This window comes from Lycium barbarum, chromosome 1 (genome assembly GCF_019175385.1).
Source record: "Lycium barbarum isolate Lr01 chromosome 1, ASM1917538v2, whole genome shotgun sequence".
Lineage (NCBI taxonomy): Eukaryota > Viridiplantae > Streptophyta > Magnoliopsida > Solanales > Solanaceae > Lycium > Lycium barbarum.
The window spans coordinates 142,460,164-142,530,180 of NC_083337.1; the positions used below are offsets into that span (position 1 = coordinate 142,460,164).

Here is a 70,017-nt window from a genome sequence, read left to right on the forward strand (position 1 = left end):
AGTCGCCAAGCTGTCACACCCCTTTTTAACCCGGGAGTTAAAGTAGAAGTACGACATATTGGAGATTCCTATTTTTTGTTATTTGTTTAAGGAGTCGCCACCTAATTATTTATGGTGAATTAGGACACCTAAAGTTTATTAAAGTTATGTTTAAAGTTAACTCTGTTTAAGGTCTGCGAAACTTAAGACTCTAGGTAAGGGTTCGATTAGTCTAAAGGGAAGGTATTAGGCATCCTTTAAGACCCATTAACAATGGTTAACCGACCGGACTTAAAATTAATTAAGCTAAGTGTGAATATAGGATTATAGAAAAAGGAAGATGGTTTTGTAAATATGACTAAAGTTATAGATAAATATGTAAGAATGCTATCTAAAATAGAACTTATAATGATAATTTATATAAAAGAGTACTTTTAATGCTATTTTGAACTACAACTTATAAATGTTGTTAAAGTTTTAAATGAAAGTGTAATAATGTTGTTTAAGATAATACTTGTAGACGAGATTCAATAAACGTGAACTTTAGATAAAAAGTTATATTGTATGAGTACTGCAATGTAGAAAATCTATACTTATTTTTTGTAAATAGGACGCAAAAGGAAATAAGTTTTCTTTCTCTTTCATTAGCTCTCTTTATCTAAAGTATGCGTGATTCTTGAAAAATGTATTCATAGAATATACTTGAATTCACATTTACATCTATCGGAAAATATGTTGCATTATAACGTGAGTCTAGAAAATTATTTGTAATTTGAACTATAAAACAAGAACGAATATAGAACATACATTTTAAATTTTTTTCTTTTGAAATATTATAAAGACGTAATTTTGAAAATCGATAGCAAGAAAACAAGCGAATCTTATGGGATTGATTGATCGTCCTTAAATTAATTACCCATTATTAAACTAAGCCCCACTAATTTGCTAAATTCATGTAAGTTAGAAAAATAAAATAAGGTAAGATGTTAGTCATACAAAACAAATAAAAATACACAAAATAAAATAAGGAAGAGGGTAAAAGAGTAAATGGGTTTGGCCCATTTATTAAGGCCCAGCTGAACTGTTCACGTTTATTGGGCTTAGGCCCAATAAATTTTCTCTATATTGCTGCTGTGGGCTGTCTTGTCTATTGGGCTTTGGCCCAGACTTTGTTTTCTTGTTTGGCTGCGGATTGGATGACTCGAGAAATACGTTGGGCTTTAGCCCAACATCGAATATGGAAAGTGGAGGACTCGTATGCGAGATGATCATGCATACAATGAAAAGAAAAGGGATTAGTACATAATCAATAGATAAAATTAAACGTATATAATTAAATTCAAGACAGGCCAATGGAATTCAGCTAAAACAGGGACTGCTTATGGCTAATATATTTCTAAATAAGGAACAAGGAAAGAAGTTAAGCAAACATGGCAGATGTAGCAGCAAGATAACAATGACATCATGAGAGCATCCTTATCAGAAGGGATTTTAAAGGCTCGACGATTTCCCAAGAGGACATCAGTAAACGGAGCAGAAAATTTAGCTAAAAATGCAGCAGAAACTCAAGTCCGGATGCGACAGAGCTCAGTTCAAAAAGGGCAGCAGTTATTCTTTTCAAGAATACACCAGTTATTGCGTTCAAACAACTAAGAATCAATCCAAATAACGAAGTTGAAACTTTGAATAAAGTAGCAATGCGGCCAAAAATTATCCCAGGAGCGCAGTTGATTTTAGTTTCAGGTGCAGCTCAGTTTGGAAAAAAAATACAATTGACTTAATGACAAAAAAAGTTAACTCAAAGTACCTAACACTCAGCAACATTGGGGCTAACAGATTTAAGCACAGGGATGCAGGATCAAAAGCAGGTCACAATACTAAGCAAGATGAAATGACATGGGGCCATATAATTGCACAGAACAGCCATATAGAGTGTTTTAATTAGGGTAAGAAGTACACAAGAAAACAAGTAACAAAGGAGCAGGAGTACTATGCAAAAATTAGAAGGAAACAGTAGTACAAGGTAGCATGGATATGCAGCAGGGGCAAAAACTGTGCAAGTGGCAATCTAATCCTAGCTGAGTGTCAACAATAAAAGGATTGGAGACTAGATGAGACTGATGTTTAAATTTTTTTTAAAAAAAATAGAAGAGAAGAGAAACATACCAACAACCAACATTATCATTACTTAGGCCAATGAGCATATGAAAAGAATCTAATTCTTAAAGTTATCTTAGGATGGCAGCAGGCCAGCTAGACACAAGTGTTTTAGATGGCCAGAGTCAGTTTCAGTCTACTTGCCTGAAGGGTATTAGAACAAATATTGTTATATGGGCTCAACTAATCTAACTATCAGTAGCCCTCGTTAAAATATTAAGACAGATTCCTGCTTCATATACATGTTGCACTTAATAGGTAAAATTAACTCATGGGCTTCTAAAAAGAAGACTCAATCATGCTAAACTTCAATAAATTGTCGACAAGCAAATCAGAACTAGAGTTCAAACAAAGTATGGCAAGGTGGGGAAAACAAACTTAGGGAAGCCTCTCCTTATTTTCAAAGGAATGTTTTGGGGCTGTTTTCATGGCATATTTGCAATAATTCAGATTATGCAAATTCACATTTGGTTAACAGTCAAGACTAGTCAAGGTGACTCAACAATCACCTATGGCATCAATCATATATAGATGAGAGAAACAATGAGGGCAAAGAGATTAACAGTATCATGAAGCTTATGCTCAATATTGACCATATCCAAACTTAAAGCAGGTAACTTACATCAGTCTAGGCTAGCAAAAGAATTGCAGAAAAATTCTAGTTTAATCATATTCAACTCATGACAATCGATTATGACAAATATGAACTTGTGTGGGTTTCAAACCAAACTTTAAATATTGGTCAGATTCCACTTTAAGGAACATTCATAGCAATGTAAATTGGAGGAGATTACGACAAACCAGACAAACAACTATCATCTGGCATTAATCAAATTCCATTATGCAGCGATGACATGGGAAATTAATCTAAGTTTCGAACTAACCATTCAAACATTAATCTTCTCATTTTAGACAAAACAACCATGACCCTGTAGACCAACATAAATTTTAAACTTGACCAGCCAGCATCGATCATGTCAGTTTAAATAAGCAGTTATGACATTGTCGACTAAAAAAAGATTTCAATTACCAAACATCGATAAAAAACCAAAACCAACCAGCAGCACCTTGATATGGTTAATTAGGAATTAGAACATGCATAGACATCATTTAATTATCGGCGAAAGACTCTCCAATTACACTAACGTAGCAGACTGCCCGAATTAACGAAATTACTACTAAATCAAATCACACAAAACTCGTAAACAAACTAAACTGCTACGATGAAAGTAAACCAAGATGAGGAAGAAATTTACCTTTTGTGGTACAGTGAACGAGGCCTCGGGTCTCCAATCTGCTCTCGAACGCGAACGACACTCGAATTCTTACTTTGTCTCGACTAAAGTTCGCTGGAAAAGAGAACAAAGTGTGGAGAAAACAACGGGGTATTTCTGAAAAACGATGAATAATCCTTTCACAGTGTAAACTTATGTGTTTGGTAGGAGAAATCTTTAGATTCCAGATCCTGTTCGATCTCTTTTTGGTCTATTCTCAAGTTGATTAGGTTGCCGTTTTCTCCAAAAAAAAATCCCCCCCTCACTGATTCAACTTAGGACCTATTTATAGAAAATAGAGGAGCGTATGAGAGAGAGGAAGCGGGGGACAAGGGCGACAGAAGCGACAGAGGCGTGGGTGAATGGAGAGGAACGTGAGGCGTGGGGAACAAAAAAAGGTGGAGATGGCAGAGATGAAGGTGGGAGAACGGGAAACGTGGGGGACACGGGATAGTGGAGGTGCAGAAGCGTGGAGATGAGGGGGGGCGGCGATGGGAGGCGAAGGAGAAGAGGAGACAGAGGAGCGGCGGAGATGAGGTAAAAGAGAAAGAGAGAGAGAGGAGGCGGAAGAAGATTGAAAGGGAGAAGAGGAAGAGGGATTAGGGATTAGGAAATTAAGAATGGGTCGGGTCGCGGGTAATGGGCTGGTCCGTTTGGGCTGGCCCATTAATTTAAACATGGGCTGAAAATGTGGGTTTAAAATGTGGGTTGGGTATAAAAAGTGTGGGTTATTTATTTGGGTATGAAAATAATATTGTATTTGTATTTTAAGCCATTAATTGGCTGAAAATTGTTGATCCTTCCTCCGCTATTTTAATTATTTTCGGGCTTCTAATTTAATAACTAGTACCATATTTATTATGTGAAGATAAATAGTAATTAGTATATAGAAAGTAAGGATTTTACAAAGTGCTGTCTTGTAATTAATTTAACGATTCCAGACCCGAAAATGAAACGATGACTAACCGTTTAAAATTTGTGATAAAGTAATGCTCGTAATGTTTTAAAAAAAATAAGAGTAGTGAAAATAATAGTAGTGAAAATAAAGTATTTAGCTCGTTAGTAAATTTAGAAACCCGGGTAAATGAAATAGGAGAGGGACAAAATTGGGTGTCAACAGTCGTGCCAGAGGGGCTGGTGGCCGAGGTGGTAGGGCCAGAGAGGCTGGTCACAGAGGAGGTGGGGCCAGAGGGGGTCGTGGTCTAGTAGATGAGCCTGACGACCATATACCAGGCCCAGCTCCAGCCTAACAGCCTCCGTAGACTTCAGAGAGCCAGTCAACTTTTTGCCGGCCGTCGACTTCAGAGATCCCGTCGACTTCAGAGCATCTGTCGACACCTGTATATACGCTGGGTTTATTGTCAGGTCACATGTTTGGCCATCGCCTGCTCAGCCGCCAGTTCGTCATCCACAGGGTGAGCGGCCAACTCATGATCTACGGGGTGGCACGGAGCTGGACTTTGATTTCTTATTTAAGGAGTTCGATATGTCTCCGGCTCCGGGGCCCGCTCAGGCGACCACTAAGGAGCCATCTCAAGAGCCCTCTAGCCAGCCATCTCAGGAGCCCGTCGACACACAGGTTTGAATTTTTACAATTAAATAATGTATTAAGTTAATTGTTTATATGTTATTTTATGTTTAGTTTAGCATAAAACTAAACTATATTATTTATATGTTATTTCAGGTTCATTCTTCTGCGCCTGTAGACCCGTCTCCTGCTCCGGCACCATCTACATCTCCGGCTTCAGGGCCCACTTAGGAGACAGCTGAGGAGTCAGCTCATGAGCCCTCTAAGGATCCCTCTAGCCAATCATCTCAGGAGCTCCTCGACACACAGTTTGATTTTTTACAAGTAAATAATGTATTAAATTTATTGTTTATATGTTATTTTATATTTAGTTTAGCATAAAAATAAACTAAATTGATTATATGTTATTTCAGGTACATTCTTCTGCGCCTGTGGATCCCTCTCCTACTCCGACAGAGTCATCTCCTAAAAATCACATTTCGGCCACCGTCATCTCCCATAGGAAGCATGTTTTGAACAAGCTCCTTAGGAAGGGAACGCAGGATGATTACGCCATAGAGCCTGCACAGATTAAGAGGAAGAGGGGGGGTGGAGATGATGGTGAGAGTGGTGGGGGTGGTGGGGTTCGCCTTAGGCCTAAGGTTATTCTAAAGCCTCCCACATGTGGGACCTAGGGGGATGGAGATTGTATATTTGTAAATAAAATGTACATTTTATGTTAATATTATATACTTTTTTTGGTATTATTTTCTTAATGATAATTAGTTATCTTAGTTTTTATTATCTTTTAATAGTAACTCGTGCGACGTCCTAAATTAATCAAAACTCTATAAAACAAAACACTTAAACCTAAAGATAACAAGTTTCCAAACAAACAAAACTTACTTCAGAGCACTTTACAACCCCTGAAACGACGATCCAAACGTATAGGTATACTTGATGTGTTGAGCCTACATTATTATTCACAGAAAAAGATATCAGGTTCTATGTATAATATTGATATTCCGGCGTTTTTAAACATGACTAATCTTTGGTCAAAGTACGGAAAAAATGTGAATTTCACAACTATTCAAAAGAATAAAGGCTGGGGATTTTTAGTAAACCCCTATTGCGCACTAAATTCGCGCAATAGGGCCAAACTGTAAATTTACACTTTGGTCCTATTGCGCAGTAATTTTGTGCGCAAAAGGCAGTTTGATTCCTTCTTTTTTTTTAGCGGGGGTATTTTGGTAACTTTAGATAATTTTTGGGTTAAAAAGGTTGCGGACTCTAATTTTAATACTAGGTTCATAGCCCTTAAGTATTACCTTAGCAATTTTGATCTTTTAACTTTGCCAAGTAAGCATTTAGGTTTTATATGTAATAGATATTTACCATATTTCGATTATTAAAATTAATGGGAACTATGAAAACAAAAGATTTATCTGAAAATAACTAAAATTTCCGTCAAAACCCAAAAATCAGAGCATAAAAATTATACCAAACAAGGAAAAAAATGTACCTAAAAAAAGTTGCAAAAGACTGTTGAAATTGGCAAATATATATATATATATATATATATATAAACTGCAAAAACTGTACTTCCAAAACCTAAGTTCCCGTTAAATATTTTCTATTTTCCCAATTCTGGTGAAATATAAAACTCAAAGTTTAATAAATAATTAGCGGAGACGAAAAGTGCTTACTTTTTATAAACTTAAAGGATCAAAACTGCTCAAGTGATACTTAAGAGACTATTTTGAACCTACTTTTCTATTATATATAAGCGTGGAGGAGGGACGAACACCGCTCCTCCAGCTTGTACAATGAGCTTCACAAATTGTACACGCAATGAATGCTTGTACCATAAGCGATATAATTTGTACACTTTATCCAACTATTTTTATATCCCACGTAGATATATGTTATAGTACTTAATATTTATTTCCTTCTCATGTATAGACGTATGCACTTTAATTTTAATTCTCCGGCACATGTATTTTCTCCGTGCACTTTTACTTGTTCACTTTTGACTTTTCGTGTTCTTGCTGAATATTTATTCTCTTCTCATGTATAGTCATATGCAGTTCAATTTTAATTCTCCTACACAAATTTATTTCCTCCGTGCACTTTTACTTGTTCACTTTTGACTTTTCATGTTCTTGCTGAATATTTATTCTCTTCTCATGTATAGACATAAGCAGTTTAATTTTAATTCTCCTACACAAATTTATTTCCTCCGTGCACTTTTATTTGTTCCTTACATTCTTTAAGAATTAATAAATCTGACGTGGATATATGCCATGGTACTGAATATTTATTCTCTTCTCATGTATACACGTGTGCACTTCAATTTTAATTCTCCGACACATATTTATTTCCTCCGTGCACTTTTACTTATTCACTTTTGACTTTTTACATTTTTGCTGAATATTTATTTTCTTTCCATATATACATGTATGCACTTCAATTTTAATTATCCGACACATATTTATTTTCTCCGTGCACTTTTACTTGTTCATTTTTGACTTTTCACGTTATTTAAGAATTAATAAATGAAGTACTCCTTCCGTCCATATTTCTTGACCACATTACTTGACTTTCACGTTCTTTAAGAATGAATAAATGAAGTACTCTCTTCGTCCCATATTACTTGGTCACATTACTATACTTGACTTTTCACGTTCTTTAAAAATTAATAAATTTGAAGTGCTCTCTTCGTCCATATTACTTGGCCACATTACTAAAAATATATGTCTATTTTTTATTCTATATTTTTTTTCTTTTCTATTTCTAATATATGTAAGTGTGAAGAGAGGACTAACACAACAATAGAAATTTGTACCACAAGCTATATAAATTGCACATTTTAACCAACTACTTTTTTATCCCACGTGGTCATATGACATAGTACTGAATATTTATCTCTTCTCATGTATACACGTATGCACTTCAAATTTAATTCTCAGACACATTTATTTCCTCCGTGCACTAACACTTGTTGACTTTTGACTTTTCAAGTCCTGTAAGAATTAATAAATGAAGTACTCCCTCCATACCATATTACTTGGCCACATTACGAAACTACTTTTTTTTACTGAATATTCATTCTCTGCTCATATATACAAGTATGCACTTCAATTTTAATTCTCCGACACATATTTATTTCCTCCATGCACTTTTACTTGTTCATAAATGAAGTACTCAACATTACTAAAAATATATGTCCAAATTACTTGTTCATTTAAAGAACTAAGATAAAATTAATTAAAGCTTTCACATCTTATCCTCTCTGTCCCATATTACTTGACCACATTACTAAAAATATATGTCCAAATTACTTGTTCATTTACAAAACCAAGATAAAATTAATTAAATCTTTCCCATTTTACCCTTGGTAATAAATGTTCTTGAAAATAGTCAATTTTAATTAGAATGTATTTATTGGAGAGAGATAGAGGCAAGATAGTAAAATACATCTTTTATTTCTGATTTCTTAAGGGGCGTGCAAAAGGGAAAGTGACAAGTAATATGGGACAGAGAAAGAATATATTTTACCATAATATTCATATTTATTGGTGTAAGTCTCAATAACCTTCGAAAATAATTCGAAAATGAGTAATTAAATGGTAAAATTAATAATAAGAACACACAAATATTCACTCATTAATTCCATGGAAATTAATGGTCATCCCTTTCTGCATGATTCTCCCCACTCTTCTTGCGTTGCCTAGCTTGATGGTCCCCATGATAAATAAAGGAATACAAGAAAAAGGATGACATGTATACAAATATATATAGGCCTATGATATATGCGTAGTCGTTATCTTTATACACAATCAACATAATTGAAGTTTCATACTAATTCATAATTACCATATTGGTTTTTTTCTCTTGATATGTTAATGTAGACAAGTAAAATAACCAGAGGGAGTGACTTTTATCCCCGTTTTCCTTCTTTGTATCTTTAAACGTAAGGAGAGGACGAACAATAGCAATGCAAATTTGTACTAAATTTGTTCACTCTTGACTTTTCACGTTCTTTGAGAATTAATAAATAAAGTATATAAATGATTATAATATCCATATTTACTGGTGTATAGTCTCAATAGCCTCATAAAATGATTTGAAAATGAGTAATTAATGTGAAGGTTAAATTAAGAAGAAGATTTTTTTTTCTTGATATGTTAACGTCGACAAGTAAAAGTTAAGGGAGGGAGTAACTTTTATCCCCGTTTTCCTTCTTTGTCAATACTTTACTTATTTACTCTCATTTACAGTCTCTGATTATTGTTTCTTTCCATTTATAAAATGTATTCATAATTAAAATTACAATTTGTTTTATCTATAATTGTTATTATAATATATTTTTTAATTAATTTAATAAAAATATTTTATTAGTTTTGCTTTTAAAAAAATCCAATATATACAATAATGGTTCTTATGTTTGGATCTAAACAGTTACTTAATTGAAATGGATATCAACCTGTCGGTATACATATAAAATATTAAAGAATTTAAAAGAAAAAATTTAGAATCAAAATATTAATTTACCCTCATATTCTTACTAATTTTCTTTTACATCGATGAACAACTTTCATTGTCATGATAATGAGAAAAAAGTCTGACTCTTCTCATCTCAAAGACTTAATTCCATCAACTCCATTTTTTAATTATAACTAAAGTGATGGTACATAAAATACATTTTGTATATATTGCTATATATAATAACAATTAAAATATTTTTAAAAGTTATTTTCAAAATACAAACCTTAAAGACTGACTAATTAAAGTGAATAGACATGTTCGACCCGTGCATCACACGGGCATGTATTGCTAGTAAAAATATAAGATACCATTTTTGTCATTTTCTCAAGACCCATCATCCTTTCTTCTCTCCCATACTTCCCCTCCTTTATATTTTTCTTTATTACATTCATCCACTATCAATTTCTTTTTTCACTACTCTTCCAAAATATCTTGTTTGTACATTTTATTGAATGCTTTTTAATTTCAACAATCTTAAGAAACAGCCATACCAACCAAAATAAGCTGAAGTACAAGTTCCCAATTGGCCAAGAGTGAGGGCACGGAAGCATTTGTGAATTCTGTGCAACTCCTTTGCAACTTTAATCATGTATGGTCTATCTTTTTCCTTATAAGAAGTGCATTTCTTAACAAGATACACGGAGTCTTCCAACTGTTGTTGAATATCAATGCCATATTCTTCTAAAAGGGATGATCTACTATATCCATTCTGTTTTCCGGTGAAATCAGATTTAACCAAAAAAATCAGTTAGAGATTTGTTTTTATAGGGTTTAAAGACAAGTGGTCCGTATCCAACCCCTAGAACTCTTTCGTGACACCGGTTTGGAGTGATGATGAGCACGGGTGTAAAAGAATAAGGAATAACACTGCAAAAAAGTAAAAGCTAAAAATAATGAACTTCCATGTATATTGCCTTAGAGAAATAAATGATAGGGGTTACAAAATGGTGAGAGCAAGGAGATGATCCGTTGCTTCTATCCTGAGCTTTTTTATATAAGCCAAGGTGAGACTTTTCTAACACCAAAGTTCGGGTGATGTGACATGATTGTAGCCCCACGTGCGTCTCTGCCATGACACACTGATCGAGGTCTGCAGACATGAACCCGAGCTAGTGAGAGTAAAGGCCAGTTGTGTAGGATTCCTAGGACACTCTGAGCTTCCAGTTGTGAGGACTAGCCCGACCACGCATTTTGCCCAATACAAATAGTCCCCCACTTTCTGGCTTCTCCATGATCATAAGACCGGAAAGTGGAAGAGTCCGTCTTTTTTAAATTTCACGCAGGAAAATAGCGAAACATCGCCCCCCCCCCCCCCCCCTCCCCCCACATAATTAGACGTGTTGTCAGGAAGACTTTTAATGCACCTGTCCGTCCATTCGGCAACACCACTTCAAAGGCTACGATTGACGGTTACAGGAGCAGGCATGCCGTTTCGTAAATTGAGGATAATAATCACCTTTCCCTCTATTTATGTCGTCTTCACACCCACTGAGATCTTTCACAATCCTCCCGAAAATACTTCTAATTCTTATGAATTCTCTTCCTTATTCCCTCTTACTTTCTTTCATACTAACCAAAAGAAAGTCATGCCTCCATCTTCGTCTCCTTCTCAAAATCGAGCCCTTGTTCTTTAGAGGAGCCGTTGGATAGGGCTTTTGATGCCTTTTTCGATTGAGGGATTGACTCCTCCCCTGCTGACACCCAAGAAATTGATTTGGGATCTACTACTGCAGACATTGTTCCTTCCATTCTTAACTTCTCGAACGATTTTCGTTCAAGCCAACAATTAAGATCGATTAGGGATACGTTCCCTAATATATGAGACCTCTCTCCGGTAGATCAGCCTCGACTGCCAATAAGGTCCTGAGATGGAAATTTATCTGGCCCCAAAGAATGCCAGCATTGCTCATCATCCCCCAGTATGTCTATGGCTTATACCTACCCTTTCACCATCGGCTTTACTTTGCGAGTTCACGAAGTGATCAAGACGTTCTGTCGCCATTATCAAGTATGCGTTGCTCAGGTGGCTCCTCAAATCTGGAGGATAGTGAGGTGTATCCAATTCCTGACAGACCAGGTTGGGCTTCCCTTTACCATAAATCACTAGATTCATCTGTACTCCTCTCGCCTGTTCAAAGGGGGATGATACACTTGCCTCCCGAGGTTTTAGGGGCCTTATCACCAGTGCTGAGGATGACACGATCGGGGTTGGTATGACCTATTTGTAATGGTGTGTACAGATCTTTTACACCGCGCATCTGTTGATCCTTTCCCTGAACAATGGAATCCTGCCCGTATGTATCCCTTCTTCGCACTATTTTGTCTTATTTTTTATCATGTACTGATAGGTGTCGTCTCTAACCCCTGTTTCACTTTTCTGAGCGATCCCGGTTGAACAAGATTACATGCCTGACCTCTGTGGTTGGGTGATGGCTATCCTGCGCGCATCTCCAAGGGTTGAGAAGACCTAGAGGAGTATTTATGCCGATCGCTGGAGATGTAAGAACCATGGTAAGTCAGGGAAAAGTTCCTCAATTCCCTTCCCCCTTCCCCTTTCACTCTTTTTACTTTTCAACTTTCTACAGGCCTTCCCATTCATGGATCATTGTCTCAATTCCCGCTACCTCGGGCTCCCGCAAACGGAGATCCGCTGGTGATGCCGGCGCTTCAACCTCAGAGGGGATAGGTTGTCGGGTTAGGACTCCCCGCAGGCTTGTCCAATACTGACAAAAATCCTTGCAGGGGGTGGTTATCTTAGATGGAGATAAAAAATAGGCGGAGGCCGATGAAGGTACAGGGGACCCATCTGCTGCTGCTGAGGAGACTCGCCCTGGGAATACCAGGGGTGCACCCGGTGATAGGGGTGTCGACCCTTCAGTTCAACTGTCGAATCCTCACGGGCCTCGGCTCGACTTGAAAGCATCCATTTCTTATTTGGCTGAACTATTTCTCCAAGTATGTAGTTGATCCCCTTTATGTAGGATTCTTACTGTTTTTTCGCAAAGTTCCATGCATGATTTTTTCACCCGTTGCTTGTGCAGGGTCATGCTAACTCGATTTTCGCCATTGATAGGGTTAGAAGCATGCCTCCCCCCATCAGGAGAAATGGAGAGAGTGAAGTTTGAGAATTTGTGCCTCCGTGCGGACTTGTCAGGAGTTGCATCTCGTCATATTGCCGCTGCAGAGAAGTGGCAGGAAGCCAAAAGAGCTTTATCCGATCGTGAAAGGACTTTCCAGCAACTGACTGCCGCTCATCAAGAGCTTCAGGATAGGGCGGCTCGAGTCGAAGCAGAAGGGGTTGTTTCCCGAGGTGGGTTGCAAGCGTTGGAAGCTTCCCGGGCGCAGCTTTAAGCTCATCTTAACTGGTTGCGACTTCGCTAGGCTGATGATAGGAATGTGGCTTATATCACCAAAGACTTTGCTATTTTGAAGACCCGGTGGATACTCTTCTAGAGGTTCTCGAGGGTCGTATTACAGACATTTCGTCAGCCCTGATAGACGCTGAGGTGGATGTAGCTGTCGCCGAGATAGCTCTAGATGACCTCCGTGAAGAGAGCCCCTCCATCTCTGATGCTTCTGATGATTCTTCGGATGGTGAAGATGCCCCTCCCCCTGCTTGATTTGTGATGACGTTTTTGCAGGCCTGCGTGCCCTTCAGGATGCTACGGCTTGTGTGCCGCTTTTATGTTTTTCTTGTTGGATATTTGGGCCGGTGCGACCTTTGAATGCTTGGTGCTTGAGCCATTGGGCTCTTTTATTTTTTGGCTTCCGTAATGAATGATGTTTACATGCTTACTATCATTTCAGTGCTTATTTTTATGGTTTGACATGCGCTTTGTTTGCAACAATCATGATTACTAGTAATCTTGTTAGCTTTTATTTTTAACACTTAACCGTCAGGGCATGACCGCTATGCCCGTCTACCGGAACTATGTTCATAAATGGGTGTTGGTTTTTAAGTCAAGAACTGGTGACCGATGCACGCGTCTTTTATTTTAGCGTTTTGTGTTTGAGGTCATCATTCTTAACTCAATCCGGGCATGTCACTTTATGGAAACACTTTTTGCGATCAGGAATAAATCATCTGATTCACAATAAAAGGGGGGGCCCTCGATTCGATGCTGATGAGAAAGACGTCTCGACCTCATTTAATGGCACAAAGGTTCATGGAACCTGCACGCTCGGAGGCTCTAAGGCCGTGTCGTGTGTTCGAAGCAATTTGACGGGGCCGTGCGGCCTCTGAGTTCGGTTATGCCCCGACCGTTTTAAGCTCATGAAGTATTTTGTCGACAATAGTTGGGAAATAAGTGTAGATTCTTATTCCATTCTTTGAGTCTAGGATTAGCTGGTCATCCTATTTATACATGCGCTTTTTACAGAATCTTAATGAAAGAACAAAAAGGACGGGGCGTTTCTGCACTCGCCATCAATCCTAGTCCTTCCGTCTTTCAAGAAAATTTGTGCTTAACGGCCTCACTAATCTACTTGGTATCCCCTTCTCTCCCCCTCCCGGCGCTTGGATGTGCGTGCCGGTGACTTCGAGGATCGGATCACAAGCATTCCGCAACTTTTCGAAGACTTTGGCGCCGACCGAATTGTGACACGCCTTTGAGTGGTTGCCTCGTTAAAAACCTTGCCGGTAAAACTCAATTGGGACAGAACCACGGTCAAGTAAAAGAGTGCAACGCGGGATTTAGGACCGTGGCACTGAGCTCTATTTTCTTTCCAGAGTGTTTTGTTGCTCTCTTGATCTCTGTGGCACTGAGCTCTATTTTCTTTCCAGAGCGTTTAGTTGGAAGCCTCCTACTAGCTGGTCTTTGTACTCTAGCTTGTTCATTGACTTTCACACAAAATGACAGAAAACTGGAGTCTCTTCTGAATTATTGGGCAGTTTCATTCTCATTGCTTAGAGTGTTTCTCTTGAATTTTCGTGCACTTTCATTACCGGTAGGTTGACGAGCATTTTACCCGTATATAGAACTAGAGTTCGAGCTTATCAAAGATAGTATAGGTAATACTATCAATTCCACACGATTTAGGTTTCTATTGCACTATTCAGTATTGTTTACTACTATTTGAGAAAGCAGAAAAGGTGAGAAATGATTGTTGACTAAATAAAATAAAGTAAAGCAAAATTACTAAAACACAACTAACGGTAAAAGTTTCTAATCAATTGCTTAAAATTGTTGAATCTGGATTTCACCTATCATTAATTTATAATCATATTTCCTCCAATTCAACTATCACGACCATCTTAACTAGAAATATTCTCTCTGTTATACTACTCCAATTATCAAGGAATCATAATGCCTTAAGCGTTGAATTTTTTTAATCTAATCACCTTCTAAGTTATGGATGCTTCTCTCGATCACACCCAACAAGTACTGTGTTCAAGACGAGTCTCTCCTCTCGGTTTAAGACAAGAAGAAATAAATTATGGTCATTTGAGCATAGTTGGAAAAATAATGGACTCAAACGACCTCTTTCGATTGAAAGTTTGAATCGCATAAAAATAAATTAATCAAATCAACAATAGATCGTAGGTTTATGTATATCGTCGGTTGGCTATTGACTTTCATTCTTGTAGTTTTCGTCCCTTATGTCATCAAAATTTAATACACATCATTCACACACAGCATGTCTAAATCACTATTGTTACCTGCAACAAGGTCATAATTATAGCCCGTCATGATGAGGGTTTATCTTATCTCTTCTTGATACTAAAGACCGTCCTCCTTAACAAGATATGCAAAACTTGTGAATAATTTAGAATGATGAAAATATCAATTGTTGTCAATCCCGCATACCTGTGAATGATTAAACAATACAGACTAATCTTGTCAGCCCGACTATTAACAATTTATCAATGAGTAGAATGAAGGCCGTACTTAATGTTATGTCATCCCCAAGGTGATTTGTGAACAAGTTAAGTTCGACTACTCGACATAATTTGTAAAATAATTTAAAAATAGGCGGAATAAAGATTGTATTTAAAGTTATAACCTCCCGACATGACTTATGAAAGTAAAATCACCAAAGTACGGATTAAGGACGGAAAAGAAAAGCAACACACAAAGAAAAATCACTTTTCTTTAGCTTGAATTGTTGATTATCTTAAAATTAATTCAATCAAAGTTAGATTTTCCAGATTTTTACCGTAGATTAGGACAGTCAAAATTGGACAAACTCAGTCAAATTCTATTCCCTTAGCTAAAAACAACCCTAATAGTAAGTGATAATTCTTGTGACCAAATCAAGACGCAGTTCTACAGAAGAAGATGAAATTTAGGGCTTATCAGAGAATTCCTTACAATGGACGCTTCAATCATCTACACACGCAGCGTTTCCATTTCACTACCTTTCTTCGTAAGGTACAAGCCACCGAAGCTCGAGCTTCGCTTAATAGTGGCGGCAGTAGTAGTAACAGTAGCTCTCAAGGTACAACTCTCTCTGCTTGAACGGAACTTCAGTTTGAGTTGCATTTTTTCTGTTTGGATGGTTGTTATAAATTGTTTCATAATGTATTGTATTGTGTTGTAATGTATTGTTTTGATGAATACAACGTTTGGATAGATTGTATAATTTCCTGCCGTTACATAATGTCAAACCTACGGGAAAAGTAGTAGAGCTACTATAAAAAGGTGAGGTAAAGGATTACATAGGATTTTTAGATTATAAGTAAAGACCTATGTTGCTCGGACTCTTCAAAGTTATCGACAGGTGCGTGTCGGATACTCCAAAAGTAGCGTATTTTTGGAGACGCTACTTTTGGAGTATCCAAGATGGGTGTGGCGTCATTTTTGGAGAGTTCGAGCAACATAGGTAAAGACAAAATGAGAAAAAGAAATAAAGTAACGACGCGATCACATGGATTCAGTCGTTACACAAAATGGGAATTTTTATTTTTCTTCGTTACGTAACGATGGATTTAATGACACGATACAATAAAATTTAAGTAACAATCAAACAAACATTTTGTTTAAACTAACTTCACTGTACAATACGATAGGTAACAACCATCCAAACAAGCTGTTAATGTATCGTGAAAGTTCAGAGTTATTTTTCTACTGGTAATTGTGAGAACGTATACATACTCCCTCTGTGCAAGATGTTATGTTACAACTAATAGCACTTGTCATTCGGACTATATAAATTCTAATTCCATAGATGAATTTATGATTCTGATTTATCTCTGGAAATTAGTCAAGTTGTACCTGGCGGAATAGTGGAGGTATGTGATAGCTTGCTTGGAAACCTCGTTATAATAAAATATCAACAGAAGGAAATAAAATAAAATAAAATAAATAATTTAGACAATTCAGATGTCTAGGCTATATGGTTCAAGAGTATGGCGTGATAGTCTGATAGATAAATAGGTTATAAGATGGTTGAAATGGAGAAACACTATCAGGGTCTATGTGATACCAGGATGCCTACCAAAGTGAAAGGCGCAAAATTTTATAGAATGGCTGTTAGATCATCACATTGTGGGATTCCACTGGGTATGTTGTTGTTGCTGTTAGATCATCAATGTTTTACAAGATAAAAATGTTATTTATTTACATTCGGACAGCAACGTATGTGAAGAAAAGATGGCTTGGATAATAAGTGCATGTTTAAGAATGAGCAACATATGTGACAGACTAAACGACGATATCTTACTGTTCCATATTTGTGCTCTTCATTTTATCAGGTAACAGAACTTATGGTACTAAGAATTGTTGTGCGTAAACTAGTAGATTTATGATTTCTCATTTGAGTACACTTCTTGGTCAAAGTGAACATTCAAAGGTTGGGAATTAGATTCTGTTGGAAGATAAAGAATCCTAAAATAGTCAAGTGAATATTCGATTTGGATGCAGGGGAATTAATACCAATGTGAAGTGTTGTGTTAAATAAAACTCAGTGGATTGGAATAAAGCTAGTATAAAATATTATCTTGTGGCTTATTCACATAGGCACATGAATTAAGACAAAGAAAATCGAGTGCAATGACTTATGTGGCAATTTCTATACTAAATCTAGTTAAGGCGGAGTTCTGCGCCTACTGGAGGTGTCCTCTTGATTTTTCTTTCTTCTTTTTAGTTTTTGAATTGATGATAGTCCTACATAAAGCTTGTGTCTGATGGTTCTTTTTCATGGTAATATTTTACTTGCCAAAAATCCTTTTGTTACATTTCTCAAAATAATAAAAAATAAAGGGATCACCTTAACAGCTATAGTGAACTGCTGAAAGTTCAGTCTGGCTCTTGGTTCCTTTCATTCTTAAAACTATAACTAATGCTCCATCAGTCAGGTTATAACTAATAGTGCTTACTAGTGTTACATGTTCACCTGCCCCAATATTATCATGCGGCGTAACAGCTGAAGTTTGAGGCTACTGGTATGCAGGTAACACTCTTTTGTTGCCTGGTGCAACGGTCGCAACTATAGTTATGCTTGGTCTTCTCCATGCTCGACGTCTCTATGATGATCAGAAGGTCTTGTTCGAACTCATAAACCTAGTGAAATTAGTGAACTATTGCCTGTTGGGTTTCTTTTTTTGGTTGTGCCAACTCAGGTGTCGAATTAAGATTTATTTTTTTTGCCTCACCTGGAGTGTCCTAACCCTCTTTGATTCGCAGGTTGAAGAGGCAAGAGAGAAAGGAACTTTAGAATTCCGGCCTGATGTAAAGGTAAGAATTCGTTTCTATGTCCTATGCTATTAGTCTTTCAGCTTGCTACATTATTCGATGTAGTTTTTCATGTTGAACTTACTGGAAATAATTTGCCTTCCCAATTCTAGGCTACTTTCATGGGATTGCTTCCACTACGCTCCATTTCTAGATTCTGGGGTGCCTTGACCAGTGTCGTAAGTCTTTATCAATTTTAAATAGCAGAATATTCGTCAAAAGTCCTGGCTCTATCTAACTTCATGCAATGTGCAAGCAGGAACTTCCTATGTGGCTGCGCCCATATGTGTATAAAGGATGGGCTCGGGCATTTCATTCAAGTAAGCAGTTTTTCTAGTTTCTACTTCATGATGATCTGAGCGTTCTTCTAAATCTTGATGCTTTAGATATTTATAGTTCGTCTATGACACAGTGCAAATGTAAAGATAAGCTTTTGATGATGGCAATATTTAGAGAACTCCGTTTTTGAATCCAGACTTGGAAGAAGTAGCTTTGCCTTTGGAAGAATATGCATCTTTACAAGATTTCTTTGTCAGAAGATTGAAAGAGGGTACCAGACGTATTGATTCCAATCCATGTTGTCTGGTAACTGGTAACCAGCTTCCTAGTTATCTGTCAATTCTCGTGATGTTTCAAAATATTGCAGATTGCAAATTTTCTGACCTTTCTGAGTTGATTTTTATGGTTGTAGGTTAGTCCAGTGGATGGTACTGTTTTACAATTTGGAGAGTTGAAAGAAGCTGGGGCTATGATTGAGCAAGTCAAAGGATTCTCTTATCCTGTTTCTTCGCTTCTTGGTGCCAGCTCATTCCTTCCCATGACTTTGGTCGATGACAATAAAAATAAAGATGGTGGGCAAGAAGGTTCAACGGATGATGCGAATCAGAAGTCCTGGTGGAGAGTTTCATTGGCTTCTCCTAAAGTCCGAGATCCTGCATTAGCACGGTAACCACAGGAATGTTAACTCTGCGATATGCACATATCTATAATGTACTATAACATGTTAACACCTCAGGTGTATTATCAAAATGTCTGTTTGCCTTAACTAATCATCTCTTTGATGCATAGTGCTTGTTGGGAGAATAGGCTATTTTGAATCTTTAACTGCCAAGGTACTTCTTGATTTGCTCTAGGATCCTTCTCCCTCTCCTTATTTTTGACCCAAAAAAAAAAAAAAAACCTGTCTAGCACTTAAAACTGTAAATTTTGATTTTTAAAACATTCTGGATAACATTCTCGTTCGGGGACGGGGATGAGGGTTAGGAAGGGTAAGTGGGTTAAAGGAGCGTCTAGGCTGAGAGTAGGCTCTTGGAACATTGGGACGCTAACGGGGAAGTCCATAGAGCTAGTTAAGATTCTTAAGAAGAGGAAGATTAATATAGCTTGTGTCCAAGAGACCAAATGGGTAGGTCCTAAAGCTAAGGAGGTAGACGGATATAAGCTTTGGTTCTCTGGTAGAACGAAGTATAGGAATGGGGTAGGCATTTTAGTAGATAGTGATTTAAGGGATCAGGTGGTAGAGGTTAGGAGAGTCACTGATAGGATGATGTCGATTAAGGTGGTCGTTGAAGGGCTCACTTTGAACATTATTAGTGCATATGCGCCGCAAGCGGGCTTAGGCGAGGAGGAGAAGAGGCGCTTTTGGGAGGATTTGGACGAGTTAGTGGGAGGCATACCGCCTACGGAGAAGCTTTTCGTGGGAGGGGATTTCAATGGACACATCGGGTCTATTTCGGGAGATTATGATGATGTGCATGGAGGCTTTGGCTTCGGGGACAGAAATGGAGGAGGAGTTTCACTTTTGGATTTTGCAAGAGCTTTTGGTTTGGTGATAGCCAATTCGAGTTTCCCAAAGAAAGAGGAGTACTTGGTAACCTTCCGTAGTTCGGTGGCTAAGACTTAGATAGATTATTTACTCCTTAGGAAGGATGATAAAGGTCTGTGTAAAGACTGTAAGGTCATTCCTAGAGACAACCTTACAACCCGACATAAGCTCTTGGTGATGGATTTAGTGATTAAGATGACGAGGAAGAAGAGGGTCGGGGATGACCGACCTAGGATCAGATGGGGGAGTTTGACCACGACTAGTGCCTTGGAGATGGGAGAGAAATTAAAGGATATGGGGGCCTGGGTTAGTAGTGGGGATGCGACCAGTATGTGGGATAGGACGGCTAGTTGCATTAGGGTTGTAGCAAGGGAAGTGTTGGGGGTCTCGTCAGGTGGCCGTTGTCGGCATCGAGGGGACTGGTGGTGGAATGGAGAAGTGCAAGGGAAGGTGGAAGCAAAGAAGGTGGCGTATGCGAAATTGATAGAAAGCAAGGATGAGGTGGAGAAGTGGACGAATAGGGAACTTTATAAGATAGCGAGGAAGGAGACGAAGTTGGCGGTTTCGACGGCAAAAACGGCAGCTTTTGAACGTCTTTACGCTGGACTAGAAGAGAAAGGCGGGGATCAAAAATTGTTCAGGCTAGCCAAGGCGAGGGAGAGAAGGGCACGTGATGTGGATCAAGTGAAGTGCATCAAGGACGAGCATGGAAAAGTATTGGTAGAAGAGACTCTCATTAGACGGAGATGGCAGTCATACTTCCACAAACTCTTGAATGAAGGAGGGGACAGAGACATCGTGTTGGGAGATTTGGAACATACAGGGAGGCGTCACGATTTTGGATATTGCAGGAGTATTAAGGTTGAGGAGGTTAAGAGTGCTATTCGTAGGATGCGCGGGGGAAGAGCGACCAGACGAGATTCCTGGGGAATTTTGGAAGAGCGCGAGCTCAGTAGGTTTGGAGTGGCTGACTAGGTTGTTTAATGTCATCTTTAAGACGGCAAGGATGCCCGAAGAATGAAGGTCGAGCGTAATGATCCCTCTATACAAGAACAAGGGGATATCCAGAGTTGCAACAACTATAGAGGTATCAAGCTGCTAAGCCATACTATGAAAGTGTGGGAAAGGGTGGTGGAGATGAGGGTGAGGAGAGGCGTGTTTATTTCAGAGAACCAGTTCGAATTCATGCCGGGACGCTCAACTACAGAAGCCATCCATCTTATGAGGAGACTGGTGGAGCAGTATAGGGAGAGGAAGAGGGATTTACACATGGTATTCATCGACCTAGAAAAGGCTTACGACAAAGTTCCAAGAGAGATCCTATGGAGATGTTTGGAGGCTAAAAGTGTACCTGTGACGTACACTAGTGATCAAGGACATGTATGAGGGAGCCAAAACCAGGGTAAGGACAGTAGGAGGGGACTCAGAGCACTTCCCAGTTGGGATGGGGTTGCATCAAGGATCAGCTCTTAGTCCGTTTTTATTTGCCTTAGTGATGGATGGATTGACGCGACAAATTCAAGGTGAGGTGCCATGGTGTATGCTTTTTGCGGATGACATAGTCCTGATCGACGAGACTCGTAGTGGAGTTAACGCTAAACTGGAGGGTTGGAGACATACCTTGGAGTCTAAAGGGTTTAAGCTGAGTAGGACCAAGACAGAGTACTTGGAGTGCAAGTTCAGTGAAGCACCTCAGGAGGTTGGCGTGGAAGTTAGGCTTGGTACCCAGGCCATCCAGAAGAAAAGTAGTTTCAAGTATCTTGGATCTATCATGCAAGGCAACGGAGAGATTGACGAGGATGTCACACATCGTATTAGGGAAGGGTGGATGAAATGGAGGCTCGCTTCTGGAGTGCTATGTGACAAGAAGGTGCCACCGCAACTTAAGGGCAAGTTCTACAAAGTGGTGGTTAGACCAACTATATTATATGGGGCGGAGTGTTGGCCAGTTAAGATCTCTCATGTTCAAAAGATGAAAGTTGCCGAGATGAGAATGTTGAGATGGATGTGTGGGCACACCAGGAGTGACATGATTAGGAATGAGGCTATTCGGGACAAGGTGGGAGTGGCCTCGGTGGAAGACAAGATGCGGGAAGCGAGACTGAGATGGTTTGGGCATGTTAAGAGGAGAGGTACGGATGCTCCAGTGCGGAGGTGTGAGAGGTTGGCCATGGATGGTTTCAGAAGAGGTAGGGGTAGGCTGAAGAAATATTGGGGAGAGGTGATTAGACAGGACATAGCGCAGTTACAGCTTAGCGAGGACATGACCTTAGATAGGAGGGTTTGGAGGACCCTCATTAGGGTAGAAGGCTAGTAGATAGTCTCGTTATCCTTCATTATTAATAGGCACATTATCGCAGTAGAATTTCCTGTGCTCTGATTTCTGGTATTATCTGTTATTTCCTGTACTTTGATTATTCTATTCTATCTTATCTGTGTCGCTTTCGTTATTTGCATTTCCATATCGCTTTGAATTTCTTAGCCTATCTGACCTCTTTTTATGATTTTCATTGAGCCGAGGGTCTTTCGGAAACAGCTGTCCTACCTTGGTAGGAGTAAGGTCTGCGTACACTCTACCCTCCCCAGACCCCACGTTGTGGGATTTCACTGGGTTGTTGTTGTTGTTGTTGTTGTTGTCTGGATAACATACGTATCCAAATATCTTAATCTTTTAGTGGAAATGAGCATCTATACTACTTGACTTATCCCCCCAAAAAGAGTATCTATACTACTAGACAAAATTATAACTAGTATGTCTAGTTAGCAGGCTTAACATGTAGTAGTTGGTCATCAGCTGATCCTTTTTTTCTCTTCTTTAGGTTTTCTACTTTTTGTTTGTGTTGGATTGTAATTGCTTGGTGATGAAGGAGAGAATGCTGCGTAAAATTTAAAACTGAAAGTTGACTTATTGCAGTCCAATGAAGGGTCTCTTTTACTGTGTGATTTACTTGAGGCTTGGAGATTATCATCGCATACACTCACCAGCTGATTGGAATGTTCTTAGTCGTCGACATTTCTCTGGTAAACCCTCACATTTGTATCCATTTGCTAAGAGGAGTTCATCCATAATACTAGGCTTTCATTGTTTGTGTTGTTTCCTATTTTCCTATGCCTGATTGCTTCACCTAGCCCCCTCTACCCCACCCTGCCCAAGGAAGTCACATTTCAATGGTAAGCAAAGGATACACTCAGAAAGGCTCTTTTGGGGACAATAATTTGTTGATACATCAATATTTGCGTCTTTGACACATGAGGGGTTGGTTACTAGTATTCTCTCTGTTTTCAAGCATCTGCTAACAGTGTTTGATATGATAATGAAAAGATATTATGGGTCTGACAACTAGTATAGAGGACTTTACTATAATAACCATTGTGGTTGTATACAGTCAGATACTTTACCCAATAGGAAAATGTTTCAAATATTATCAATTTGCAAAAAGTAATGTCAGAATTTTGTGGCTTGTTATTCTGAATGTCCAATTGGCCAAATAATTTTTTAGATCTGTCAAGACACCTCGTTGGGGTCATTTTAACTTGGTATCAAAGCAATAGTCCGCTTCCAAATTCACCATCTCCTCCCATTGCAAAAGAAAATTTGATGCATGTAAGGTCTTCCAATTCAATTTCCTACCTGCGGTTAATTTATTCCATTCATTTGTTTGATAGGACGTCTCTTTCCTATGAATGAACGAGCTACAAGGACAATAAGAAATCTATATGTGGAGAATGAAAGGGTAAATTCTGATTACCTTATGCTAAAATTGTGTTCTATTCCCTGATTTGTCTTGATCTTTTGAGATGGTGGCTTCTCTATAAGAGGTTGCAAAGTAGTAGTAGTAGTTCTTATTATTGTTGTTATTGTTTGCAACAGAAGCAAGTTATGCATAGGTCTATAATATCATGGAATATTTTTGAACCTTTTATCAGGTTGTGCTCGAAGGTAAATGGCAAGAAGGTTTTATGGCAATGGCAGCTGTAGGTGCAACAAATATTGGCTCCATTGAGGTTAGCTAAGATACTTGTCCCTTGGCAATACACTAATTTTGTATAATGAAGTGTCAGTTATCTGTTTGAATACAAGTATGCATTTTTTCTCTCTAGACTATGTTCTTAGGAAGACTGGCCGCTGGAGCTTTTTCATTATCAAGCTACTCAATTTGGGTTATTTCATTTATTACTTACGCAGAAACTTGTTACCTGTCCTTTAGGCTTTTGCACTGTAGGTACAATTGGATAGGTGCCTTAGTGAACATGTTACCTTGTAGTTTCATTAAAAAAAAAGAGATAGTGATGATATTGTATTATGAATCACGAGATAAGAATTCCCTCCAGGCTAGTACTGACCTAAAGAATTTGTATAAGCAAGCTGTGACATTTGAGTGCATTGTCATGGCTATGATTCTTTTGTAAGCATCATGCCTATGAAATTTTAAAACATAAAATAGCAAGGACAATATTTTCCTGAGCTTAATATAATGTAGGTCTAGAAAGAAAAAAATGGAGCTGGATGACCAAGACAACAGAATAGGGATCAGCTTTTGTTTGTTATACAGTGTCACCAAGCTTGCCTCTAGAAACCCCGGTAATAACCTGGCTAGTGAAGCGTTACTGACACATGTTACATGTAATTAACCTACCAAGAGATAATTAGGAGTGTGGACAACTCAGAGGAAATCTCAATTAGCTCATTGAAGGCGGATCCACTAACAGTGTGGAACAAGTACATGATAGATACCCAATTGCTGATCCCACCATGCCCTTCCGCCTTCACTTGGTTCTAGTTGACTCAAACTGTTTTCTGATGTTTCAGCTTTTCATTGAACCGACTCTGCGAACAAATAGGCCTTGGAAGAAGCTGCTACATCCAGAACCTCCTGAAGAACAGGTATACGAACCCAAAGGCACTGGTGTTTTGCTGAAGAAGGGAGATGAGGTATGATCCTTAAGTTTGATGTTACTTTGGAACAGAAAAATGCATGCTACACTTCAGTTTTCGCAGTATCTTTTGAGTATGACAAATATCATAATGATAAATCAAATTACTTGGCCACTTGACAGTGTTTGTGCGAGAAACATATCCCATTTTTGCAATGAACAGAAAAAATCTATTCTCTCTTTATATCCTATGGTTTGTAGTTTGTACCTCTCGTCAACACACCTTGTAATGCAAGGATTTGCCGTTTGGCTTTTAGGCTTGTAATGCAGATACAGCCAAACTAGATTAATGACGTCCTCACCTTTTCTTTCCCCCTTTTTAATAAGGTTCTGTTATTTATATATATCATGCATGACTAGTTGACTGCCACTTTCTCTTTGAGCATTTTCTTGGTTGAGATATCATGTATGTGTGTAGTTAATTTCAGAAAAGTGATATAAACAGGAACAATTAACTCACTAGAAAATGAGGAGGAGTTGAACTTCTCTGGAGGACATATAGGGTCTTGCTAACTAGTGCCATTGTGGCACTAGCCAAGGAATTGATTTTGAAGCACTCATCATAGGTTTGCTATTTGTACGTGGATATTCAGGAATATCAGAGTATTTTGATATTCTGTGCATAATAATATGTTAATATCTTATTGTCAAAATAATTAGTATGTAAACATCTTACAATTCTTTCCTTTCATTTGTTGATCCGATGAGTATTGACAAGCAATAGACCAATGTGATGATAACAGGGGATAGATAATTAATTTTCAGGTCTAATGCTGAGTGAAACGTGATAGCCCCTTTTCTTTTTTGCTTTTTCATTCAAGTAATTCACTATTCAATAAAATACTAACGTTGACCGTCGAACTCTGTAGCTAGCAGCTTTCAATATGGGTTCGACAGTGGTTATGGTCTTCCAAGCTCCGATCTCACAACCTTCTGCAGATAAAAGCACGTCAGCAGAATTCAGTTTTTGTATTAAAAAGGGTGACCGAGTCCGCATGGGAGAGGCCCTGGGCAGGTGGCATGATCCCTAGTTACAATATCTCAATTACAGAATTACGGGTGGTAAGTTTGTATTATAGAAAAGCCTAGGGAAACGCTTTCCCACAACCTCCCCGAGTCCCAGGAAAATCATGTTACAAAATTTTGTTTTAGGGAGAGTACCGATCTGAAAAGGTCTTCATTCTGTTACAGTATTAGTAGGTAACTCCATTTTAAGGGTCATATGAATAGGAGCTCAGGTTCTCTTTTGCTCAGAAACTATACCTGGTAAATTTGAACTTTCGGATATGATGACAGGCAGACATAAGCTTGGTGAATGGTGAGGTTAACGTTTTTTAACAAAGTGTTAGAAAAAAGTTTCTTTTAACACTTGTTTCCTTATTCAATCTGAGGGTTATTTTCCAAACGGCGAAAGCTCAAATATGCCCCTGAACTATACGAAATTGCGCACATTTGCCCGTCGTTAAAAGATTGGCTCGAGTATGCCCCCAACGTTTTTTTTTTTGCCATATATGCCCTTGAGTTAACAGAAAATATTGGAGGGCATATTTGTTCAGTTCACATAGTATAGGGGCATATTTGAGCCTTTGAAATTCCTGAATATTACGGCACAAAATATCATTGCATTTCAAAACATAAAAAAACATTTGTAATTACAATCCATCCACCATTGTATTACATCAAAATTATACAACTAAAAGAGCAGATGCAATTACAAACATCTTTTAAAGACTGTTTTCACGACAAGAGCATCATTTTTCCTTTTCAAAAGATTTTTTTTACTAATGATAATACCATTTTTATTTTTCAATTTGTTGTTCTTTCTAGATATTTTTTGTCTTCTCAGTCTCAATATCTACGGAATAATGAACGCAACAATTACCGCAATAAAACATAAAAAAGGAGATAACTTATATTAGACTTATGACATATGAAAAAACGTCTCCCGTGGTGCCCAAAATTTTGATAATAATAATAATAATAATAGAAAGAGTATCATATCTTAAGCATTTATACAGTTTCTTACATAACATTCAATGTGGTTTGGTTCTTTCGTGAATTTCACGCGTAACCGAAATTTAGTAGAATTATTTGAAGCTCATAAGTGAGATGGAGTGCAGTAACTCCACATTCACAAACCCTTCCATAGCTATTTGAAGAACTTGAAGCTTCCGACATTTCATAAACAAGTGAAAGAATAAGAAAGAAAAGTGAGGGGTTGTACGATAAGTGTGGGGTTTCAAAATGCAGTTGCAATAAATTATTGGCTAGCATAAAGTGCACTATAAAAAAATCTGAGAACTATTTGTGCCGTAATATTCAGGAATTTCAAAGGCTCAAATATGCCCCTATACTATGCGAACTGAACAAATATGCCCTCCAATATTTTCTGTTAACTCAAGGGCATATATGGCCAAAAAAAAAACGTTGGGGGCATACTCGAGCCAACCTTTTAACGACGGGCAAATGTGCGCAATTTCGTATAGTTCAAGGGCATATTTGAACCTTCACCGTTTTCCAAATAAAGTAATTCTCACAAATTACTTATAAATCTGCAAAGCATTACTAGTATCCGAATACATTTTCTTTTTGCACTTTAAGTTTTTTCAGAATACTATAAAAAAAAATTCCCAATAGTTGTCCAAATTTTGTTTGTAATGGAGGGAGCATAATAGTTCATGCAAAGGAAAACTGCCTTCCTGTAAGAGGGAAGATTTATCACTCTATAGGAAGAACAAAGAAAATCACTTTGTTTAGATCCATTCCTTCGTCGTATATTTCAAACTTGAATCACTTTATTTCGGCTGTACCCAAAATTGAGTATCCTGGTTAGAATAATAAAATAGATGATATTTGTCGAGAAATTCAAAATCAGAGAATTGGTTTGATAAACACCGGAGGATAAAGCAACAACAAAAAATCACTGGATTTTCTGAAGACAGTATTGTGCACAAACTGAGCCCATAAAATTTTTAGTTCTTAGTTGTGTGGTGAAGCTAAAACAAGGCCATAAATTCAAAATGGCGTTTGGTTTACAATCGGATTGATTTTTGAAAATAAAAAATGAATATCAGTATCAAGTTTGAAAAAGTGGTTTGATCAGTTTTCTAGTGATTTCTTCTTCGGTCATTAGCTCTTACCACTATTAAATTAAATTTCTAATATATATAAGTGTGAAGAGAGGACTAATACAGCAATACAAATTTGTACCACAAGCTATATAAATTATACATTTTAATCAATTACTTTTTTATCTCACGTGGGCATATGTCATATTACTGAATATTTATCTCTTCTCATGTATACACATATGCATTTTAATTTAAATTTTCCGACACATTTATTTTCTCCGTGCACTTTTACTTGTTCATAAATGAAGTACTCAACATGACTAAAAATATATGTCCAAATTGCTTGTTCATTTACAAAATCAAGATAAAATTAATTAAATTTTTCCCATCTTATCCTCTCCGTCCCATATTACTTGGCCACATTACTAAAAATATATGTCCAAATTACTTGTTCATTTACAAAATCAAGATAAAATTAATTAAATCTTTTCCATCTTATCCTCTCCGTCCCATATTACTTGACCACATTACTAACAATATATATATCCAAATTATTTGTTCATTTACAAAATAAAAATAAAATTAATTAAATCTTTCCATCTTATCCTCTCCGTCCCATATTACTTGGCCACATTACTAAAAATATATGTCCAAATTACTTGTTCATTTACAAAATCAAGATAAAATTAATTAAATCTTTCTCATCTTACCCTTAGTAATAAATCTTCTTGAAAATAGTCAATTTTGATTAGAATGTATTTATTGGAGAGATAGGGGTAAGATAGTAAAATACATCTTTTATTTATGATTTCTTAAGGGGCGTGTAAAAGGGAAAATGACAAGTAATATGGCACGGAGAAAGTATATATTTTACCATAATATTCATATTTATTGGTGTAAGTCTCAATAGCCTTCGAAAATGATTTGAAAATGAGTAATTAATGTGAAGGGTAAAATTAATAATAAGAACAAAAAATTCTTTCTCTTGATATGTTAACGTGGACAAGTAAACGTAAATGGAGGAAGTGACTTTTATCCCCGTTTTTCTTCTCTGTCAATACTTTAAATGTGAAGAGAAGACGAACAATACCAATGCAAATTTGCACCAAAAGTTATATGAATTATACACTTTAACTAACTGCTTTTTGATCCCACTTGAACACATGTCATAATACTAAGTATTTATTCTCTTTTCATGTATACACGTATGCACTTCAATTTTAATTCTCCTACACATAACTTATTCATTTTTGACTTTTCACGTTCTTTAAGAATTAATAAATGAAGTTATATTTTATCATAACATCCATATTTATTGGTGTATAATCTCAATAGCATCAGAAAATGAGTAATTAATGTGAAGGGTAAAATAAGAAGAAGAATTTTTTTCTTTTCTTGATATGTTAACGTGAACAAGTAAAAGTGAAGGGAAGGAGTGACTTTTATTCCCGTTTTCCTTCTTTGTTAATACTTTACATATTTTACTCTCTTTTGCAGTCTCTGATTATTGTTTCTTTACATTTATAAAATGTATTACTTTATATTTTCATTTCAGAATTAAAATTTGGTGATTTACGATATAACATATATCTTTCTAATTTTGATTTCTTTGTAACAATTTTTTTATCTATAATTTTAAATATAAAAAATTATAATATATTTTTTAATTAATTTAATAAAAATATTTTATTAGTTTTGCTTTTAAAAATCCAATATATACAACAATAGTTCTTATGTTTGGATCTGAACAGTTAGTTAATTGAAATGGATATCAACCTGTCGGTATACATATAAGATATTAAAGAATTTAAAAGATTTTTTTTAGAATTAGAATATTAATTTTCCCTCATATTCTTACTAAGTTTCTTTTTTACGTCGATGAACAACTTTTATTGTCATGACAATGAGAAAAAAGTTCGACTTTTTCCATCTCAAAAACTTAATTCCATCATATGTTTTAAAATTTTAAACTCCATTTTCTAATTATAACTAAAGTGATAGTACATAAAATACATTTTGTATATGTTGCTATATATAAGAATAATTAGAATGTTTTTAAAAGTTATTTTCAAAATAAAAACCTTAAAGACTGGCTAATTAAAATGAATAGACATGCACGGACATGTATTGCTAGTATACATATAAATACAACTTCAACTTTCAAATGCTTAAGTAATCAACAAATTGAGATGTGCTCGTAATCTGGTACTCCCTCCGTCCATATTTACTTGTTTATGTATGGCTTGGTACATCCCTTAAGAAGAATAAATAAATTGATAATTTTACTATATCACTCCTAATTAGGAGTATAAGTCATCTCATTCATTGGAAAAGGAATGATAAATAATTAATATTTGATAATGTGGACAAAATAGATATAAAGTGATAAAATATCTCTCAATTTTTCACAGCGAACAAGTAAAAGTTGGACGGATGGATGGAGTATAATGACTAAATATTTTTCACTTTATTTGAAATTTTAGAGTTGGAGTTGAAAATGGAGTTATGTTTGGTTATAGTTTTTGCAAAAGAATATTTGATCGTTTAAATGTATTGAAAGTGAAAAAAGTGAAAATAAAATTTTAGCTATTTTTTGAATTTCAAATATAACTTCCTTGTATTTAGAATTTTCATAGCAAAATGTTAATTCTTTAAATAAAGTGAAATAATTTTTCGAAAAAAAGTAAAAAAATTCGAATGGCCAAACGGGCCCTGAGATTGTGGACCCCACATTTAGAAGTTGGCAGTTGGACAAATGTCCGAGACAGCGTAGACTACAGTTTGAAAAAATAAATGGATAAGACTATAATTTGACTGATAAATAGAGATGGGAACTATTTGTGAGACTTTGGTAAAGTCTAAAAGAAGCGAACTTAAAGGGGAGGACATGAACCTCCTCTGGAGATTGGCATCCCCAAACTTTGGTCCTCAAGTTTATAACTTTGCGAAAAGGTCACTGAAATCTGTAAAATACCCATGTGGGTCCACAAATTCCCTGTTACGTGGCATTCACGTCTTTCATTGCCCAGTAAGTCTTCATATGTTGTATGCACAGCACTACCAGCATATACATAAACATGGGTAATTAATGATCTATCCGATGTGGGTCTTTTGTCAATAGGGGAGACTGAGATGAGAACTGAATTGGTTTTTGTGAATAGGATGAAGTAGGAATCGTTGCAAAGCTATCAGATTGCATAGCATCAAGAGGTGGAAATATTCTTAGTGCTGATGTTTTTGTTCCTGAACACAACAATGTCTTTTACTCAAGAAGGTATTTTCAGTTTCAATTTGTTTGCTTTACTTTCTTTTTTTGTCGTTTACAAAAGGATGTATGTTTACTTTTTTAGCAGCTCTTTAGTTCCTAACTATATACATGATATGATTAAGACCGCAAGATTAAAAAATATTTGGTACATTCTACTTATCTTTAGTTTAAGACCATAAGATTTAAAAGTGTTCTTTACTTTTTTAAACTCCGCATCAAGTTAAAAACAGATAAATAAATAATTATTTGGTCAGTTGGTAGTAACATAAGCACTAAGCAGAGTAATAGAGGTACGTACCTATAGCAGATAATTGATTATTTTTTTTATATTTATATGTTACCTGTTTTATAAAAAAAAAAATAGAGGTACCTATAGGCTGTAGCAGATAAGGATCTTAAAGGACCATTATATTGACACATTATGTAATCTTGCAGCTAGAAGTTTCTGTCGGTAAGAGTAATTTTGAGAATTATGTAACTCCAAGTTCTTGGAGAGTGGCAAACAATTGAAACACAAGTTTATACAATTTATCTAGGTAGTCAAATGAGTACTAATTTTGAGCAACATTTTGAGTTACAACTATGCTTTTACTTTTGAGTACCAGTAGATGCTGTATTAACATGAACGAAGAATTTATATGTTGTACGATTTCGATAATGGACCCTTCTAGGGAGTAGGGACACCTTTTAGTCTTTTTTGGATGGCTGGTGCGCAAAATTGAACCAAAATAGGCATATCATCTTCAGGGAAGGACTTTTGAAGTTTTGAAGCAGATTTTGCAGATTCTTGCCAAGAAATCGCTCATATCTTTTGCCAAAGGTACGATGGCAAAAACATGTGACTAGTGTTTATTTTGTGAAGCATCATCAATAAAAGTAATAACATATTTGCTACCACCCATCGATGCTATCTCCATTGGACCATAAACATTAGAATATACCAAATCAAGTATATTTAATTTTCTTTCAGACAATGTCTGAAATGTGACTTTGTGCTGCTTAGCAAATAAACAATAGTCACAAGGTATTGCTGTTGTACCTTTGGCAAAAGATACGAGTGATTTCTTGGCAAGAATCTGTAGTCCTTTCTTGCTCATGTGACTGGTTCTTCTGTAACACAAATCTGCAGAAATCTTATCTTGAGCCATGTTCAATTCACCTTGGCATATTTCTGCATTTGTCTCGTACAACGTGCCACGAGCAACTCCCTTTGGAATCATCAATGATTTCTTGGAGAGTCTCCATTTTTTATTTGCAAATAGTTCACGTATCCAGCTCGGTCCACAGCAATTGCCGAAATTAAGTTCATTTGCAAATCAGGTACATGATGCACGCCTTTTAGAACCAATGTGCATCCGACATTAGTCTTGATACATTACCGGTGTGGTATGGTAAGATGCTGTTGCGTCAACCATTTATTCTGACTCTGGACCTGCAAGTGCATGCATTTTTCTTCTCGTTATCAAGAGAACAACATTATCATTGATTTGCACTGTGGTAGTTTTGTTGTCGTCATTCTTCTTGTCACTGCTTTCACCTTTGCCCCTTTTTAGATTCGGACAATCTCTTTTAAAGTGACTAGTTGATCGCAATTGTAGCAATTTTTGGCTCTTGATTTGGATTGGTTCTTAGACTCCCCTTGAGCTCTGCATCTACTATGTTACTCGAACTCCTTTGGTGACTCCTGCCTCTACATTACGTAATGATAGCCTACCCATGACTTTCAAGCTTCTTCTCATCTTCTCATTAAGTAGAACAATTGATGTGACGTCCTTCAACCCAACGGGGTCCTCGCCGTACAAGATGATTGTTGTCAAATTGTTGTAGGAAGATGGCAACGAGTTCAGGAGCACGATGGCTTATCTTCCTCCTCAATCTGTACTCCGAGGTGGGCTAGATACATGACTAGTCCAGTAGGCACATTTAAATACGACAAAAATTCATATCTTCCCCATATGTAGGGCGTATAATCGCTTCTTTAGGCATAATTTTTTAATCTGTGTATATGTTAGATTTTTCAACCTTGTCCAAATGCCACATTCATCAATGATGTTATTGACCACATCGTCTGATAAGTGCAACATGATTGCATTAGCTGCCTTTTCATCTATATCTTCCTAATCTTCAAGTCTTATGGACTCGGGCTTCTTGGATTTGTCGCGTAGTGCCTTGTTGGATGAGCAGACCCCTCATTCGTGTTTGCCATGTCGAGAAACCGCTATCAACATTGAATTTGGCTACCTCGTACTTTACTCAAGACATTGTTTTTCACCGAGTATACTACTACCAACCGCAAAACATATTTCTGTGAAAGAACAACCTGGCTCTGATACCAGTTGTTGGTAATAAAAATAGTCCACACAAATAATATCATGGTAATAAAGGCGGAATAATAACATAGCACTGAGATACGATAATCAACAAAAGGACAATAATGTCACCAAGATTTTTATGTGGAAACCCCTTTTGAATATGGAAAAATACCATGGGCCAAGAAGAGCAAATAATCCTACATTGGTAATCTGAGTACATACTCAAGAGACCACTACACACTCAAAAGAAAGAACCCTCGTATGATTTTTCCACCTCACTATAGCACCGCTCACACTCTCTATTTTTCTGCACAAACTACAATGTCTGTGAATACCTCACACTGCTTTCTAATACTCAGAGATATTTTTCTGAGATTGGTGCATACAAATGAGAAGCAGAACATTTTCTTTTATAGGGGTGAGAGGCCTCCCCTTCAACCAATTAAGTTTGTCTCAACTTGCAAGTGATGCAAATTGCATCTGCCAGCAATTGCAGATGCAAATTGCAAGACTTCACATGGCTACTACTCCTTTTGGCCAATCAAAACTTTTGCCCACTTTTTTTTTTTTTCCTCTTTTGCTTTTATGTTGGAGATGGAACCCAGAAATCTCCCCTCCAGACCCAATTAGACGTGTTGACCAAAGTAATACCAAGAGACAAGTTCGAGTTGTGCAAAGAACTAGTTGGCATGCACTCTGAACAGAAGCCCAGTGTTACCTCCTTTAGGCAATTGGGTCTGGAAAGGGATATTTGTGGGGTCCATCCCCAACATAAATGAATAAGCAAGAAAAAAAAGTGGGCAAAAATTTTGATTGGCCAAAAGAAATGGTGGCCATGTAAAGTCTTGCAAATTGCACATTATGGGTGGCAAATGCAATTTGCATCCCTTGCAAGTTGAAACCAATTTGATCGATTGAAGGGAGGTCTCAAACTCCTATATAACAGGAGATGTTCCGCTTCTTTGCTCCTCTCGGCCTGTGGTTTTTTCCCTTATTCAGAAGGGTTTCCACGGAAAAATCTTGGTGTCATTATTGCTCTTTTGTTAATTTCAATATCTTGGTGCTACATTATTATTCCGTCTTTATTATCGTGAATATTATATCTGTGGACTATTTTAATCCCAACAGATTTGCATATGAAATCTGGGAAGCGGTATCTTAGATGTATGTACTACTTTACGTGTTTGTTCTTCTGTGCAGTTTCTGTAAGTCTCGGAAGTCAGACATCAGCACTAAAAGCTTCTAATTACTAAGCTATCACCGTATATCTTGCTCCTGCAATCTTCTTAAAAGATTATAAACCATTGGAAGAAGCTGTGTGAACATGTATAAAGAAGTGCTACTAGATGAAAATTTAAGGTCACGTGTTCGTGCACAAATTTCATAACCATGCGTCGAAATACATAGAGCACTGGAGTATAAGACACATATAGAGGACATATCTGTTTGAGTAATAACCTTGAGAAATTGTCAGTGCTCTTACTTCCTTAACCTTACAGGATATCTTTGCTTCTGTCAAAGAAAGCTGGCGATTCTTCTCCATACTCCGACCCTCCAACAAAAACCTTTAAAACCACATGCTAACTGTACTGTGCTTGGCTTCTTCTACCAAGTTCCCCAAGTGATAGTGTCATGTACCTAAGGGAGACAAAGTATAACTTTTTTTACCAATTTTCAGATGATAGGGAGTACACTCCCCTCGGTTCACCTTTTAAGTTAGTTTGAAACATTTTCCTTTGTTTTGGAGTGTCACCATTATCTCAACCAATATCAAATTTCAGATCTCTTTAATTTTCAAATGAATTGGGTTAATGAAAAATTTTGAGAAGTATAAAGCTTCTACATTTTATGACTATTAATCCTTTTGTATGAGACAACACAGTCTTAGATCATCACAAACAGTAAGGTTAGGCACATATTTTAGCACCTTGTATGGTTCCATTAGCCATCTGTGTGCTTCCTTAAAAAAATATATACCTTCTGTGAGTTCCCTATTCCTACTTAATTTTGATAATCTTGCTTCAGCTAGCTGCATAAATCCGCTTCCTTTTTCCTGTTGATAAATCTAAGCACCATATGTAGTGATTGATTCATCAATGGAAGGGATCAGAAGTAACCTGTTCAGCTCAGTGGGTCTATGTGCACACCTTCCATGAGCCAAAAAAACTTAACCTATTGCAATTACACTATTCAGTCTAAGATTAACTGTATCTCCTTCTCACAAGAGATCATCAGTAAGACACTAGATACTGAAGATTGAGCAGTTGCCTTTTGAATTTGATCTGCTTATATATGAAGAATTTAATGTCCTGCCAACTATTAGTGTCAATTTCTATCTTTTGAAGCATACTGAAACAAGCTCTTTTTTTTTTTTTTTTTTGCCCTTTTCCTATGTGTGGTTAAAGAGGCAAAATGTTCATTTTGCAAGTTGTAATGAGTCAATGGTGCTTATTTGCCTTTGTAAGGTATTCTATGCGGTATACGATTGAGAATTAGCAGCAATATTTTTCCAGATATCTTGAATATCAATCTTTTATTCTGTGATTAGTCATCTATGCTTTAGGCGCTTTTTTTTTTTTTTCCTTCTCTCGGCAAGTCATATGAAGAATACAAAGTAATTCTTGCTTCAATTACAGTGAATTTACTTTTGACCCTGCTATATGGCCCCGAGGAGAAATGGATGAGGACTTCTTTAAGCTATCAAAGATGTTCAATGCAATGAAGTCTGTTGTCCGGGTTCCTGAAATAGATCCCAAATATAAGATCGCAGTTCTTGTTTCAAAGCAGGTTCTGATTCCAAGACTGGTCAACGGCTGTTTGTGTGAATAGTGCTGAAATATATAGACCCTTCTTAATGTTTTAATGTAAAAACTGTCATCAATTTGGTGCAGGACCACTGCCTTGTAGATTTGTTGCACAGGTGGCAGAATGGTAGACTTCCTGTTGAGATAACTTCTGTAATAAGGTTAAGCATTTGCAATTTCTTCATTATACCATTTATCTTCTATTAAAAGAATTAGTTATCAATGTAAAATGTGTTTCTATGTTTAACAGCAACCATGATCGAGGTCCAGACGCTCATGTGATTCGGTTACTTGAAAGGCATGGAATTCCATACTATTGTTTGCCAACAACTATAGGGAAGAATAGAGAAGTCGAGATCTTGGAATTAGTTCATGATACTGATTTTTTGGTACTTGCAAGATACATGCAGGTAATCAAAATTCTGGGACATCGAATTTTGTGTTTTCTCTTGATTATAACTATTTGCTGGTCCACAACAGTAGTTATTTGTTAAATAAATAACTTGTTTTTTCTTGCTTGTATTAGATGGTTCAAATTAAATGATTTAAACTGGCTTTTACGTTTACATCATTCATTATGATCTTCACCATTATAAAACTCCTAATAAATCTTGCACTTCACTATTTTAGTTGCTTTTGTAATTTAAAGTTGCACTTGTTTCTGCAGGTATTCTCTGCAGAGTTCTTAAAAAGTTATGGGAAGGATATTATTAATATTCATCATGGGCTTTTGCCATCATTCAAGGGTGGGAGTCCATCTAAGCAGGTTCTATTTCCGACCCTTTCTTTAGATGTCATTTTCCACTCTTCTTTGTGGAATTTTAATGTGATGCTTTACAAATTTAAATCATTTATTTCTTTAATAATTTTTTGATAGGCTTTTGAGGCTGGTGTTAAGTTGATTGGTGCAACAAGTCACTTTGTTAGTGAAGTACTCGATGCAGGCCCAATCATCGAGCAAATGGTAATTATTCTTATGTGCATTGGAACTCCAAATTAGTTTTAGGGTTTGACCTGCATTTTTAATCTTAAAGCCTTGGGTTGGTAACGTGATAGCTGCTTCTAGTAATTAAAGTTATTCCCTGTTATCACGTTCTCTTTATTTACTGGTCACTGTGGTGTTTTTCATTTGCATAATGCTGCTTCATATTCTTAATTTTTTTAATGCACTTCGTTTACTAGCATCCTCCCTCTTGACCGTATCATTTTATTAGAACGACTTCATCATCATATATTAGATGTTTACCATCATAGTAGAGTTTTAGCATCAGGATTTTACAGAAGTAACCTTTCTTCTCTCAGGTTGAAAGAGTTTCCCACAGGGATAATTTGCGAAGCTTTATTCAGAAGTCTGAGGATCTTGAGAAACAGTGTCTAACAAAAGCAATTAAATCATACTGTGAGCTACGTGTTTTACCATATGAGAAAGACAAGACTGTTGTATTTTAAGTATAACCGAAGAGGAATTGAGGGTGTCGGCATAATTCTCTCTGCGTTTAGTCTGTCATACACGAAAATGTGTACATTAGTGTTGTGACTTTAGTATACGACTAATTTGTACACACACTATTCAAAAAACTGAAGAGTTGACTGGTTTGTTGTTTGTACCAATACTACATGAGAATATGAATTGTAGAAGAGGAAAGAGAAAACTGGTTTCATCCGATTCATCTTATTATCAAACTTCAAACTTGCTTCAAAGCCTTCAATTGGTGTAGAACTTTTTACATCTTTACACAAATAGCTAGTTGAATTCAATGTTTACTTTTTCTAACTAGTATACATAGATACCGATTATACACATATTATACCTATGTTAGACATTCTATTTTTTGTTTAAGCAGTTGGTGGGCGTCTATTTAGGTTCATGCTTCAATTTTTTGAACTATGGTAAGATGACGATTGGTATAACCGGATAAAATGATCCTTTAGGTGTTGATTTAGTTTCTCCGCTTGCATAAATAGGCTTCTTCTGAACAAATATTCAGGTGATCACTGTGATTTTTGGGTTATTTAGCTTTATCTAAATAAATGCACAACACACATATAGGTTTTAAAGTACCCTCAGTCCTCAAAATAAACCAAACAGGATATTTCATTGGAAACAAACTTCTTGCATAGCATAATATACAAATCTTAAATTAAAATCAACATTGCATTTAAAGCACACAAAGAAAACATTGTTGAAGACTTCTTCTTTTAAGCATAGTCTTCTGAGTTTGGAAGTGGGGTGTGTGATCCAATAAAGACATCTCCATAAATAAACCCAGCCAATCCTCCACCAATGAGTGGGCCAACCCAGTAAATCCAGTTCTGTGAAAAGTCACCAGCAACCACAGCTGGCCCAAATGATCTAGCTGGGTTCATTGACCCACCACTGAATGGGCCAGCTGCCAAAATGTTGGCCCCAACAATGAACCCAATTGCCATGGGTGCAATGGTTCCAAGTGAGCCCTTTTTGGGGTCTGCTGCAGTGGCATAAACAGTGTAGACAAGTGCAAAGGTTATGATTATTTCCATTACCACTCCCTCAATTCCACTGAGCCCAGCAGCAACTCCATGAGTTGGAACAGCCTGCCAAAATCCAATACAGAACCCGTTCTGGTTACTTGTTTTAAAATAGATGACAAACATTAAATGTTGAAAAGTACTTATGATGCTGAAACTAATTTTATAAATAAGTTGTTATGTGTTTGGATAAAAATGATGAAACTTATAATAAACAGGTACTGTGTGCGGTGAAAAGGTGCCGATAAACATTTTTTTTGTTAATGCCTAAAATGACCTTAAAGTTATTTACATTATAGAATAATATAAATTCAAAAGTATATTTACATTAAAAGGATGGATGGCAGGAATAGAATAGATAGAAAATTAAAAGTTACGTAGGTAAGGTCCGCGTACACTTTACCCTTCCTAGACCTCACATTGAGGGATTTCACTGGGTATGTTGTTGTAATTTGGAGATTACAAAAGATATTAGAGATAAAATCGTAAAAGACTTGGTCAAATTAATAATACTTATAAGCAGTAACACAATAAGTTAAAGGTGATCAACTAATGATTTTTGACATTTTTTGGCTTATAAACATTTGATTTATAAACATTTTTGATATTTATCAAACACGTAGAAATGTTTAAAAGTTAGTTTGACCTATCTATAAGCTTAGTCAAAAACACCACGTGAGGTCCAACACCTAATTAAAGTTAACAATAGGATTTAGCTTAATAGTATGCTAATAGTCAACAACATACCAAACCGTTAGTGACGAATTTAAGGAGGAGGCAAGCAACTGTAGAGCCAAGCAATTGGGCAATCCAGTAGAAAATTCCAGTCAAGATGGTGATGTTTCCACCAACAGCCAATCCCAAAGTAACAGCTGGATTCAAATGTCCACCTGAGATATTGGCTGCCATGGATACCCCAACAAACAAGGCAAATGCATGAGCCACAGCCACTGCTACTAGACCAGCTGGGTCAAGAGCTGCATCTGAAGTCAACTTATCTGCAAAAAGAAATTAATAACTACGTTATATTTTGACAAATATTTTCTCCATGCGATCAGTATGTCACATGTTCAAGTTGTAAAAATAACTTTTACAGAAATGCAAAATAGAATTATGTACAACACAAACTTCAATATGGTCGGGTCCTTTTCTAAAACTCACGTATAACAGGAGCTTAGTGGAATTATTTGCTACTTTTGTTGTGTAGTGCTAGACCCAATTTAACTTTTTTGAAGAATCAGCTAAATAGCCGTTCACCCAATTGTTTAAGCTAAAAATAATCGGGGAATGTATGATCCCTACATAATATGTATATAGCTGCGTATAATCTATGTATACCTACTAGGATGCTAATCTGAGCGGCTATTTAGGTAAAGATCCCTTAAAAGATTATGTGATCAGTATGAAAGTTTTAATTAGAGAAGTGTAACTTACTATAAGCAATAGCAGATCCAACCCCAGCAAATACAAAGAGCAAAGTAGCAATAAACTCAGCTAAGTAGGCCTTTAATGACCCAACACTAAAAGAGTCACCAATGCTACCAAAGGCAAGCTTCACCATTTTTTTGGCTCCCACTAAAGAATGTACCTAAAGAAGCTCAATTTAAGTCCCTTGCCAATTGGGTTTTGCTTAAAATTTGATGGTTCTCATAGTCTCACATAAACTGTCTTTATATATCCATAGTGGACTCACAAAAATGACATTTTGGGTTAGGTTATGCCGACCATGGGGCCTAATTTGAGTAGACTCGACAAATGATTGGCGCCGTCCCACCGCCCATACCTTTCTTTGGTTTATATTAATCACATGTTTGATGGTTTCGTTGAGAGGACTAATGGTGTGTTTGGCACCGAGGAAAATGTTCTTCACAGAAAATATGTTTTTGAAAAATAAATGATTTACTTTTTTTAGTGTTTGGTAAATAAGCATAAAATATTATCCATATATAATTTGGGGGAACAGAGGTCGATTCACGATGTAAAATTTATGAGTTCTTACAATGATTTCAAGTTAATATATAATAGTAATTTCATAATGAAATCGTAATAGATATTTAGTTTATTTTTTAATATATATATATATATATATATATATATAAAAGGTCTATACAAGAGTTATTGATTTCCGTGAACACGCATAATATGTGCTAGATCAGCCACTTTAGGCAAATACTATGAGGGGCGGGCGTGTGAGGGTGGTAGAGGTGGGGCCATGGGGGTGTTGGAGAATGGATAGGAGTGGGATGCCAATCAGGAAATTTACTTTTCCTATTTCCGCAAAAGAAATTATTTTCCTCGTTTTCTAAAAAAAATGTTATATAAAATTTTTGACCAACCAAACATATGAGAAAATTTCATACCAAACACATCATAAGTTATATTTCATTGTAATGGACTTTCAAGAAATTAATTTAAAAGTTTGTTTAGATAAGCTTAAGTGCTTAACTAATACAACATTTAAAAAGTGATAATTTCTTAAGTAGGGAAAAAAAAGTAAGCTCCACTAACGTATAATACTAGATATCTGATGTCAAGAGCAATTTCTTTCATGTTTAGAATAACTAAAATGACGTTCCAGCACATAGAGGAATCATTAAAATGTTGATGATAATGATAATTAAGTTTATGTATAATGATGTTGTGTTTGAGTTTATGTATAATGATGTTGTGTTTGGTATGGTCGTAAAATATTTAATACTTTGTTCTCTTTTACTTAATTATTTTCTACGTTTTAATTGTCTTAAATTGTTGGAAATATTTTCTACAGAAAAAATTATTTCACGTCGGTTGAGAGAAAATGATTTGCTTCTTGTTGCCAGTTTTAATGTACATGGAAACATTATATTCGACTTTAACCACTCAAAATTATTACCAAAGTACCACTATAAGTCACATATTTTGTTAAATATTGGTTGTTGGGTGAAAATGTTGGAAAAAATATTACATTTTGTGCAAGAAATTCTTGCAAACTGAACTTCCAATGGTGTTTTATACTACATATTTCTGGTTTCATGGAGACGACTATTATGATATATTACATTGTAATAGTATTCAAGAAATGAATTCAAAATATTATTTAGAGAAGCTTAACTAATGGAGTACAAAATTTAAAAAGTGATGCTCCACTTTGTTTAGAGAAGAAAAAAAAAAAAAAAGAGGAGAAGAAAAGGTAAACTCCAGAATAGTATAAGCATTAAGATGTTGTCATGAGCAAAAAAAATACTATGTTCACTTTAGAATAACTAAAATGACGTGCCAAGACGCAAGAGAATCATGATAATGTTTATGCTGATGATAATCATAATTTAATTAAAGTACAACAAGGGGTATGCATTCTTGGAATAATGCCAAATCTTTAACCAACAATTATTCTCTTTACTAAATTATTGCCTACTGTTTGATTATCTTAAAATGTTGAAAATGATACTTAAAGGAAAATATTCAACAACAATGGAATTAAATGACTTTTTCTTATGTTACCAATTTTAACCGGGAGAAAATTACTTTCAACTCTTACTAACAATTATCACCAAAATATCACCCTGGTATTTCATTCCCACTGTCCGCTAATACCTAATACTATTAGTTGCATGTTTAATATTCAACTAAATATAAAGAAAAGGAGAAAAAGGTAAATCTAAAAAGACCCGTAAAAATTAATAATTTGAGATAATATATTTTTAAAAAGATATATTAATAGAAGTAACGTTTGGTGGGTTAAAGAGTAAATAACTTTTGAATTGAGGTATACTAATTTTGGAAAACACAATGACGAGGCTTTTTGTACGTACTTTTTTTCTCACTGTTTTATAGTACTCCTGTACATTTCGTTGTACAAGCATGTAGTGCAATAATTCGGTATTTATTTGGACTTTTTTTTCCTTAGACAAACTATATTAAACCCCCATCGGTGTTTTTTTTTTTTTTTTCACAAACTAAATTTCACAAATGGTCACACTACTATGTTTTTTTTGCACGAAAGTCACACAATTTTATTTTAGTAATCAGATGGCCACAAAATGTAACAACCTTTTTATTTTTTTCACTCTTTTAAGCAATCATTTGAAAAATAAAAAGGTTGGAGCCCTCTTTGAAAGCCCCCTTGATGCAATGAGAAAATGGCTAGTATTCAAGGCTAGTCCCGAGAAAGCAAGTGAGAGTTACCGATAAGCTCCTGGCTAGATTATCTTTCTTTTCCGATCACTTTTTTATATACTTTATAGGGATAGAGTTTAGATTTTAAAATTAACTTTTTCATTTTCACTAAGGTTAAATGACTTCTTCAGAATTTCTTTTTTAAGATAAGAGGCAAATCCAAATCCTAAAATAAATCACACTAAGGTTATTACCATTTTTAATATTGAGCTAATGCAGTAATAGTTTGTGTAGCAGTCACTGAAGTTTGTACTTCTTAAAGTTTTTTCTCCTTCCATTCAACTAATGTGTTGTTTTATACAGGCGTATGTATGTAGACGCATTTGACAATGCAATCAAGGGAAGGTCAGGAGCAGTGGCGGAGCTACATAGAGCTGAGGGTGATCATCCGAGCCCCCTCGGCGAAAAAAAATACTGTTTTTACAAGGTTAAAATTATTTTTTATGTATATATAATAAATGTTGAATCCCCTTAGGCTTCTTCGCATGTTTACTTTTTTATATTTTGAACCCCAAGGCGGAAATCCTGAATCCGCCACTGATCAGGAATGCACAAAATAATGTCCTTATCTTGATTGGATATATTAGATGTTGAGACACCCTTTAAATAATTGCGAAATTAGTGTCAAGATCATATGCTGTACTGAGAAGGAGATTTAAAAAACCTGAATACAAGGTAAAACAGTGGTAACTGCAGAGAATAAGATTTATTATCAATGGAGGAGATCACAGTTTCTTTTTCTTTCTCTTCTTTGCTGTATACATATCTTACAGAAAAGTATATTAACAATTGTAGCACATCAGAATCCGCTTTCTAGAAAAAACAGCGGTGAACCAAAAAACATATCTTGACAATTGACAGTGTCAAGTGCAGGGCTTCAGCCCCTCAAGTTCTGCCAAACGAAGGCACCCGCATACAACGTCAATATGACAATGGTACAACACTTCCCCGAGTAACTCATATAGTCAGATTAAGGATTATCATGCTCAGTCTCTCTAACACAAAAATTCTGGCCTGACTCCACTTCGCGCACAGGTCTTATACTCCCTTCCCCTCTACCCTCCTCCCAATATAAATACTAGGTTTTTTGCATGGCATGGTCCGTGTCCATGAGACCATGATGTGCATTTAACCCACACATCACGTGTTGCGTCTTTACCACTGAACCAATTCCCCGGGCCCAGGGGGTCTCTTCTAATACAGTCATATGTCCTGTCAAATTTCCTCTACTAATACAGTTTTTGCAAGCTCTTCTCATCAAGGTCACTGCTATTGTGTATGTACCTATATCTTGAATCCGGGAGAGTTGGATTCCCACCGGAAGTATGATTGTTGTATTTGTCTATGAAATTTGAATGATTGAATGGTGTCTTACAGATACACGAGGATGGAAATTCATGAAACTCTCCACGTCCCGGTCTCATTTCCTCAGGTTCTCCCATGAATCCACTTTGGCATGATTTAACCTTTCTAGAGAATGTGTCCCAGTCCATCTTATTTCGAGCCATGAATAAAGCACTGAGTCTTTTGGCATTTGGTCTGATAGTCCTCTTGTGCCCCATGTACCTCCTTTGACATGACCAAGAAAAAAATTAGCTCAATAGTGAAAAAAAGAAGATAGGAAGAGGAATCAAAATTATTTGTAATGAAATTTCAATGTACAAATTTCTGAGTTGCCACTATATATCATCGGGAAATGACCAGCTCTTAACTTCTAGTCCATTATTGCATACTAACAGACACTGAAATTGAACACTTCCAGTTCCACAAATTTACCTATTTCCAAAGAAATAAGCCGGAGTTTAAATCACACCTAATCTGAAAGCACTAAGACTCAGCTAACTAAACTCCATATTAGTTCCTAAGTTTAAAAGTCACAGAACTCCCAAACAAACTTTAGGCTGCCAAATTTAAATGCCTGAAAAACTTTCAAGTTCCACAATTAACAATCCATCTCATTTTGGTTTACACCATAAAATCTTGAAGCAACTGATCATAAACCGATTTCGCATTGACCATCCAGAGACTGACATGATTTCATTCTTTCATTGACATAGTGGCCATCCAATTTTCTCAAGTTTTTTAACCATGGACCGATAGTACAATGCTCTCTAGGATCTTGATTCACTTCTCTTTTTTACTTAGTGTGGTAGTTCAATAAAGTAGACACATGCACCATGCTAAACATGAAAAACATGTCCCCTATGAACAAATATTAGATCAGACGTGTAAAAGTGCTAAGAAGAAAAACATGTGCAAATCCTCACCTACTACCAGCAAGGATCTTAGCCATGTTCCCATTATTGTTGGTGACAAAGACATCACTTTCATCACATACAATGTAGTCAATTGCTGCAAGACGAGAAGAGTAGGGAAGAAAAGGTTTCAGCTCATCACCAGCAACTATCTCTTTGGTATAGAAGTTTGGAAACAGCTCTTTTAGAGGCTGCAGAGTTTTTTCTCCACCATATACTTCACCAGATGCAACATAAAGGTATGTGTCATTTTTGAAGCCAAGTGCCCGCAGCATAAGCCCAACTTCATGGGGTGTCAGGGGGCATCTTCCTCGTGTTCGCTCTTCATCGGGGCTCAGCTCCTGAAGCCACAAGTGAATATAGCCTTTGTTATCAAAAAAAGAAAGCAAAACCTTTGGAAATCTTTATGATTTGGTACACAGATCATACAAGGTCCATTTTAATAAGGGAAAAGCGGGAGAAAGGAGAGGTTTCCGACTAATAAAGTCGCCTAAATTGCCGAATAATAAAGACCGAAGTCATAATTCTTTAAGGAAAGAAATCCTACAGGTAAAGTAGCCCATCTTTTTCTTATCTCACCCAATTCGTATCTTTCCTTATCACCCCCGCCGTAATAGCACCCGGAAAATGCTAGCATATCAGGTTCAAACCTGAAATATATATACATCAGAGTGACAAACATTAAGTGCCAACAAAAGCATAAATGTAAAAGGAGTTATCCTGAGTAACGGACATATATAAGAAATAACATCAGAAAGATTAGAACTTTTATGTTACCGAAGGAAAAAAAGGTACAAATTGTAATTTAGACACACATCTAATGCTTACTTAGGTAATACAGATATTTGACTATTATGAAGTATGAAGGTCAAAATACAATCTTTCCATTTTAACAAAAGAAAACACAGATGTTGGCATGTTGCTGCTCATTCTGCATCTATCAAAGTTCTCATTACCAAACCAGTGAATAAGATTTCTCCTAATCCCTAAATGTCTATGATCCCGAGAGCATACAAACTTTACCTCAAGCTGATATGCACTTCTTAATATTATGAAGAAAACTATAGGAGGATCGCTTACATGGTCCAGGTAAACATTACCCATATCATATATGGCAGGAAACTGGATAGCATTTAGAAATTCTTTTTATGAATAAGATTATTCGGAGTATTAGACCCGCCACCATAGGAAAGCCAATAGAGTTTTTTATTTTCCTAAGCTTCAAATGTAAATGAATGGGTTTGTCCATTCTTTCGGTTAGGTAAAAGGAGATTTAGCCAATACAGCCCCCCTTTCCTGTCCTAAAAGTTGCAGCATTAATTTTCAGTTCCAAAATTCAAGACTTTACTTTTGAAAAATTGCTATGCAGAGTTAAATAAACCAAATTTTAATTTCGTAACACTGTCAGTCAAATAAACCTCAAATGAACTGCAATGAAACGTCTTGCCATCTTTCGCATACGCACTACAAGTTTCTGACCAAAATTCCTTATGGGCTTAGTGAATCTTAATGCATGATAATTCACACGGCAACGTAACTTTTGTAGCTCTTCATCAAGGTCATTAGCAAGCCGATAATCAAATTTTGTCAACTGAAGAACCTGCACACAATATGGAGGTCAAACATCAAGAAAAAAAAAACTGAGCATAACCATCCACTTTTTACTATCAAGTTTTAACTTAAAGACTCCATGAGAATTATTGATTAATTGTTGTTCCATGAATTGTTTATACAGGTTTATATGTGCCATATTACATTCTGAGATTGTTAATAGCTACGTCCCGCGCTCAAGTTAAATTCCAGAAAAACGAAGATGTGTGCATCCTGAAACAGAACATAATTTAGGATTTCTGCAAGTTGACTGTCTAAACAGCTAAATGAAGAGATCAGGAAGAGTGATTACATTTCCTTAAAGTTCACTTATAGTTTTCTGGGAAATATGAGGTTTGAGATAGAAAATAGCAGGCAGCTAGTATAGGTGTGTAAATGATTGCACAAATATGATTAAAAAACAGAATCAATTGTTCTGATTTTCTTTTACTTACACGCCTCCTTAAGAGTACTGGCAATACTTGGTCCAAGTAATATTCAGGTTCTGATTTTCTAGGAACACGCATGGTATATGGAGGTTTTCCCATTGACCTCATGACCTTCTCTGGAACTCTTTTAACAACAGTGACATCCTTTGCAAGGTAAGAGATGAACCATTTAACATCAAAGATGTTGACAAAATCACTGCAGGTTAACAAGATATCTCAGTAAAAGAGAGAGAGAGAGAGAGAGAGTCAAATTTGCTTCTGTTATTACGATCCATTTTATAAGCTTATGCAACAGACAGGCTCCTCAAAATAAGTACAAGATGCCCACCAACCTATCATCCTTCCAAAATGAATTATGATCCAACTCAGGTACAACTAAAGTGGCGTTAAGAATTCGCGCAACAACTACAGCATCAGTTATCTGGTAAGCACGAGATAGGTTCCAAATGTTAGACTATTAAGATACAGTATTAAAAGAGCAAACACAAACTGTTTGAGAGATACCAAAGATTAGTTGATGAATGATTCAAGTCAAGAACAGCATACTTACTCCAGTCCTTTGTTGGTTGAGTCCTCCGCTAGTTGCAATAAGTAGATATCCATTTGAAGAACGCACACTCACAGCAGCTACATTTCATTTGGGAAGCGTTATAGACCAAGGTATTCTCAGTAAAAATTGAAGCCTAGTGAAATTATGAGATGCAGAAGCATAAGAGTGAACTTTGAAGCTAAATAAGCAGGAGAAAGCCTTTTGGAAATTATCAAAATGACTAAGTGCAAGTGCACATCAAATTTCTGAAGAACTATGATTTAACTCCTATTTGTGTCACATATCAAACAAGAAACAGCAGAATCCAATGCAAGGGCGGACCTTAACAATAATTTGTTCACTTCTACATATCTATGAGGATGCTATAAATGACAATAAGGCCTAGCTCTATTCTTTTTTTTGAAACAGTTAACATATCTATTATAAACAAAGAAATACACCAAAAGTGTACTTCAGTAGTAATTACAAGTAGTAGCCAAAAGAGCAAAACCTACCACCTAGACCCTCATAAACTGTCTACAATACTAGCTAAGGCTAACTCCATTCTACATATGGTTTTGTTTAGATATCTTGATCACCAACTTAACCAGGCTTCTATATCTACACTTCAATAGCCAATATTAGACACAACCTTCAGTTCAAGTTCACCAACTCAAGAAACAGGACTTCTCTTTATGTTTTAGCCAGCAGTTAAAGGGGACGGTAGATGAGTGATGGTCAAAGACGAAAAAAGATTATCTAAGTTCCTTTTGGGAATAAAAGAGCGTCGGAAACAAAAGTGAAAATGTTTAAAAACAAAACCATCAATCCTTAGAAGTTGGATGCAGACAAGCTAACTCTCTTTCACTTCCTTCCATTCCAAATAAAACAAAGGCTATATACTTTTGGCATGGAGGAGCCAATTTTCTCCACTACCTCTTCTCACTCAATTGTTTCAATCAGGCATACTCTACTTTCTTTTAGTTGTCAGTAGAGCATATGATTACATTTTAGCTGAGATCATAATGTTAGATGTAAGTAACTGATTTCCATAACCCACTCAAGAAACCTAAAGCATCGAAATTGAAAATCTCTAGGCCCTCACCTTCAGATTATGACCAACCAAATAACATTGCCTAAACACAATACATGATAAGAGTGACAACATCACAAACAGTTAGGACAGAAAATATCTGAAGAAACCATGCAAAAGCATTTACGTACAAGCAAAACGAGGGCCTCTCTCACTGCATCCATAGTAAGAAGTTGAATACCTTGACTTCCAAATATCAATTGGCGTACCTCCATCCTAAGATATATCAAGTAACAGAACACGTGATGCTTCAAAATAACTGGATAGGCAAAACAAAAACTAATCTTTCAACTTCATAGCTGCGACTGTTGCAGCCAGAAACTTTAGCTTTTCCGATAAACTTCTGTCAGATTGTAAGGAACCATTAGTCATTATTACTGTGTCATCCAACAGAAGAAAATCATTCCATCACTACCAGCAAACTCATAACATGATATTCTGAACTTTCCTTTGGCATTCCAGCCACTCCCAAAGGCAAAAAAGCGTTGAAAGAGAATATAAACTGTTCAAGGGAGTGTAACATATACTTCACTCTTTACTTAAATTCTTAAACATCAAATTTGGCACACAAGAAAAAGAAAAATCCCAAAACCAAAAGACTTGCTTGTTAAACTGATAAAATAGATACTAGATAAACTTGATAGTAGCCAAAATCCAACAAAGGTATCTATGAAAACTTCAGTTCACACAGCTATACTCGAAAGAGACCATAGAACCCCACAAAATTGCAATGCATAATCTTAATCCGATAAGCGTAGAGAAGCAATGCATGTACAACAACTACTACTACTACTTTGTAACAGTAACTGAGTACTACTTTTGACAAGATAGATGAGAACATATAATAGATTTATACATGTTTGAGGTGTATTTCAATACTGCTTAACGTTCACTGTGAGTTCAAGTTGAGAGCTTTGGGTGCGACAGCGCCAACTGCCCAAATATTACTCCATCCCATATTATGTGCTTATACTTTTTCATTTTAGGGATGTCCCAACATGTTTGACACTATTCCATTTCTATATTCACAATCTTCAAGAATTAAAATTCATCAAGCTATTCAAAAGTTAAACTCCATGTGATGTTTTCTCTATCAAAACTATACTTTCAAATTTAACATTTTCTACACTTAAATATCTTTCCCACAACTACTAATATAATTTGTAAGTCAAATTAACATCTTAAACACCCTCTTCTACTAAAAATCCATTAGATAAAATGGGATGTAGGGAGTACATTGTTAACATGAAGAGAAAGGCAATACATCAATATTAAATTTTCCACATGTGAAAGAAAACTGAAGAAGGGTGTTGAATAAAAAGTCAAACTTTGTTGTAAACATAGTCAAAACAAAGCTAATTAACCATTTTATTTATGCCCACATTGCCGTGGTTCTTACGGAAACAGCCTCCCCTATGTTAGTTGTTGTATTTATGGCCACATTATAGATTACCTGTTTGTAGAACCAAGCACCTCTGCCGAAACTGTGAGAGTACAACTCAAGATTGGACGCCACGTGTCCGGTAAAGAGAGATATCAATCCTAAGGCAAACAACATTAACCCACAAAGTGTGGTACATGAGATGGGTCGCCTTGACCAACAGCTAAACAAGAAATGCTGTTTCTGAGTATTAGCCAATGCCCCACAACTATATTTCGCCATACCCATATTTACAGCTACTTGATTTACCCTTTTATTCTCATATTAACAGGGAATAACAATAAATTAGTACCCCATACAAAAAGAAGCAGTGCCAATCACTGTGGATGTCTATGTAAATGATGTTGCCCGTATAACTGAATGGGTGTTCACTTCTCTGGAAATCCTTTTTTCCCCAGTTTAAATCTGGTTGTCGCCTGATCAACAAAAAAAAAACTCGAAATCTCTTTTACTCTTCTGTTGATGTAATCCGCCCAATGATTATCTAGTACAAGTAGAAAAATGGGTTTCACAAATCTGGCAGATTGTGGAGTGTGGATAGCCTCTGTTGTTACTTGGGATCGAAATAGGAATGCGGGAAGGTACAGAGGAGGTTGGAATTATTACCCACTGTTTGGATGGTTGTTTCCGTGGTTTATTAATATATGTTGTAAACCCTTATAATTACGTGGTTATATAATCATAAAAATATTTAATTTTTGTAACAATGAATTTGATAATTTTTGTGTGGTTAGAATTTCATTTCTCCATTATACTCCCACCTTCCACCCCCACTCTACCACTCACCCCTACCCCACACTATCACACACCCCCTACTCCCACCCTCACTCCCAACTACCCCACCCATCTGCCACCCACCCCATCCTACCACCCACCACCACACACTACTCCTTACCACTACCCAACCCCACCCTACCACCCACTACCCCCACCTTCATCCCACAACTACCCACCTCACACCACCCAACCCCACCCCATAAACCACTTACCCCCACCCCTACCACCCATTACCCTACCCTCATCCCACAACCACCCACCTCACATCCAATGACCACCCCCGTTCACCACCTACTTATTTTTTAAAGTTTTTATTTTATCCTTCACCTGAATTATGTTAATATATATAAAGTAATTTCTAATTAAGAGTTAAGAGTATTTTAGTAAACTTACAAATTATTATACAAAATCATACAGTTAAATCAAACAATACAAATGTTATTAAATCACAACAAACATACAGTTTATCCAAACATTGTCTTTATTAATACAATATAATAAAATACAATACAACACCATACTGTACATTAATGAACCACGGGAAACAACCATCCAAACAGAGTGTTAGGGATGATACTCTTTTCTACTCAGAAATAACATGTTCCTATATTTTTCTTTTTCCACAAAAAACCAAAAAAGCTACATAAAGAAACATTATGACTAGTAGTTTTATGATTAATGAAAATGCTTCCAAATCATTAGTATTAAACAAAACTGAAAAGTTGAGTTTTTGTAAAAAATCAAAAGTTTTTTTTAGAAATTTAAAAAATGACAGTCTGGTGCACAAAGCATTCCACCTTTTGCTTGAACCCGTGATATATAGATCACATGATGCTCCCCTTCTTTTTTGATAAATTATTTTGTAAAAAAAAAAAAAACTTAACTAACCAAACATCAGAAAAATTGGAAAATATATACCAAACACACCATTAGACATTATTTACAATCTTTGTAGATAATTACGAACATCATAAGAGATTTTATTTGGTTTGCTATATTAAGTGAATGGTAGCTAGTGATGTTTAAAGCAAAGTAAATTCCACATTTATAAGCTAATTTTCTACCCAAATTTCACATTTTTTCACCTGGTGTTCAATCTCGGCATGGGTGTGCTAATTTATCCGGATTCACATCACGCAAGACCTTTTAAAGGGCAAGCACTCTAAAAATTTAAAAAAAAAATCATAGCAACATTTGCACTTGAAAGGTCTTATTAAAATTAGAAGGATTCACGTCATTATTGTTCATTCAAAATTTTCACCTCTTTTAGCTGTATGAAGTTAAAGAGGAGAGAAGACGAGGAGAAATCGTCACTCGTCAGGTAGCTCGATTGGAATTATTATGGATAATATACAAGAGCTCCGAGTCTATGTGATATATATAACAATCAGAGAGTTCAAATTATTGTAATAAACAAATCTTTTCATCTACCCGATCCATTGACAAGTTAAATATATCAGTACGGTCAGCGGGTCAGTTCATTTTGTGATCATGTGTCATAACTAATTAGGGCCAGGACCTAAACTCAAGTTCCAGATGTTAGCATTTGGTGAAATGGATGGACCATAAGACATGGACTTATCACTTACCCCACTACCCTAAAATTTGGCAACTACTCGTACTACTAAAACTGAAAACAGTTCTTACTGGAAGAACTACATAATACATGTATTGATTTGGTTCGAGGGTTCTTGAGTACAAAATTATTCATTTTGAACTACATATCATCTACAGAGAGGCTTTTGAGTACTTAAATTTTACCATAATTTCTTCATTATTATTTCTTGCTAGTAACTAAGTGAAATCTAACTATTTCTATAAGTTTACTCACAGCAATAGTTTAAGCAGATAGAAAGAAAAACACATATCAATGGATCCAATTAACATTAATTAATTTAATTTGAGAATTGACTCCGATAACGACACTATAACAACTGCCGGAAGAATGTTCGATCTTTGTTTTGGTTGTGATATTGCTCTATATATATTTTAGACATACTTTAGATCATGTTAAATATCTTACATGGAATCCAATTTGTGCAGCAGCAAGATCCAATTTGACACTCATAACTTGAACTAAAGAGAAGTTCAATAGGAGGGATTTTGTTATGTTAGCGTGAGGTTGTACCTATTATATATCGAATTATATAGTTACTCAATAATTCTTCAGAAATATATTTTTATATTACATTTATACTCTGTGCCACGAAAATAAATAAATGCAATCATAATATACACTAACTAATAGAGGATACTGAATCAGCGTTTGGACAGTATTAAAATGATATTTTCCTTCTTCCCTCCCTCCATCATCTTTTCAGGTCAACAATTCTGTTTGCTATTTTGACTTTTTCTTTTTCTCCTTATGGTGTTATTTTCTTCCACATTTACCCTCCAGCTTCATCATATGATTCTAGCACGAGATCGAAATTTTTGAAAGCTGTTGATTTGAGGACCACTCAGATACCAACTAGTAGTAAATGACACTTTGTGGACCAAAATTCAACTCAAGCCAAACTTTAGGAACTAGTATAAATTGAGTTGAGCTAATTAATTGTCAACACGTTTACAGCCAGAGATTTTAAGTCTAAATTATCTTCATCGGATGTGCGTCTTTTAGGAGGACCAAGATAAATTTTGGGTCAAAAAAATTCTCAAGAATTTCAATTTTATATTATTATTAAAGGAATAGTGGTTCATATAATGTCTCTATTAGGGTGTAATTTGAGCTTAAGAAATCTTGCTAAACATGACAAGCGAGGGTGATTAATATAATATAATGCCTCAAACAAAGTAATAGCAACATTATGAATTTCAAATTTCCGATATTCACGTGCTTCATATGGTTGAAAGCTAAAAACATTTCTTTTTTCATGAAAAAAGGATAAAGTTAACGAATAGTCAATTTTAGAGCCTGTAATTGAAAGTTAATTGCATATTCGAAGTCGCGATTAATTAGCCAAATTATAAAAAACTATAGACTCCAAAATACTTTAAAAAAAAATATATATTTTGACAAAACTTAATGAATAGTAGTTCCTTGAAGCATGACCAAACATATTCTACGATCACATCCATGGATATTGCCTAGTTGGCAATAAAAATGGAATGAATCATAAGAGTTTGGGTTCAAATACTATCAGGGACACAAGAAATTAAAGTTGGGTGATTTTTTCGTATAAAATTTAGTGAATAGAAATACTTATACTTCTAATAGTATTTTAGTATAAAAAAATAATGCTCACAATAAAGCTTAAAAATGTTATATATGTGTGAATATATCAAAACTTAAGAGCCAATAATTTCAAGACATAAACATTTGGTGATAAGGGCTAAAAATGTACTTTGTTACACATTTGGGTAAAAAATATCCCTCATGTCATTAAAATTTTCAAATATATCCTATCTTAATGGAAAGTCTCAAATCCCCCGAAATAACCTGATTTCATTTTTAAACTCTCTCCATTTAAACCCAACTACATAAAAAACTCATATTCAACCAACTTGTTCCCGAATCCTACATTTGGAGTCACTAGGCACAGGAGCGGGTAATCCATATGGATTTTCTATTTAGTTGGGTTGAGTTTAAATGAAACGGGTTTAAAAATGAAATCGGGTTATTTTGGAGATTTCCGTTAAGACAGAGGTATATTTGAAAACTTTAATGACGGGAGGGATATTTATTCAAATTTATAATGGATTATATTTTTAACCTTTTTTTCCCTCGATAATAATCCTGCTAAGCGCAGTAATACGTGATCGAACAGCAAAGTCGAAAGCCATGAATGTTCAATACTAGAGGTAGTATTTTTTTTATATCTTCTTGTATTTTGATTTAGACATTTGATTTTACAGGCTTACCTAATCAAAATTTATGTCGGATAAATTTACTAAAAACTAAAACGTTTGGTTTGAATTAAGATTTTAAACAGTGAAAGAGATCTTTATCATCTTGCCGCACTCTTTTTATGGTAGACGTACCACATATTCGCAAGGTGCATATAATGTCGAAGAGTTATTTTAAACTTTGCCTTCCGAACAAAGTTTGTGTAGTTGGGAAAAAGGTTAAAAAGAGATTTTGACCTCGCATTACTTAAACACCACTGTTTAAGCTTTAGCTATATAAATTAAAAGAAATCCTTTTTTCTTGTGGGGTTTGGGGGTTTCAAATTTCAATATAGAATCTTTGGGCCCTAATTAAGGGGCCATTTGTATATATCCGTATTAAACAAGCAATCACATGCAATAAAGATAGTAGAAACTTGAATCCTTTTTCTGAATGAACAGTAAGTACTCTTCATTTTTTGTAATCTGCAATCGCCTAACACATCAAGATACACACGGCAAAGCCAATCACGGAAATCAAAGAAAAAGTCAGCCATTCAATTCATGAATGTTAATCTCTTATTAAATGTGACGGGCATATTCCTTAGCAACTGCATGCCATTACCACTAGCTTTGCTATTTTGTTAATTTGTTTGTTGAGTTTTTCATATTTACATAATCAAATTTTTGATAAGTTAACCATATATAGATCTCATAGATCTCTGTAATAAATATTAATTAATAACTTAATAAAAAGAATATCTAATTTGCACGTTAGAATTTTCATTTTAAAGTGTACAATATTCTTAAACTGTTAGTACATATAACTAATATTCAGATACGGACTCAAAATTTAAAGTTTGTAATTCCTACAACGACCACAAGTTAATATGTAATAATGATTGGATTATAGCCAAATATTTAGAAATTTTCAGCGAATATTTTGATACATACACTGGGTATAAACAAAAACTATTGAGTTCCGTGAATCGGCAAGTAGCACTCTCCATCCGCCACGGCTAATATCCGAGTTCGTTACTGTTATGTAAAAGATATTAACATAATCATTCTTGTATAGGATAATTACAAGTAAATGTTTATCTCATAAGCATTAGTTGACAACGTAATATACATGATAACTGATGCGTTATAAAGTTAGTTAAACACTATTGATAATATAACTTTTTTACACCATATACACACACCGCCTAGGCTTTTTAACCAATTGATGTTACAATTAAGGGGGGGGGGGGGGGGGGGAAACAGTAGAGAGAAACAGAAAAATACTAGGGCGTGATGTGGTCAGTTAGATGCAGTTTCTGGCAGTCACATCTGTCACAGATGGAGAAGAACTACTAATACTGACTAATCCATAAAGGCCAAATGATGAGAGAGGAAAAAGCCAATCGAATTCTTAAATACACAATATTTGGTCAATAACAAAATAAAAACTTATTGTTAAAAGAGAGCAAAAAACAATCAAAAAAGCGCAAAGAGCACAAGGCCCAGCTGTTAGCACCAAAAGTAGTACTATCATAGGCATATTTGCTGTGTTCACAGACCAAAACTGATTCAATGTTCTGTTATCACAAGCAATACTCATATGCTATACTGCATATCCAAGTGAGTATTTCTACATCCCTAAAATGTAGCAAATACACGCGCAAATTAATCCCAACGTCACATTACAACAACTACTATAACTTTTCCTCATTTTCATGTAAGTTAGGATCAAATCAGAGGCGAAATCAGAATTTTCGCTTTATTTAAAACAACGATTTTTACATGCTAACCACTAAGTTCTAAATTTAATATGTATATAATTGATTAATTTCTTAACATAAATCTACTGTTTGCTTCCACTCTGCCCCTAGATCAAACATCATTACAATAACGATTACTATCTTAAATCGGGATTAATTATATGAATTCTCAGCTCAATCTCATCTAAAATCAAATTATATAAAATAAAAATAAATTTAAAAAGTACGGAAAGTCTTCTCGTATGCTACCCAGCACAGGGAGGCTAGGGCCCCAAAGGCCAATCTCTGTCAGTAGTTTGTTTCTACAACTGATTTTCAGATTGCTTGTGAAGGTTTCAAAGCAAATGTGACTTACAACTAACGCTAAAATAGAGGAGCTAAAACTGGAACAAAATTCAATACTTTTCTATAACAAAGCAGAACCCATTTCAACAAAATTACTAAAGAATAATGGAAAGCAAAAACAAAACACAACAAGAAAAGAAAATGAGATAATGACCATTTTGACCTCCCATATTCTTCTCTCCAATGGCTCTGCTTTAATGGATTGATTAATCAAGAAACACTAAAATCTTCATCTTCCATTGGAGCTGGCATGTTAAGATCTATAAACCCAAATGGGAATTTACCAGAACTTGAATCCATTAAACTATCACCAACTTTTGATGATGAAGAACCAGTTATTGATGAACTCAACATATGTGATCTTTTATGTCCACCAAGTGCTTGACCTGACCCATATATTTTCCCACAAAATGGACATTCATGCACTTTCTCATCATCCACATTCTTCACTCTCGATTGCCTCAAATTTTCTTTTGACTTCCCCTTAATGTTCTCTTCTTCAATGCAAGAACTGTTGTTTTTCTTGTGAATTGTTTTATGACTTCCTAAAGCCTGTGAAGATTTCAACACTTTGTTACAAATCTCACATTGGTAGTACTTGCCTTGTTTTTGGTCATGTGAATTTCTCCATACATCTTTAGAAAGCATCATTAAACATACAGCAACATCTTCTTCAGGTGAAGTATCTGAAAATGAACTTAAAGATTTCTCTTTTTTTACATCATCAACTGATTTTTCATCAGATATGAACATTCTTCTAGTTCTTTTAGATCTTCTCCTTGTTGGTTTCTTAGTTGACTCAGTTTCACTTTGATCTTTATCATGTACAACTGAACCAGCATCCAAAAACTCAGGATCTACAATCTTGGAACTCTTTTTTGGATTTTCTCTTAACACATAACTACCCAAATGTTTCTCTTCTTCAATTTCCTCAACTGAATAGAGTGACAGAGTTGATTCACTAAGACCACCACCAGAATCTTGATTTTGTGGTGGAGTTTTTGGTGGAAGTGGTAGAGACCTTAAATGAGACCTCATATGACCACCCATAGCTTTACCACTTGAGAATTTTCTTGAACATAGCTTACATTTATGCTTTTCCATACTCATTGATTTTTTCAACAAACCAAAACAGATCAAAGATTAAGGTTTAGCACTGTTAGTAGTAACAAGATATAGATAGATACAAGTAGATGTGCATGTATAGATGGTTGTTTCTCTCTCTCTAGTAAGGTTGAATGGAAAGGAGAGAGTTGAGGAAGCAGAGTGGGAGTGGGAACTTATAAAAAGGGCTTTTAAGAGGAGAAGTAGGTAACAAGCATTCTTCCACCATAAACACTTGTGATGTGATTTGCTTTCTCAATGCTAATTTATTACTACTTACAATCTTTTCTTTTTTTACTTTAACCAATCCATAAGTTAAAGTATACTCTATCCGTTTCAATTTATATGAACCTATTTAATTAGGCATGATATTTAAGAAAGAGGGAAGACTTTTGAAACTTGTGATCCAAAATAAGTCTTAAAAATTTGTGTGGCTGTAAATCATTTATAAAGTGAATTTGTTTCCAAATTCATAAAGTAAATCATTCATTTTGGCACAGACTAAAAAAAAAATAGGTTCAAACAAATTAAAACAGAGGGAGTATTTTAGTATAACAAAAATATCTACATAATTAAGTTACTTGAAACATAATTACAAATAAAGATTTATACTCCCTTCGTTTCAATTGTTTGTCTGATTTTAAGCACTAAATTTAAAAAAAATAATGAAAACTTTTGAATCTTGTGTTCTTAAATATGTCATGTGAAAAATTAAAATTAAAGAATTGTCAAAAAAATGAGAGAGACATTTTTTTCGTAATGGATTAAATAGAAAAATAAGACAAATAAATAGAGGGAGTACTATATATGAGTGTTTAAGCTATTTACATAATTACTTAACATGATTGCAAATAAAGGTAATATGATTACCTCAAAATTGTAGAAAAAATTGCACCCCAAAAACTTAAGGTAAATATATATATATTTTTTTAAAAGAGCAGCTATGTGCACGAAGCATATCGTTTGGGTATGGTTCAGTAAAGGGTTGCACCGTAAAAGAGGTGTGATGTGGATAATTTATGCTAACACAAGCATCGATAATTGATTCCCCGACTTTGAACGTGTGACATATAGGTAAAGTCACAAGAATGCAACTTAATATTATTCCAAGGCTCCCATTCTGATAAATAATTTGTAAATAATCTAAAAATATTACATTGAGTGAATAACATTTGAACTCTTTTATGAGGCATGAGCTTAGAATTTTCACTAAACTATTTTTTACATAGCTGTAAAAATTGTATTAAAAATATGATTTAATTTTGAATGGGACGGCGAAAATAGATTAAATACTATTCAACTACTCGTGATCGTGATTCGTGGGGAGTAACTAAACATGCAACTCTTGCCGTCTCAGCGTGATCCCTTTATTTTTAAATAGAATGTAAATAAAGAAATATTCTAGAATTACTTTTATTGTTTTTTTTTTACAGGCCTATGCCTGTTTGTACTGTGCTCTGTACTACTATTAATTAGGTCGCCGATCATTAAGTGGCAACCCTTTTCCTCGAAAAAGTTTTAATCAAGTGATTAAGTAGGTGTATGGACATAAAAAGGTGATACTTGAAAAAAATATTTGAAGTTAAGTTTTAAAGATGTATTTGAAAATTTACATTGTGTTTTGGCATACATTTTAATTAAAAAATATTGAAATTTTGCGAGTAAAAAAAATTACTTCAAAGCAAATTACTTTCAAAGTTGAAACTCATTTTTAAAACTTTTTCGAAAAATCAATCCAATACATAATCAAACTCTGTTTTGAAAAAGGAAACGAAAATCGGTGTGTTAACTCTTTTAAGAATTCCATTGCATCAGCATCTTTCTTTTGAATTTTTTCCTACTTAAAACAAAATAAAAGTACATTAAGCACTCCTTTTGTAGGCTAACTTTTCAAAATTATTTTTGGTTTGAGTTTTACGACATCTTCTTATAATAATAGCAATAAGAAATACAAATCTTTTGATCTACTTAATTTGACACGTTTACTATTTGAAGAGTCAGTCTTTCTATTTCATATTTATCTCAGAATATCTTTATATTAAATCTGTAACTATTTTAACTTAAAGAGAATAGTCTATTTTATTTCATTTCCAAATATGTAATTATTTATTAAAAATTACAATAAAATTACTTTGGCCTCTTACTTCTAAGTTCTAAACATGTCAAACAAAGTGGATGGACGGATTACCTCAATGCTACTTCAATTTACTTCATGAGTTTATCCTATAAATAATGCGATCCGAATTCAAGAACTTTTTGTTTGACTAAAAATAAACATTGTATAAAGACTACTAGTCAATAAACTGTTACTAGTTGATTTGTTGTACCACATGAAAAGCCACCGGTAATTGTTAAAGCTCCGTTGAAGATGGTCAACTTCATTTAATTTTGTTTTTATTTTCTTCGTCAACTCTGTTTAATTAGTAATTATCTTCGCTTTTCTGGTTTCTAGCTTACAGGATTAAACATTGCTTACTCTAAAAGAAAATCAACTAAACGAGATTTATGAAAGTAAAAGCGAAATTGATGCTCCTATCCTTTAAGATTTTTCTTTTAACTTTCTGTGCCTTTTTTTTTTTTTGGGAGATACAGAGTTAGGAGTTAGGAATGGGAGTAAGAGCCTCTTTAGATGGGCTTAAAAAAAACAATTTATAAGCTGAAAATAGCTTATAAGCAAAAAAAAAAAATTGGGATAACTTAACTTATTTTATTTTTTTGCTTTAGATAAAGTAAGTCAAACGGGCTCAATTATTTTTTTTGGCTTATTAGCAACTTATAAGCCAATCCAAACGGGCTCTAAAGGAAAGAAATGGTCCAGCAACAATGAATGATAATGATAAAAGTAATTGTCATCTCCTTCGAGATTAAATCGAAATTAATCATAGCAGTTATAAAAAGATCTTACATGTAAAGTCCTAGACTATTTGTTTATGTACAACCAAACAAATTTCTGATATTAGTTGTGACAAGAAATTAATATTGAGTCTAAGTTGACCTTAAAATTGGCTCATGATTTGAGTATTGTTCAAGATTATATAAATTGTTCAAGCGCGCTATCTTACACTGATATGGGGCTTCTAACACTCTCCTGCACGCTCAGATCTGCGAACTAAAATATGGGGCGTCTCAACATCAAGTAAACTAAAAATCAGAATGGATCGATTCTAATATCACGATAAAAAAATGAATGTTGTGCCTAACTCATTCACAAAAATTAGCTCATGAGGTGATAATTGTGCAGGACCATAAATATAAAATGTCCAACTGCACCATCTGACATGGGTATGAGACTCTATCCAGACGCCCAGACTTGGCAACTCGAGCGGGACTATACGATATGATTTTTTATTTTTTTGAGAAATACCTTTGGAATTTATTTACGTGCATCCTTCTATAAGAAAGAAGTTTCTAAATTTTTCTCAAAAGTTAAAAAGTGAACCTTCCTCAAATAGTGTTTAGTTGAAAATTCTTCAATTTACAGAAACTTTTTACCGTAATTTATTCAAAGGCAGGACAACTGGACAAGGATAGAAAAAAGGAAAAAAGCAAAACACGAAAAGCCAAAATAGACAAAATTATTTTTGCTTAATTGCATGCCAAAGCCACGCGTATGTCGATCTCACATTTGACTTGCTCATGTCCAACCACCGGCATCACAGATCCATAAATTCTCACTCAATTCTTTTTATTAAGCTAATTTAAATTTAGTATATTTCGGAAGAGGAAATGGATGAACATTTTACAATTTAAATAAAAGAAAATGATTATGCTAATTACTTGTCTGTTATTTTTTTTAATCTCTTACGTATAAAAATAAAACATGATCAATAATAAGAATGTCGATTTGCACTTTATTGAAAGACTAGTATGCGTTTCAAAGAGTTCTGCGTTTTGGCTTACCACTAATCCCTAAAGGCAATAGCGTGAACCTAAATTCTTGTTATTTTCTTATTTTTCTTCTAAGACATGCCCACTTGTCTTGAATGATTATCTATTTGTTATTGCGCCGTCAAATACTGAAAGAATATGAAAACTGTTCAATGAGACCCACATTATTGAGTTGAGACTACAAAACAACTTTTTCCTTCTCCCAACAAATTCATGTCAAACCACTCAATGTCTCACAGGTTCTCGAAATTTATGGCACATCCTCTTAAGTTGGAAATTGTGAAAACAATGGTAAAACAAGCCCAAGAGTAGTTCAATTAGCATGGATAAATTCATTGAACTATAACCACATCGATTATGACGAACACTTTCTTAACGATTAGACTAGTAGAATCAATATCAGGGAGTTTGGTTCGACGGAAGTGATATATTCACCTTAACTATATGCCTTACGTTAAGTATGAATGGAGAAATTTTTTAATAGTTTGTGCTCTCTCGTTTAAATTAAAATTTATTGAGTCAGTAAGTTTTTGCTTACCGTGTCAATAATAATTGCAGTATATTCTATAAAGCTAGCGAAGTCTTTTTGCTCGACCAAACTTTTAAGCGATATTTGCATTTCGTTCTGGATCCTAATTAAGAGCCCGTTTGGATTGACTTATAAGTTATTTATAAGCTGTTTTCAGTTTTTTTTTAGTGTTTGACTGACCAGCTTAAAGTCATTTTGTGCTTAAAAGAAGCTCAAAAAAATAATTGAGTTCATTTAACTTAGCTTATCTAAAGCAGCTTATAAGCTGAAAATAGCAAAAAAAAAAAAGTTAGACTACCCAACTTATTTTTTTTTAGCTTATAAGCTGCAATTCAAAGCGCTTTTCTTGGTCATCACTTATGACCTTGGCATTTTAAGATACTGTTCATGGTAGCTCGACAATGATCCACGTGACGAGTTTATTTATTCATCCAATTTTTAGTATCTTCTTGAATAATTAAATCGGTGCCTAGATGCGATGAGCTGTCAAATGAAGAGTGCTTGGTATCCTTGTAAAAAAGATCGAAGATGGTAAACTTTTGTGGCGTATAGCTTTGAAATTAGTGAATTTGTCCGCGCTTCGCGCAGTGTGAGTGCTCATTTTATATACTGTTAGTATTTAAAAAGTCTAACATATTCTTACTAGTATTGTTCTTTTAAGCATTCTTTAAATAATATAAACTATAAAGAATATTTCTAATTGTGTTTTAGTTTTCATGCCTCTCCATAATATAGGTAAATATATTTAAAGAGAGGGAGATCAATAACCAAGTCTATGTTTAATAAAATTTTAATATGTAAGCTCATATAAAGTTTGGCTTGCAATAATATTAGAATTCAGTCTTGTAGGAGAAAGGAAAAAAAGTTGCAGGTACTGGGATGAGTCAAACGCTAAAAAAAATAGTGGATGGTAGCGATTTATCAAGGCCTCCTTTCATGTTAAATGTGCTCTTCAAGTTCATTATCATCCTTCCTCTAAAGATAGTGTAACTGCAGCATAATACAAGAAAAGATAAATAAATAAAGTAATTATATGCTCGCATCTTTTTTTGTTAACCATCTGTATCCGGAAAAAACGAAAAATGAACTACAAAATAAATATATCTGCACCTTTTGGCCGTTCCTCTCTTCTTCACCTTGTTTTTATTTTTCATGTTTATATCCGCAGTTAACAAATTAGTTGTTAATTTCAATTCTTATTGACGTCAACATACACATTTTATTATATCACAAAACTCTCTCTTATTCTTTTTCTTTAGGTTTTCTTTAATTCCTTGAAAGTGCTAAATGTTGCATGTGCAATCTTATTTTTGGAATCAAATAATCATATCTATGTAATATTGGTATCAACAGACTACACAAATTAAAACGATCTTGATCAGCATGAAGTTTCTGTGCTCTTACAAGTTTCAAAATAATTTATTATGAAAATGAATTATAAAAAGTGAATTACTTCTTAGCGAAGAAGCAAACTTTGATGAGGGAGGAAGGACTTTCGAGCCTCAACACATGCTATTGACTAGCTTTATATTTTTGGCCTCCAACAATGTACAAACTATTGCTAAAGTACAAAATAATGGAATTATGATGCAACAAAAAGATGCTCAATAGTGTGTCCAAAAACTTATCTGAATCTCCGATAACAAATAAAAATAGAACTTACCCAAAAAAATAAAATAAAAAAGCCCGAAGATAGCTATTGGTTTGAGCTTCTTCAATAAATGAATCCATCTCAATCCTGCAATTTTTTATGCAAGTTAAGAAAGATCCTACAAGAAAATGAAGACGAAAAGAAAATAAAAGCATAAAAGAGCAAGGAAAGAAGAAAGAGAGAGATGAAATTGGTCAATTATTTTTAACTTCACTGTGGAATGGGCATGAAACCAAGAACACAAAACCTGTTTTGAAATGACAATTGTGGAGAATTACCATTGGTTTTTCCATAACGGGCAAGAAAATAGAGAAAACACACGGACCCTTTGTTGCTGCCGTTGCCTTGCTTCTTGCTTTTCAATGTCTAATCCGTACAGATTAATAGCCTCAAAGAAGAGGAAAGGACTAAGGAGGTAACATTTTCTTATAATTAAGGTAAACTAATGTGAATTATGGATATTATTAATTAACTAATTAAGAGGAGAAGTTATGAAAATGAAGAGGTGTGAGTTAGGGAGATAAATTTTTAAAATAAAATAATTACAAAATTAAGAAAAAGGCAAAAAAAGGAAAAATAAGACAAATATGATCTTTAGACAAATAGAGGTGCCACATCACTCCTTTTTTTCCCCCTATATTTGAAATATACTCCTATATAATTTAATCTTAGCAAATAATTTAAGGAAAAAATGTAAGAATAAAAGGTCAAAAAATTGACAACAGGACGTGGGTAACTTCCATCGGTTCTTCACAAATGACATACAATTAATATATAAAATTAATATGGACTTCAAATAGGAAAGAGGAAAAGAACCAAGATTATTAGAGTTTTTTTTAGCAAAATTAGAAGAGAAAATAGCAAAAAAAAGGAGAAAAAAGATAAATAACAATGGTGGTCATAGAGAGGTGTCACATCACCCTGTCTATGCCTAACTTTATAGTATTATATATAGATTGTTCCAATATATAACCAAATTTGGAGTAATAATTTTCAATATTCATTGGAGAAGAATCAATTTCCTTTCACGAATAGGCATCACCTTTCCTTGCATTACCCAATGACTACGAGGAATGACTAGACAGTAAACTACACTGAATGACTAGACAGTAAACCACACTCATCGATCGCTAGCTAAATTTTGTTAAAGGACATTATTAGGTGGACTCTCCGGTTCTGTCTATAATAATATTGAGCCCGTTTGGATTGACTTATAAGTTGCTTATAAGCTGTTTTAAGTTTTTTTGACTGTTTGACTGGCCAGCTTATAAGTCATTTTGTGCTAAAATAAGCCCCAAAAAATAATTTGACCCATTTGGCTTAGCTTATCTAAAGCAACTTATAAGCTGAAAACAGCTTATAAGTCAAAAAAAATAAGTTAGAGTACATCAATTTTTTATTTTTTTTGACTTATAAGCTATTTTCAGCTTATAAGCAGTTTTTTTTAAGCCCATCCAAACAGGCTCATTGTCTTGACTTGTGATCAATCAAATTCATTAATTATGATTTGCAAAAGAGAGGAAAAGTAATAAGTTTATAGGATGAATAAACTCTCTTAATAGTCAGAGCTAGGCTAGTTTTTCGGATTGGACTCTCTTATTCAGTTTATAACGGTTGGTAGCAATATCGATTGATCAATACTTTAAGCCGCAATTTAGAGTGGTGGCAAGGTAAAAGACTAGGAGCAGTGTAAGGGGGTGGCACTGAACCATAAGGGTGTTAAGAGCGCCGAATTCAAGAGATGGTGCCAACTGTGACCAACGAGTTTGTTGGTTCTCAAGCGAGGATGACTGTTATGAGTCAATTTACTCAGTAATTACAAAGTTTAATAAAAAATTTCATCAAATAAACTAGTATTTTAGTTTAAACTCTCCTGCTCCGTTCATATTATCTTCTCCCCTTAAACGACATTATACAAGTTACATCCTAAATCACTCTTAGTCGAGTAACAACTTGTTGAATACAAGTTAAAACTGTTTTCTAAGATGCACATGCCTAGAAGCCACCACACTCACCGCATTCCAGAGATATTTTGTTATGGTTAGCAATTGGCATGATTTAATGCTTGAGTTAGGCACCCTAGCCTAGTTCTGTACGTAGTGTCATGTTTTATAATTGAAAACTTTTCCAAAACATGCTTCTTGAAATTTTGATGCATATTTATATTTCCTAAATCTGAAATGGCATAAATTAGTAGGAAACGGCAATAGAAATCAAATTTTTTTTCACTTTTTGTGAAATTTTGGAGTTGGAGTTGTGTTTAGCCATAGTTTTTGCAAATAGTATTTTTTGTTGAAATGTACTTGTTTTGGTTGTGAAAAATAAGTTTTTCTTGTTTTTCAAATTCCAAATACAACTTCAAGTTGTATTTGGAATTCTCATGGCCAAACACTAATTTTTAAAAAAAGTGAAAAAAAAATTCGGAAAAAAGTGAATAATTCTTATGGCCAAACGGGTCATTTGGTTGTTTTCACTTTCAGCAACTAAATGCATATGATTTGTATTAATTCAAGTAAAATAACAATTAATTATTACATCCATGATAGTATTAAAAAACAGCATATTGAAATCCTAAACTCTTCGAAATAAGTCTACTTGTCCTCCGTTATGTTTTTCGGCTTAAAAATTCCTTTGTCGTTAGTCAATTAGCTCAAAAATATCCTCCAACTAGCTAAATAATTCAAAATATCCTTCTTAATAACGGTTACTCCAAAATAAGGGACAATAGGTTAATTTTGTCCTTAGAACTATTTAAAATGGGACAATTTCGCCTTCCATTTAAAGTTTGGGATAAGTGCTCTTAAGTATAAAAAGTTGAACAAAAATTTATATCAGAGATTATGAGATTACTTTTACTATTATAAATGATAATTTTTATACAACATCAATTTTATGTAATATAAAGTTCAGAAAAGGGACTAAAATGTCCCTGAGCTATCGGATTTGGTACAAAATTACCCTCCGTTTACCTATTCGCTCTAAAATCTCCCGTCGTCAACCTATTGGCCCTTAATTGCCCTTATTTTTAACAACACCCTTTCAATATATGATTAAAAATTTCACTTATTATGTGGCACGTTTTTATTGGTTAGTTTTATCATTAACCTAAACTAATTAAATCTCAATCCACCTAACCTGCGCCCGACTTAAATGCCTAATCAACCAAGGACAAAAACCCCCGTTTAAAGCTGGAATCCCTCTTCCTCTTCTTGCTCCGGCGAACAACTCCGTCTCCGGCCACCCCATGGACGCTTTAAAAAAATACTAGAATTGGAAATAAAATAGAGTAATGAACTAGAAACATAGTTTTACACAATTGATTAAGATTACAAAACCCATTCTCCTAAATCGAAAAACGAAATATGCAACAATTTAACAACATGATTAACTAAAGCTTGTTATAGCCCATTTTTTTTAGGAAAATTTACTTGTCATAGCTATCTGTAAGACTTATTTATGAATAATAAATATTTTATTTTTTATTTAATTTTTGTAGCTTTATTTTTCCAAAATTACATTTCATAACTGGTCCAGTAACTTTTGAAATACATGTACCTCTCTATTCTCCCTCACTACACATTTAAGATTTATCATCTTCTCCAAACCTTAAAAAAAAAATCCCTCTCCTCTCTCTCCTTCCCCTGGCCTCACTGCCGCCTCTCTCCCTCCCTTACTCTATCTCCAGCCTCTCTTCTCCTTCCACTCACTTACCCCTCCCTCCCTTCTCTATCTCCACCACCCACACCTACTACCATCTCCAAACTCGAAAAAAACCTTAAGGTTCTAGTTCTTCAGATCTGAACTCCATATGCTTCTGTTCCATCACCTACATCAGAAGAATCCTACAGTAGTAGCAGCAGCCATGGTCGACGACGGAGTGAAAAAAAGAGCTCTAACAACGGTGAAGGACGACAGAGTGCAGCTTTATTAACTAGTCCAATTGAAAGTCTTTATCTCTGGATAACGTCCTTTTTGTAGAAATCTGAGACGACACGCTTCTTTCCCATGAGAACACCATTGATGAGAGTTGTGGTGTTTTATGCCCACCAAGTGTTTGATAAAATGTTTTAGTATATTTCAGTGTATTTCTGTGTATTAACAAACAATATATTTAATTTTCAGTATATTTCAGTGTATTTCAGTACATTATTTCGCTGTATTTCAATGTATTTATCTTTTTTTGGTGTAAATATAGTGAATGTTCCAAATATAGAGCCTATTTTTACAACATTTTATTTTCACGACTTTTGTATTTCGCTGTATTTCTGCATTTTGTATTTCTAATTTATGAAACAGTTTCTGATATATTTCATTGTATTCCATTGTATATACGCATACTACAACTTTATATTTCTTAAACAATTAACCATATTTCATTATATTTCAGTGTTTATTTTTCTGTATTTGGAAGTTTTTAGATCTTTAGTGGTTTTTGAATTCAAAAAGTTTTGATTGTGATAAAAGTTGAGAGAGATTCGTAAGCTTTTATGGAAGAACAACCGTTATGCGTGATTTATGGGAAGTTTAAATTGAATCCCATAATTAAAAAAAAAAAAAATTGTTCCATAATTAGGGCCTGATTTTACTCTTCAATGATTTGTGTGAAATATGGTTGATTTAATTTGACTTACTATTTAAAAAGGAAAAGAAGATTATGTTCCAAAAGTATAGCCTATTTTTTCTCTCAGAATTTTTTTTAAAAAAATATGTTCCAAAAATAGAGCCTAAATTTACTCTAACGTGTTTTGTATTTCTTTATATTTCGCTATATTTCACTGTATTTCAAAAATGCGAGATACAACTGAAATACAGCCAAAAGCAGTTACGAATTGTAAATCTTCAACTTGTAGCTATAATTAGTTAGAAGTTATTAAAAGGTAGCTGTTGACACCCAATTTTGTCCCGCCTCTCCTCCAAAATACCTATTTACGCTTCTAATATTTTTAGAAAATTAAAAAATATATATATTTATTTTTTACTAAATTATTAGCCTCTTATCAATACCGACACTTCATTATTCTATTACGATTACTATCATTATTATTATTATTATTATTATTATTATTATTATTATTATTATTATTATTATTATTATTATTATTATTATTAGTACTATAATTCACAATTTTTTTATCATTTCGACATTTTACCAGCTTACGCACACACATCGCATTTATCTTTGCATAATTAAATAATAATATTTATTTTACTGTGGATTTTCAAAATATTATTGCACGGCTATTACAACGCCAATTTTTATCTGAGCATTAATGAGCATAATCTCATATTGAGCAATATTTTAACACAAGTTATTTCGTGCACTCAGTCCGTATTTCTGATTTATCGGACCTCGAATCAAAGTCCAATCAACTCATAAATGTTTTTGACTAGCCCATTCTTTTAATACCTGGTCCAAAATTTGACCCAGTCCACAAATGGACTGGGTCCAGCCCATTCCCGTTTCAGAATAAGGGAACCCTAAAGGGTTTCCCTTCACTTTTCTTTTCCCTTTCTTTTCTCTCCGCCTCTCTCCTCTTCTCGTTCACCCCCGCCGCTCCCCTCTTTTCATCCAACCCCACCACCGCCGCTCCTCTTCCCTTTTCCCCACCACGCCGTTCCCTTTCCCCCACTCCCTTCTCTTCTTCATCATCATCTCCTCACCCCTACACACGCTCCCCCGCTCCTCTTCCTTTTTCCCCGCTCCACTCTCCTTTTTCTTCAACTCAAAAGAGCCAAAACCCTATAAATGGTGGCGCGATGAAT

General features: G+C 35.1%; 5 protein-coding genes across 8 annotated transcripts; 2 read left to right on the plus strand and 3 right to left on the minus strand.

Annotated features, from left to right (window-relative positions):
• The first annotated feature begins 15,464 nt into the window (after nt 1-15,464).
• On the plus strand, nt 15,465-26,184 carry LOC132641022 (phosphatidylserine decarboxylase proenzyme 1, mitochondrial). 2 transcript variants are annotated; one of them, XM_060357876.1, is made up of 12 exons: nt 15,466-15,903; nt 17,857-17,945; nt 18,090-18,140; nt 18,251-18,316; nt 18,397-18,457; nt 18,613-18,722; nt 18,829-19,082; nt 22,877-22,983; nt 23,629-23,696; nt 23,890-23,967; nt 24,773-24,895; nt 25,767-26,184. In XM_060357876.1, the coding sequence occupies exons 1-12, from the start codon at nt 15,744-15,746 to the stop codon at nt 25,926-25,928; spliced, it is 1,329 nt and encodes a 442-aa protein (XP_060213859.1). In that variant the 5' UTR covers nt 15,466-15,743; the 3' UTR covers nt 25,929-26,184. The 2 variants fall into 2 exon arrangements, with proteins under 2 accessions (XP_060213862.1, XP_060213859.1); XM_060357879.1 differs by lacking the exon at nt 17,857-17,945 and having other exon boundaries at nt 15,465-15,903.
• A 4,585-nt stretch (nt 26,185-30,769) lies between these two features.
• Nucleotides 30,770-38,027, plus strand: LOC132641032 (formyltetrahydrofolate deformylase 1, mitochondrial-like). Its single transcript, XM_060357889.1, has 8 exons — nt 30,770-30,996; nt 31,130-31,242; nt 36,185-36,335; nt 36,440-36,513; nt 36,603-36,762; nt 37,020-37,118; nt 37,230-37,316; nt 37,655-38,027. The coding sequence occupies exons 1-8, from the start codon at nt 30,796-30,798 to the stop codon at nt 37,799-37,801; spliced, it is 1,032 nt and encodes a 343-aa protein (XP_060213872.1). The 5' UTR covers nt 30,770-30,795; the 3' UTR covers nt 37,802-38,027.
• Nucleotides 38,028-38,429: 402 nt separating this feature from the next.
• On the minus strand, nt 38,430-40,508 carry LOC132641034 (probable aquaporin TIP-type RB7-5A). The gene is made up of 3 exons (XM_060357903.1): nt 40,295-40,508; nt 39,608-39,858; nt 38,430-38,926 (listed from the first exon to the last, which is right to left on the minus strand). Exons 1-3 carry the CDS (start codon nt 40,419-40,421, stop codon nt 38,552-38,554), a joined length of 753 nt encoding a protein of 250 aa, XP_060213886.1. The 5' UTR covers nt 40,422-40,508; the 3' UTR covers nt 38,430-38,551.
• A 3,194-nt stretch (nt 40,509-43,702) lies between these two features.
• LOC132641037 (O-fucosyltransferase 29-like) lies at nt 43,703-51,004 on the minus strand. Of its 3 annotated transcripts, none has more exons than XM_060357914.1 (9): nt 50,385-51,004; nt 49,063-49,147; nt 47,860-47,936; nt 47,642-47,730; nt 47,316-47,505; nt 46,809-46,870; nt 45,818-45,920; nt 45,283-45,611; nt 43,703-44,584 (listed from the first exon to the last, which is right to left on the minus strand). In XM_060357914.1, the coding sequence occupies exons 1-9, from the start codon at nt 50,598-50,600 to the stop codon at nt 44,245-44,247; spliced, it is 1,491 nt and encodes a 496-aa protein (XP_060213897.1). In that variant the 5' UTR covers nt 50,601-51,004; the 3' UTR covers nt 43,703-44,244. The 3 variants fall into 3 exon arrangements, with proteins under 3 accessions (XP_060213897.1, XP_060213890.1, XP_060213905.1); XM_060357907.1 differs by having other exon boundaries at nt 46,689-46,870; XM_060357922.1 differs by lacking the exons at nt 47,316-47,505; nt 47,642-47,730 and having other exon boundaries at nt 46,689-46,870.
• A 5,930-nt stretch (nt 51,005-56,934) lies between these two features.
• On the minus strand, nt 56,935-58,398 carry LOC132641052 (zinc finger protein ZAT1). Its single transcript, XM_060357929.1, has one exon. The coding sequence runs from the start codon at nt 58,190-58,192 to the stop codon at nt 57,293-57,295; it is 900 nt and encodes a 299-aa protein (XP_060213912.1). The 5' UTR covers nt 58,193-58,398; the 3' UTR covers nt 56,935-57,292.
• Nucleotides 58,399-70,017: the final 11,619 nt, after the last annotated feature.

Excerpts from the sequence above, each read along its gene's own strand:
- LOC132641032 (XM_060357889.1), top strand. The coding sequence starts at position 30,796 with ATGGGAACTATTTGTGAGACTTTGGTAAAGTCTAAAAGAAGCGAACTT. Across the intron at positions 30,997-31,129 it reads TTCACGTCTTTCATTGCCCA|GATGAAGTAGGAATCGTTGC; the intron begins GTAAGTCTTCAT and ends TTTTGTGAATAG. Across the intron at positions 36,336-36,439 it reads CAGTTCTTGTTTCAAAGCAG|GACCACTGCCTTGTAGATTT; the intron begins GTTCTGATTCCA and ends AATTTGGTGCAG.
- LOC132641022 (XM_060357876.1), top strand. The coding sequence starts at position 15,744 with ATGAAATTTAGGGCTTATCAGAGAATTCCTTACAATGGACGCTTCAAT. Across the intron at positions 23,697-23,889 it reads TATATGTGGAGAATGAAAGG|GTTGTGCTCGAAGGTAAATG; the intron begins GTAAATTCTGAT and ends ACCTTTTATCAG. Across the intron at positions 24,896-25,766 it reads TGCTGAAGAAGGGAGATGAG|CTAGCAGCTTTCAATATGGG; the intron begins GTATGATCCTTA and ends CGAACTCTGTAG.
- LOC132641052 (XM_060357929.1), bottom strand. The coding sequence starts at position 58,192 with ATGAGTATGGAAAAGCATAAATGTAAGCTATGTTCAAGAAAATTCTCA.
- LOC132641037 (XM_060357907.1), bottom strand. The coding sequence starts at position 50,600 with ATGGGTATGGCGAAATATAGTTGTGGGGCATTGGCTAATACTCAGAAA. Across the intron at positions 46,871-47,315 it reads CAGTACTCTTAAGGAGGCGT|GTTCTTCAGTTGACAAAATT; the intron begins GTAAGTAAAAGA and ends TATTGTGTGCAG. Across the intron at positions 45,612-45,817 it reads AAAGATGGGCTACTTTACCT|GAGCTGAGCCCCGATGAAGA; the intron begins GTAGGATTTCTT and ends TTGTGGCTTCAG.
- LOC132641034 (XM_060357903.1), bottom strand. The coding sequence starts at position 40,421 with ATGGTGAAGCTTGCCTTTGGTAGCATTGGTGACTCTTTTAGTGTTGGG. Across the intron at positions 39,859-40,294 it reads TGGATCTGCTATTGCTTATA|ATAAGTTGACTTCAGATGCA; the intron begins GTAAGTTACACT and ends TTCTTTTTGCAG. Across the intron at positions 38,927-39,607 it reads AATTCGTCACTAACGGTTTG|GCTGTTCCAACTCATGGAGT; the intron begins GTATGTTGTTGA and ends GGATTTTGGCAG.